We start from the raw sequence: 72089 nt of genomic DNA, 5'->3' as shown, positions 1-72089 counted from the left end.
ATAAAATATAAAGAGAATTTTTTTGGTACTTGCATGTATTTCACTACCTATTTTATTTGTATTAATATAAACTATTTTATTAATTATTTTACTCTTTAAATTTTGTTTTTATTTTATAATTATTCTAATAATATATATTTTTTAAAATTTTAAATTTGTTATTTAATAATAATCAGAATAATTATTTTTTATAATCACAAGGTAAAAGTGAATATACATATGTGTGTGAAATGATGTGTTTTCATTAATAATTTAAAAAAAAAATCGTCTTTGTAATTATAGATATCTAAAATTATTATATTACTGTGTTTTTAAAATAATAGAATGTAAAATATTTACCACACTATACTATGAATCTAAATACTCTATTAATTTTTAAAGTCAAGATGATTTTATTTTAGTTTTCATAAAAGAATTATTTATGTCTACTTAATCAATATTATATATACTAGCGAACACACAGGCGCTGTCGCGCATGTGTATCCGTTTTTTTTTATTTTTATAAGATCAATAATATTCTTTTTAAAATAGTTGTTAAATAAAGTAATTGTTAAAAAAGGATTTTTAGAATAATGGTTAAAATAAAAAAAATTAAAAAAAATGGGTATTATGAAATGGGTAAAAGATAAACTAATTATAAAATAATTAATTTTTAAAATAACTAAGGGTAAAACGGGTATTATGAAATGTGGACACAAAAAGAGAAATCATCTTTATTTAGATAGAATTATGGAAAGAATTTGTTTGATAGTATTATGGGAAGCATGTCCCATTCTTGCATGCCATAGAGCAAAAGTATTAGAACTTTTTACAGTAAAGTTCATGGTGGGTAGCATGGTGCGTGAGGTAGTTGACTGAAGAGGAGGAAAGACGTATATCCCGTCTTTAATTCTTCCTTGAAGTAGAATCACTTTGGAGTCCTGGTGTTTGACATTACATAAGTCAGGATAAAATTCGAAAAATACGTTGTTATCGCGTGCAAATTTCATAAAGTTTTCTAATAAAGACTTAAGCATGATTAAATAAAAAAAACAATGGATTAATTAGTATGATCAAAGTTCTACACCTACCAGCAAGTGAGGGCTCTCGAAGATCTCGCCGTTAAAGTTGACGGTGGCCTTGAACCTGGGCGTGTGATCGGGACCTTCCCGAATGCACGTGTACGAAGGCAGGTTGAAGCAGCTCCGTTGGGCCAGTCGACGGAGAAAGGAGACGGTGTTAGTGAGAGAAAGTTGAGGAAAAGCTCTGAACCTTCAAAATAAATAATTATAGATTCTCACAGAGAATTTATTGCTCTTCTTAGGTCCTCTCTTATATTTTCCCACCAATTATCTTTCTCTTCAATCACGGTGTGTAATTTTGCCACCAGAGATGATATTTTCTTTTTCCGTTTTCTTGCCTTACCTACTCCCGGGGCCACTATGTTTTTGATTAGAAGGAGCTTCTCACTACACAGCGTGAGATTGGTGGATGTGTTCTGAGCGCCATGGTCGGATGTGTGCTGAGTGCCATGGTCGGATGAGTGCTCAGCGCCATGGTCGGATGTGTGCTCAGCGCCATGGTCGGATGAGTGCTCAACGCCATGGTCGGATGTGTGCTCAGCGCCATGGTCGGATGAGGGCTCAGCGCCATGATCAGATGTGTGTTGAGCGCCATGGTCGGATAAGTGCTCAGCGCCATGGTCGGATAATTGCTGAGTGCCAGGGTCGGCAATGTGTGCAATGTGTGTTTTACCTTGTAAAACGTTACCCCCATTTTTTGTAGGCCCATTTTTTTACGCCCATTTTTTTTACGCTCGGTTTTTTTCATAGCTTTACCTAACTTCCAAATATCCTTTCCTCTCTGACGTTTCTTAGATTTATCCTTTTTGGATTTTGCGATGCCTGCACAAATAAATTAAAAAACTTAACAAAGAACGAACTTAACAAAGAACGAACTTAACAAAGAAAGAACTTAACAAAGAGAATTTTTGTCAAGAGTGAAGAATTTGTTTGATAGTATTATGGGAAGCATGTCCCATTCTTGCATGCCATAGAGCAAAAGTATTAGAACTTTTTACAGTGAAGTTCATGGTGGGTAGCATGGTGCGTGAGGTAGTTGACTGAAGAGGAGGAAAGACGTATATCCTGTCTTTAATTCTTCCTTGAAGTAGAATCACTTTGGAGTCCTGGTGTTTAACATTACAGAAGTCAGGATAAAATTCGAAAAATACGTTGTTATCGTGCGCAAATTTCATAAAGTTTTCTAATAAAGACTTAAGCATGATTAAATTAAAAAAACAATGGATTAATCAATATGATCAAAGTTCTACACCTACCACCAAGTGAGGGATCTCGAAGATCTCACCGTTAAAGTTGACGGTAGCCTTGAACCCGGGCGTGTGATCGGGACCTTCCCGAATGCACGTGTACGAAGGCAGGTTGAAGCAGCTCCGTTGGGCCAGTCGACGGAGAAAGGAGACGATGTTAGTGAGAGAAAGTTGAGGAAACGTTCTGAACCTTCAAAATAAATAATTATAGATTCTCACAGAGAATCTATTGCTCTTCTTAGGTCCTCTCTTATATTTTCCCACCAATTATCTTTCTCTTCAATCGCGGTGTGTAATTTTGCCACCAGAGATGATATTTTCTTTTCCCGTTTTCTCGCCTTACCTATAATCGGGGCCACTATATTTTTGATTAGAAGGAGCTTCTCACTACATAGCGTGAGATTGGTGGATGTGTTCTGAGTGCCATGGTCGGATGCGTGCTGAGCGCCATGGTCGGATGATTGCTCAGCGCCATGGTCAGATGTGTGTTGAGCGCCATGGTCGGATGAGTGCTCAGCGCCATGGTCGGATGATTGCTGAGTGACAGGGTCGGCAATGTGTGCAATGTGTGTTTTACCTTGTAAAACGTTACCCCCATTTTTTGTAGGCCCATTTTTTTAGGCCCATTTTTTTTCATAACTTTACCTAACTTCCAAATATCCTTTCATCTCTAATGTTTCTTAGATTTATCCTTTTTGGATTTTGCCATGCCTGCACAAATAAACTAAAAAACTTAACAAAAAATGAACTTAACAAAGAACGAACTTTACAAAGAAAAAACTTAACAAAGAAAGCATTTTTGTCAAGAGTGAAGAATTTGTTTGATAGTATTATGGGAAGCATGTCCCATTCTTGTATGCCATAGAGCAAAAGTATTAGAACTTTTTACAGTGGAGTTCATGGTGGGTGAGGTAGTTGACTGAAGTGGGGGAAAGACATATGTTGAAGTAGCTCCGTTGGGCCAGTCGACGGAGAAAGGAGACTGTGTTAGTGAGAGAAAGTTGATGAAAAGCATTGAACCTTCAAAATAAATAATTATAGATTCTCACAGAGAATCTATTGCTCTTCTTAGCTCCTCTCTTATATTTTCCCACCAATTATCTTTCTCTTATCTTTCTCGGATGAGTGCTCAGCGCCATGGTCGGATGTGTGCTGAGCGCCATGGTCGGATTGCAGTGTTTAATGTTTGAAGTTACTATTTAAAAAAGGGTTTTTAGAATAACGGTCAAAATAAAAAAAATTTAAAAAAAATGGTAAAAAACAATTTCATAGTATATAAATAAGGTGTAAACCAAAATAACTTATGGGATAAAAAACAACTAAAGATAAAGATAGAAAGAAACACTTAAAAAAGAATTTCCATTGAGAAGAAAATAACTTAAGAGAAGAGGAGAGGTAATAGCTCATGCGATTGTTAAGGAGAGATGGCGCTACGTAGTAATGTAAAATTATAAAGAAGCTTAAGCTGTTGGAAGCTTGCAGAGAAAAGTATATGAAACCTATTCGATTTGTCCAACCATATTGTTAACGAAAATGATATTCCGACATAATTTTTGAACTCATTTTTTACATGGCTGACGTGGCTGGCTTTTTTTATTTGTAATTTTTTTTTAAATGAAACTTAAGTGATGTGCACGTGCGCGGAAGTTACCCTGAAACTTCTTTTTGGCAAAATGAAATGAGACGGGGAGAGAGAAAGGCGGACAAAATGGAGACAAAGTAGAGTGTTGGTGAGACAGGGAGAGAGAAAGTCGGAGGAAGTGGAGACAACGTGACAAAGTCGGAGGAAGTGCGGAGAAAGTGTTGTTTGTGCGACAGAGAGAGATAGGCGTTGCAAAGAGAGAGGAACGACTGGATAAACTCCAGTTGTTAGAGAAACAGAGAAAGAGAGAGATCAAAAGCCAGAGAAGAAGACATTTGTGGTTGCAGGAGAACAGAGGTCTGAGTAGAAGTCATCGACGGTGACGTTTGCAGAGTTAATCAAAGAAGACAGTTGTTTGTTTTATTCATTTGGAAATGCCTCCAAGCAAGGAAGAGAAAGGATTTTTGAGCCCTTTGTAACTTAAATTTAATTTCATTTTCATGAATGTGAGGTGATGATGTTGTGCACCTTATAGTGGGTGTTCCATTTTTTATTTTAAAATTTGAATACCAAAATCTTTGCCAGCACTTCCCATGTAAATTGAGAGCACTCCCCACCTCTGGGAGCGGTTGTTTGTTTTATTTATTTGGAAATGCCTCCAAGCAAGGAAGAGAAAGGATTTTTGAGCCCTTTGTAACTTAAATTTAATTTCATTTTCAGAGGTGATGATGTTGTGCACCTTACGGTGGGTGTTCCATTTTTTATTTGAAAATCTGAATACCAAAATCCTTGTCAGCACTCCCCACCTCTGGGAGCGATTATTTGTTTTATTTATTGGAAATGCCTCCAAGCAAGGAAGAGAAAGCCTTTTTGATCCCTTTGTAACTTAAATTTAATCTCATTTTCATGAATGTGATGTGATGATGTTGGGCACGTAATGGTGTTTGATCCATTTTTGATTTGAAATTGTGAAGACCAAAATCTTTGCCAGCACTCCCCATGTAAATTGAGAGCACTCCCTACCTCTGGGAGCGGTTGTTTGTTTTATTTATTGGAAATGCCTCCAAGCAAGGAAAATAAAGGATTTTTGAGCCATTTGTAACTTAAATTTAATTTCATTTCCATGTATGTCAGGTGATGATGTTGTGGACATTATGGTGGGTGTTCCATTTTTAATTTGAAATTCTGAAGACCAAAATTTATGCCATCACTCCCCATGTAAATTGAGAGCACTCCCCACCTCTGGAGCGGTTGTTATTTCTACCCACCATCGTCATTGTTGTGTGCCGGAGGTGTTGGATTTTTGGAAGCCCTAGTGGCCGTCTTCTTTGATTAACTCTGGAAACATCGCCGTCGATGACTTCTAGTCAGACCTCTGTTCTCCGGCAACCACAAACGTCTTCTTCTATGGCTTTTGATCTCTCTCTTTCTCTGTTTCTCTAACAACTGGAGTTTACCCCGCCGTTCCTCTCTCTCTGTCTGCAACGCCTATCTCTCTCTGTCGCACAAACAACACTTTTTCCGCACTTCCTCCGACTTTCTCACGTTGTCTCCACTTCCTCCAACTTTCTCTCTCCCTGTCTCACCAACACTCTACTTTGTCTCCATTTTGTCCACCTTTCTCTCTTCCCGTCTCATCTCATTTTTGCCAAAAAGAAGTTTCAGGATAATTTCCGCACACGTGCACATCACTTAAGTTTCATTTAAAAAAAATTAAAATAAAAAAAGTCAATCACGTCAGCCATATCAAAAATGAGTTCAAAAATTATGTTGAAATATCATTTTCGTATTGTTAATTAAGCCCAGTATCACTAATTCTACTCTTAGTTTTTTTACTTTTTTTATGTTATAGATATATATTTTGTTGTTCTTTTACATTGCAATCGTAACGCTGCTTATTTTGTTGGTGTCCCAATAGCGGGAAAAATTGTCTCAATCCGAGCTAGTTGGACTCAATGGGCCTAGTAAAAAAAATTCAATAAGAAGTTTAATATAAAAAAAGTAGATACATACTTATAAGTGTTCAAAATGTAAATTGAATAATGTTATTTTTTGATAGTTCGCGGAAGGTAGTACCACCTTAAGGTATGTAATTGAAGATAGAATTAAGGAATAAGTTGAATGCAATGAAAATAAAAGTATTGTATATTTGATTTTATGTCGGTTTATTTGGAATTACGTTAAAATACCAGTCAATTTTTCATAAATGTTCTCACGTATTTTATGTTAAATAACTAATTCTTGATTCTTCTTACACAAGGAAGAGATAAGAGGGTCTTAACAATTGTATTGTGGTCCAAAATCATAAATATAGTTTCCCCACTATCAAGTTAATTAATTATTATCCTACATGACTATACCAGACTCTGCCGTGTAAAAAATGGAAAAGTAATTTTAAGATGGCTAGATAAAAAAAAAACTTATAATTATTTTTATGAATAATTTAATTGGAATAAACTCACTTAAACACAATAACATTGTCCACATTTTTTAACAAAATATACTATATTTACAATTATTCTTTTTCAAGATAAAAATAAATAAATATCATTGTATCAACTTAAATTGCCAGGTCAAGGTCTAAAACGTTGAAGTCTTCACTGACAAAAACAACACACACCATCAAAATTGCCAACTCTTTCTTTCCGAGAAATTGCCTACAGACTAACTGTTCCATCAAGTGTAGCCTAGTCATGTGTGTTTACTTTCAATCTTTTGACTTTTTTCAAACTTGCCCAATCTTTCATATCAAAGCATTACTTATATTAAAATTTAAAGGTCTAAAATATCAAATAAAAGATAAAACATTCCAAGTAGATATAAACATGTAATTAATTTAAAAATAAAAATATATTATTGTAAATTGGTTGATATTCAATTTATTTGGAATAGTTTTTAGACATTAATATTATTTCTTTTTCGTTTAATTATTATTAGTTAAAGAAGCGAAAACCCGCATCCTCCAACTGCCTCAAAGTCTATATAAAGAGGAAGGAGTAGACAACAGTCTATTGTTGTTGCTGTTGTCATGATTAAAACTAGTAGTTAGTATTAACCACACGATGTGTAAGTGCTTCTCCACCCTTTTCTCTCTGTTTTTGATTTTTTTGTTTGTGCTTCAACGAGCACCAACGGGGAATGCGTCAAATGCAACATCAAAGTATGAAGAGATCAAGTTGAGAGTAGGGGTGCCCAGGAAAAATGGTTTCCAACAATTTGTGCATGTAGTTGGGGACGCTTCTCAAAAAAATTACAACATATCAGGATATTGCATCGAGGTTTTCAATGCCGTCATAACCCATTTACCTTTCAATGTTTCTCTACATGTTCAACCTCACATTATTGACTCAAGTGAGGGTTCTGGATACGATGCTCTCCTAAAACTAATCCCGTCAAAGGTTAGTAAATTTCATTCTTGTACATGTTTTTCTTTCATTTAAAAAACAAGTCAGATATAAGCTGATGATGATTCTGCTTTCATCTTTGCTTCAAAATTCGACCAAATAGTATGATGTCGTGGTCGGGGATATGACAATCCTAGCCAACCGTTCAAGCTACGTAGATTTCACAGTGCCATATATAGGATCGGGAGTTAAAATGGTAGTACCGGTTCAACACGGGAGGGATCAAAACATGTGGACTTTTGTGAAACCCTTCAGTTGGGATCTGTGGTTGAGCATAATCATCATCTCTACCTTCATAGGGATTGCCATACTCATCATGGAAAGAAACGTAAACGCGTTGCCTAATGAAGAGGGTTCTACAAATCAAAAAAGCTTTGCCCTGCAACCATCTTATGGTTTCCATTCTCACAAGCCATTCTTCCTGAAAGTAATTACACATATATATGCTGTGGATATTGATGTTTTAATTTTATATAATTTATATATGAGATTTAATTAATTACCTTTTTCGGTTTCAAAATTTTGGATTTTCAGGACAAGTAGTGGTAAAAAGCTGCTCAAGATTTGTGCTGATGGTTTGGCTTCTATTGGCGTTCGTCCTCATGCAAAGTTACACTGCGAACTTGACTTCTATATTGACCTTGGATCGACTGCAACCAAGCTTTCTCAACGTGAATGACTTAAGAAAAGGGGGTTATTACGTTGGATACCAAACGGGGTCTTTCGTTCACGACGTGTTGATTAAGCAATTTAAGTTTGAGCCTTCTAAACTAAGGCCATACAGCAGCAGTTCTGAGTATCACGATGCTCTAAAGCTTGGAAGCAAAAATGGGGGTGTTGCAGCTATATTCGATGAAGTTCCCTACCTTAAACTCTACCTTCAAGAATACGGATCCAATTACATTATGTCTGGCCCCAAATATAGAAATGCTGGCTTTGGTTTTGTAAGTCTCTCCTCTCCATTCTCATTCTCGAACAAGCTTGTGTTAATTGGGTTCATTTTCTTACAGTTGCCTTAATTTACATTATTTGCAGGCACTCCCTTTAAACTCGAATCTCACCGCGTACTTTTCGAGAGCCATCTTGGATGTGACTGAAAGTGATTTGATGAATGAAATTGAAGAGAAATATTTTGGGAAGAATGAAATTGGTGAACAAAACTCGTCTGAGGAAGCATCTTCTGCTCCTCTCAGTCTCAGCTTTCATAGCTTTGCGGGGCTGTTTTTGATTACAGGAATTTCAACTTTGTTTGCATTATTGATCTCGGAAAGTGTTATATGGCAAAAGCCCATTTTGATGGCTAAAGCATTGAGTCGAAGGTATTTGTCCTTCGTGGCACCTACCACGGAAATACGCGTTCATCCAACTAATGATTCAACTCACGGTATAGAGGTCGTTTAGAAGACCTTCTCAAAGATACGTTCTTGCACATGCAAATTAAATTTTTGTGTACATATAGGTGTCACAGGAAAACTCGTTTTCTTTCTTTGTATGTATGTATGACAAAAATAGGAGAAACAAACTTAATTCGAGTTTATGTTTGAATTAGTCTAAGACTAACATTCATAATCCTCATAACTAATGTCGAGATTAGTCTAAACAGGTTCATAATCATCGTAACTAGTGACGAAATTAATGTAAACAGATCACTAATCATGTTTAAAAATTAATCAGAGATTAAACAAAACCTAATCATGAATTCATATAAAAAACTATAAATAAAATTTAAATATGCAATTGATAAGACTTTTCTCTCATATTTATTAATACATTTATTTTATTATTTTCATAGATCGAACCATTACTAATTTTAACATTGAATTCCTTAACATGTGCACCCTATCAGCAGAGCAGGCGAACAGGAGGACCCAACATACGACCGAACAAAAGAAAAAAAAACCTTAACAAATTATTCTAGTAAACGTTTGAACCCTACTCCCGAAAAACATCATTCAGCGCATTTGATTCCTTAGTTTCGTTCAGTTTTGGAAGTAATTAAAAAAATAACTGTGCTGGGTTTTCTTAATTTCTATTAATTGAATAAATAACAACTAATGTTGTTATATTATATTAAAATGGCTGCGCAAGCTCAATGCAAAAAAAAGGGGGGTTGGAAGTACTCAAATAACACAATCTTTTAAATATTTATGGACCACACTTATCTATCACTTTTTTCCAAGATATTTTTATTTGAATTATATAAGAGAGTATTTTCTTAAAAATAATCAATTAGACTTTGAAGTCAAATTATTAATTAGGCCCAAACAACATGTGGCCTGAGAAGATTGTGCCCTCCACTTTTTTACTTTTTCCTTCTTCGTTTGCGGTTTGACTTTCATCCTGTGAAAGTCAATGATTGGGCACACTCAGATACGCAAACTTATACTATATTGTTTCATATACTTTATATCTAGTTTTTTTTAAAAGAAAATAGTTTATGGATATAACTACTACATTTTAAACCGTGCAAAAGAGTAATCTGGTTCGAAGATTATCGGAATAAGAGATAAATTCTCCATATTAATTAAGTTAAAATGTTAATAAATAGGAAATTTTCAATATTCAAAATTCATTTCCTAAAAATCACCACTTTTAAAAAATGAAACTTCATTTTTTTTCATAATTTATCTTCATGAAGATCCAAAATATGTCATAGGAATGCTACTATAGAAGAAAATAATTTACAGACCAGTTTCTATTTAAAGCATGTTTTTTATTTTGTCTTTCTCATGGGATGGTTTTTCATTTGGGTGTTTACATGCCCAAATACAAGTGCTTGCATGTAAAGTTTAATTGACAGAAATAAATATCTGTTTTTAACATTTTTTATGGTCTATTAGTTTATCTTTTATCACATCAATATGGTTTTTATTACACCAGGACATATATTGTTAACATAGACAATATAAATAGCTTAAATATTAAATATTTAGTTATAGTTTTGGTCAAGCTTGTTTTTCTTATGTTTTATAAACCCTTTCTAGGGTCTTCTATAATATATAGCTTTGTAACGCATCGTTTTGCAAATTATATTCATCTTTCTTCTTTTTGACTCCTTGTAATATGATATCCGCAGTCAGCACAAGTACGTCAAGAAAATTAGTGCTAAATGTAGTTATTGTAATGTGTTGACAAATGTTATAAGCTTATTGATTATCCTTCAATTTATTTTGCTATAATATTAAGTGCATATTTATCATATAACACTCTTCAAATTATCAGTGATATATTATTCGATTAGATTGACAAGAGAAGCATAAAGCTTGACATACATTAAATTCACTCTTCTTACTTTAGTATAACTACTAGCTTAAGATTTCTCTAACCCTTCCAAACAATCAAAGAGAAATTTAGGTATTCTTAAAAAACAAAATATCAAATACCACTACCATCCTTTCTTAACCAAATAACAAAGAGGATAAAAATAATATAATTCTTAATAAAGATTGATATACTTCACAATCTTCTTAAGACTATGAAAAACCAATAATAGTTAGATTCTTCTTTAAATTAAAAAATATGGAAAATTTTTATTTTTTATTAATTTAAAAATAATCTTTAAGACCACATCTTAAAAATATAGATATTAATATTTTTCTAAAACTTATAAGGAAATGGCATTTCTAGAAGCTAACGAGCAATCTTCAACCTTTCGGTGATCGTCGTCAATTCAAACATAAAATAGAGACTTTCTAATTCCCCCAACGTTGACAAACTAAGGTTGAATTGATTTGCAGAAAATAAACACTTTAAATAAAATTAAACAAAACTATTATTAGAATTTAGATATAATATATATATATATATATATATATATATATATATATATATATATATATATATATATATATATATATATATATATATATATATATATACACACACGGTGGCAAATCTAACATCATAAGTCAGTGAAGATAATTAAAAATTACTTAAGTCCTAATAAGTAGTAACCTTTTAAAGTAAAAGTAAATAATTAAGGGAAACAAAATTACGAGAACAAAAATATAAGATTAGGAAGAACAAAATGTAAAGATCTAGAAAATAGTATTTTAGAATTATCAGAGTATTTAAAATAATGATACTCAATTATTTTAATATTAAAAAGTTAAAGTATAAATAAAAGTTTTATAATCACACAATCTCTCTAAAAATCATTTCACACCTTATGTTCATCTATTTGAATATTGAAATCTGCTAGAGTGATCCTTGTGGCGAGCTCTTTACTTATGTCCAATCAATTTCTTCAATTGACTAAGTTGGTTTTCTGTCTTTTTCTCTTGGTCCATTGTTTTGCCTTTAGCATGTGAGTGACTCACAATTGATTAGTTGTTCTAACGATATACCCTGATCAATGATATTCTTTGAGTTGTTTGAGTTTTCTCATAGGTAAGGGAAACTAATTACACTACTTTTTAGTCGTAGAAACACTGAGATAATAATTTGTATGATTATACAATGATTTGTTTGTGCACTTGAGTTGTAGAATGATTCGGTAGTTGATGAGTATGATATGTTGATTTCAGGGTTAGGTTTTATGATACTTTGCATGAATTAGGATTGATGAATAATTAAATGTCAATTATGTAAACTTATTGAGTGTATAATTGTGGTATGACTTGTAGTTGGTATGTTTTTGCGTTTGTGATGGTTATTAGACTGTTTGGATTGGATTGCATTGACATAATTATACAAAATCAAGTTTTGGATAATAATGCAAACTCATTGTCGAGTGTGTACTTGTTGAACGAATCTAAAGTCAAGGGCTTACTGACTTGGTGGCCGCTAAGGGAGAATACTCGTTGAACGAATCCAAAGTTACGAGCTTACCGATTTAGTGGTCGTTGGTCGAGTATATGCTCACTGAGCGAATCCAAATTCTGAGAGCTTACTGACTTTGTAGTCGTTGGTAGAGAATAGACTCGTTGAGTGACTTTTGGAGGAATTAACCTTTGTGAGTTCCAATGATTTATTTGTTGGCCGAGCCATCTGGTCGCTGGTGAGGCAAGACCTGCAAGCACTACTTGTTGAACAAATGGATGATTTTAATGAGCGAATACATCAAAGTCCAATAGTAATTTTTTATGCTCAATTTTGGTGTGTTATGGTAAATGTGGATTATTGCTTAGGATATGGTTGGTGCATGAGATTGAATTGAGATTGGTTGTATGAGGTTAATTTGAGATTTGTTGATACTAATTCAAGGATGACTAATAGTGATTTAAAGTAGTGTATGCATTGGTGTATGGATTCAGTTGGAAGTTATCATGACGCTCTAATAACCATTTAATTCAAATAACCTTAGCCAAAGACGTTATAGAATAATAGAGGTCATCACAAGTGCATAACTTGCCATAATGCGATATCAATACATTGTTTATATATATATATATATATATATATATATATATATATATATATATATATATATATATATTTGAAAAACTCTAGTTTTTTTTTTTAATTATTTGATGGTCTCTATTTTGATGTATCTTATATGGATGAATGTAATATAGTAGTTACATGTTTGAATTTCAAATGGTTTAAATCCGTTATTGTCCAACAGACTTGAAAAGCCTGTTTTGTGGTAGTGGATGAACATTAGGGAAGAAGACACCAAAAATAATGTTCATATTGTCAAATCCCATGGCACACAAGTCCTCACAACCCTGACATCAGAAGATCTACATCCCACCGTTAACTTTATTCAACTTTTATTTTATCTTTCATCCACTCAATAAAATTTCTATCACTTTTACCTTCTCAATTTATTTAGGCTTCTATAAATAACTTAATAACAAAATTTCATATAAATATTTTAATATTCAAATGTTCCAATCACTTTAACTAATTAATTCATCTTTCTGTACAAAACAATGTTCCATATAATTTATAGAAAATAATACAATTAAATTAGTAGACCATATAGTTTCACATTTTCCACTTTTACTATCTAAAAAAATTACAACAATTAAAAAATATGAGTATAATATTTTACCAATATCCTATTCTTTAATAATTTAAAAAAAAATAAAAATACATTCATGTGTAATTTTATAATAATTTAAAATGTTATAATTTTTTAAATAAAATTATTTTAAAATAGTTTTATAACAATTTTAAATGATATAAATTGTTAAATAAAATTTTAAATACATATATTTATTTTAAACTTTTATAAAACTGTTTTATAAATTTACGTATTTAAATTTATATAAGTTATTATTTTTAAACTAATTCTAATATGGGTTTAGAAATTATAAATATTTAAATATTTAAAATAAATTTTAAATCAAATTTAATGCAAAATATAAATTTAAATATATTTAATTTATTTAAAAATATTAATTATAATAAAAATATTATTGTAATATTTATATAAAAATTAAATTTTGTTATAGAAATTAAATTGAGATTTTTTAAAATGACACGTGACATCGGTGTGGCTTGACAAAGATATGTGTATAACCTTAATTTGTAACAACGAGACATTTTTTTGAATTAAAATACACTGAAATATATAAAATGATGTAGTTGTTTTCCCTCACAACCAACTAGAAAAAAATAAAGAGCATCATTCCTTACCTCACACTCAACATTAACACAAAACCACGTGTTGGTCTTAATTGTAACCGTCCTTCTTTTCTTTTTTTCATTTCTTCACAATTGATTACATCATTTTGTTTTTTTTTTCTAAAAATATTAATTATGTATCAAGAGAAATGCATACCAAAGGAAACCTTCCCAATTTATTTATTTTAAACTAAAAATATTTAAATATAACTATACACTTTAAAATCAATTTTATAAAATTAATTCTAAGAGAAACTAATTTTAGAAAGTGACAGTGTCTTTGTTTTAATTGATCTCTGTTGTCTGTTGGTTGACTTAGTCTATGAGATTGAAGTCTTCACTGAAAAAACCTATCTTAACCATTAAAAACTTAAGTTGTATTTCTTCCAAACTGCATGCCTCGGTATCCATCTACAGTAGCCCAGACATATGTACACTTTCAATATTTTGAATTTTTTTTTTGGGCTAAATTTTCATACCAAACCAATGCTCTTATTCCTAAACAAGCATTCTGTATATATTAAATTTCAAAGGTATAAATATCAAATAAAAGATAAAATATTTGAAGTTATAAAATTGAAAACAAAAATATATTATTATGTTTTTCAATGGCACAGACTTATTGGATGTTGATTGAACTTTAATTTATCTGTAAACTATAGTTTAAAATATTTTTGTGAATCCATTATTTGGCAACTAAATAAGCATTCAGCGATGGACTAAAACTCTATATAAAGAGGGAGGAGTGAACAGGAATGTATTGTTTTGGTTGTGGTGATTAAAAGTACTGGCTAGTACTACTCACTATACGATGAAGGGTAAATGCTTTTTATCTGTTTTGACTTGGTTATTGATTGTTTTGGTTGTGCTACTACAGGCGCCAACTGGAAATGGATCGAAGAAGGGAGAGATAAAGTTAAGAGTAAGGGTACCCATGAGAGATGGTTTCCCCCAATTTGTGAAAGTAGTTTGGGACCCTTCTCAACAAAAGTACACAGCATCAGGATATTGCATGGATGTTTTCAATGCCGTTCTGACCTACTTACCCTTCAATGTTTCTCTACATGTTCTACCTGCTGTTGTTAAGTCAAGCTATGGTAGCTATGGCTCTACATTTGACCATGCACTTCAAAAAACAAATCTTGTCAAAGGTTAGTAAATTTCAGTCATGCATGTTTTCCTTTATTCAAGAAAAAGTATATAGCCAAAAAACCTTGACATCACTCTTATCTTTGCCTAAAAACACGACCAAATAGAATGATGTCGTGGTAGGGGATGTAACAATCCTGGCCAACCGTTCGAAGCTTGTAGATTTCACAGTGCCATATACTGGATCGGGAGTTAAAATGGTAGTACCAGTTAAACACGGGAGGGATCAGAACATGTGGACTTTTGTGAAACCATTCAGTTGGGATCTATGGTTGAGCATAATCATCATCTCTACCTTCATAGGGATTGCCATACTCATCATGGAAAGAAATGTAAACGCGTTGCCTAATCAGGAGGGTTCGCCAAATCAAACAAAGCTTGGCGCTTCAACTATCTTGTGGTTTCCAATATCACAAGCCATTCTTCCTGAGAGTAATTACACATATACTGTTGATTAATTTTCTACAATGTTTATTTGTGATAAATTACAAAAATTTTGGATTTTCAGGAGAAGTAGTGGTCAAAGGTTGCTCTAGATTTGTGTTGATGGTTTGGCTTCTATTGGCGTTCATCCTCATGCAAAGTTACACTGCTAACTTGACATCCATATTGACCTTGGATCAACTGCGACCCATTTTTCTGAATGTTAATGATCTAAGGAGAGAGGGTTATTACGTTGGATACCAGTTTGGGTCTTTCGTTTACGATGTGTTGATTGACCAATTTAAGTTTGACCCATCCAAACTAAGGCCATACAGAAACATTGGTGAGTACCATGACGCTCTAAAGCTTGGAAGCCAAAATGGGGGTGTTGCAGCTATATTCGATGAAGTTCCCTACCTTAAACTCTACCTTCAAGAATACGGATCCAATTACATTATGGCTGGCCCCGAATATAGAAATGCTGGCTTTGGTTTTGTAAGTCTCTCTTCGCTATTTTTCTCATTCTTCAACAAGCTTGTGCTTCGGTTCTTTTTTTAATTTGTTTTATTTTTTGTTGTAATTGTAAAACTAATAAGACTATAAACTACACCAGGCTTTTTAGTTTTAGCACATATTTTGCTTGTTCTATTTATGAACTTCTTTGTGTTAGTGGATTTATGTTTATTTGCATATTTACGTTTGTGAGTTATTTTATTTAAATAAACGGTCTTATGCTGACCGATTCTTTAGGGATTGAGGGAGCTATATATTAGCTACCCGATTTTTCAGAAAAGTTTCCCATGAGTTGCGGCAGAGTGGGGAAGCAGTTTTTTTTTTTTTATTTTATCTTCTGCAAAACTATTTAAATACTGTAATCCTCTGAAATAAACAACACAGACTTGAGATTACAAATTCAGAAAGCATTCTTACCTATATTCTGTGTTCACAATTTGGTATCAGAGCCCCTTCACAGGGGCCTGAACCAAGAAAGCTACCGTGAGAGATCGTGAGAGGGAGAGAGAGAAACACTAGAGAGTTCTGCTTTCTGAATTGGGGTTGGGAAGAGTGATACACTATGAGTTTTGGGTATACCTGAAATGGCTGAACCAAGCAAATACGTTCAACCTGCCATTCCAAAGTTTGATGGTCACTATGACCATTGGGCAAAATTAATGGAGAATTTCCTGCGCTCTAAGGAGTATTGGAGTTTGGTGGAACACGGTATTGATGTTGTCCCAGACAAGGCAAGAGCATCAGAAGCAGAACTCCAACGGCTGGAAGAACAAAAACTCAAAGATTTGAAGGTGAAAAATTATCTCTATCAAGCAATTGATAGAGAAATTTTGGATACAATTCTAAATGATGAAACGTCCAAAAATATATGGGATTCCATGAAACAGAAATTTCAAGGGTCCACAAGGGTGAAACGTGCACAATTGCAAGCCTTACGCAAGGAATTTGAGACACTGCAAATGAAGGAGAACGAAACAGTAAATTCCTACTTTGGCCGCACTTTAAAGATAGCCAAAAGTATGAAAGCAGTAGGAGAGAATATGCAAGAAAGTGTCATAACCGCTAAAATTTTACGGTCTATGACAACAAAATTCAACTATGTAGTATGCTCAATTGAAGAATCCAATAACTTGGACACCATGACTATAGATGAATTGCAAAGTAGTCTATTAGTTCATGAGCAGAGAATGACACACTCAGTGGAAGTCGAGCAGGTTATGCAAACTGTGTTTGATGGAAGAGGAAGAGGAAGAGGGAGAGCAAGAGGAGCCTTCCGAGGTAGAGGAAGGGGGAGGCAAACATTCAACAAGAATGAAGTTGAATGTTTCAAATGTCATAAACTTGGACATTTTCAATATGAATGTCCTATGTGGGAGAAGAAAGCAAATTATGCAGAAATGGAGGAAGAACACGAGGAAGAAATTTTACTAATGGCTATCGCAGAAAGCAAAGAAGTAAAGAAGAATGAGTGGTTCTTAGACTCAGGGTGCAGCAACCACATGAGTGGCAACAAGGGGTGGTTTTCAGAATTAGATGAGAATTTTAGAGGCAAAGTAAAGCTGGGAAATGATACCCATATAGCTGTAATGGGGAAAGGAAGTATTCGGATGAAGGTGAATGGATTGATGCATATTGTCACACATGTGTACTATGTTCCTGAACTGAAAAATAACCTATTGAGTATAGGACAACTTCAGGAAAAAGGGCTGAGTATTAAAATTCAGAACAATACTTGCACTATTACACACCCTGAGAAAGGAGAAATATGTGAAGTTCAAATGAATGCTAGCAGGATGTTTGTACTGACAACAGCCATGGGAATAGATACGTGTCTCCAGATGAATGCAGAAAACAACTCTCAATTGTGGCACAACAGGCTCAGACACCTAAGCTATGATGGCTTAAACACCCTTGCCTCTAAACAAATGGTGACAGGTTTGCCTCGAATTACAGTCCCTAAAAATATTTGCACACAATGTCTGGCAGGAAAACAACACAGGAACACTATGTCCAAGAAAGGAGTATGGAGAGCATCAAAAAAACTGCAGCTAATTCATGCAGATTTATGCGGGCCAATCAAACCAACATCAAGCAGCAATAAGAGATATTTTCTAAGTTTTATTGATGATTTATCAAGAAAAACTTGGATATATTTCTTAAGTGAGAAGTCTGAAACATTTTCTTTGTTCAAAAGCTTCAAAGCATTAGTTGAAAATGAAGTTGGAGAAAGTATTATCTGTTTAAGAACAGATAGAGGAGGAGAATTTTCTTCAAAAGAATTTGACGATTTCTGCAGAAATCACGGAATAAGAAGGCAATTGACTGCTGCCTATACTCCGCAGCAGAACGGAGTTGCTGAGAGAAAGAATAGAACCATCATGAATATGGTTCGTTCTATGCTAATTGGAAGACAGGTTCCAAAAATCTTTTGGTCAGAAGCAACAAAATGGTGTGCACACATTCTGAATAGAAGCCCTACATCAGCCATCCAGGATAAGACCCCAGAGGAAGCATGGAGTGGAATAAAACCATCTGTTGATTATTTTCGTGTGTTCGGGTGTCTAGCTCATGTCCACACACCAGATCAACAACGGGTTTAACTTGATGACAAAAGCAAACCATGTGTTCTGTTTGGAGTCAGTGATGAATCCAAGGCATACAAACTCTTTGATCCAGTCAACAAGAAAATAATAATCAGCAAGGATGTTATATTTGAAGAAAATAAAAGTTGGAGGTGGGAGCAGAGTGGAGCAGAAAAACAGCAAGAAATTGCTGAAAGAGAAGATGACATTGATACACAATCTGAATCCGACAACGAGGAGCAGCAGCCAGAACCAAAAACTGTAGGAGCAACTATCAGAAACGAACCTCACACTCAAACATGTGAGGTCCCAACTGAAGGGAGGGCGAGAAGAAATAGAAGAAAACCTGTATGGATGGCAGACTATGAAGAAGGGGGAAGCATATATGATGACATCAATACTAATGCTATGCTAGTAGCAGAAACTGATCCAATAACCTTTGAAGAGGCTCTTAAGAGCAAGAAGTGGCGAGAAGCAATGGTGAAAGAGATGGAGGCTATAGAGAAAAACCAAACTTGGGAATTAACTCATGCTCCCAAAGAAGTGAAGCCAATTGGAGTGAAGTGGATTTACAAAACTAAGCTCAAGGAGAATGGTGAGGTTGACAAATTTAAAGCAAGGTTAGTTGCAAAAGGCTATGCACAACACTATGGAGTGGATTACACAGAAGTGTTTGCACCAGTTGCCAAATTAGACACTATTCGCATAATTCTATCTATGGCTGCACAAAATAGCTGGCTTATTTTTCAACTTGATGTGAAAAGCGCATTCCTCCATGGAGAACTAAAGGAGGAGATATATGTTCAACAACCAGCTGGATTCATAGAAAAGGGACAGGAAGAAAAGGTGTACAAATTAAAGAAGGCACTTTATGGGCTCAAACAAGCACCCAGAGCATGGTACAACAAAATAGAAGCATACTTCTTACATAATGGCTTTGAAAGATGTTTTTGCGAACATACTCTGTTCACAAAGTCAGCAAAGGAAGGTAAAATTCTTATTGTAAGTCTATATGTGGATGATTTAATTTACACTGGCAATGATAGAGGCATGTGTAATGAGTTTAAGAATTCTATGATGTCGATGTTTGACATGACTGACTTGGGGAAGATGAGGTATTTTCTGGGAATTGAAGTTTTGCAGAGTACACATGGTATCTTCATATGTCAACGAAAATATGCCCAGGAAGTATTGGCTCGATTTAATATGATGGAGTGCAATGCAGTAAAGAATCCAATAGTTCCAGGAACCAAGTTATCCAAAATGGATACAGAAACTAAGGCAAATGCCACGCTCTTCAAACAAGCAATTGGAAGTCTTATGTATCTGACTGCAACCAGACCTGATTTGATGTATGCGGTCAGTCTAATTAGCAGATTCATGGCTAATCCTTCAGAGACTCATTGGAATGCTATCAAACGAATCCTACGATATCTAAAGGGAACTACTGAGCTTGGAATATTCTACAAGAAAGGAGAAGATATAAAACTAGTGGCTTATACAGATAGTGATTATGCAGGTGATATAGACGATAGGAAGAGCACATCAGGATTCGTATTCTCCTTAGGAACAGGTGCAGTTTCATGGTCATCCAAAAAGCAGCCAATAGTGACGTTATCTACTACAGAGTCAGAATACATAGCTGCAACTTCATGTGCATGTCAATGCATCTGGATCATGAGAATTTTGGAGACCATTGGTTTTAAAGAACAGAAACTCATTCTAATTCTGTGACAGTAATTCAGCTATTAAGTTATCTGAAAATCCAGTATTTCATGGCAGAAGCAAACATATTGATGTTAGATTTCATTTCTTAAGAGATCTTGTCAGAGAAGGAAAAATCAAGTTGAGCCACTGTAGCACCCAAAATCAAATAGCTGACATAATGACTAAGCCACTCAAGCTGGAGCAATTTGTGAAGATCAGAAGTATGTTGGGCATGATTGAAGCATCAGAAATAAACTAAAGTTTAAAAGCTTAAAGCTTTAGTTTAAGGGAGGGATTGTTAGTGGATTTATGTTTATTTGCATATTTACGTTTGTGAGTTATTTTATTTAAATAAACGGTCTTATGCTGACCGATTCTTTAGGGATTGAGGGAGCTATATATTAGCTACCCGATTTTTCAGAAAAGCTTCCCATGAGTTGCGGCAGAGTGGGGAAGCAGTTTTTTTTATTTTATCTTCTGCAAAACTATTTAAATACTGTAATCCTCTGAAATAAACAACACAGACTTGAGATTACAAATTCAGAAAGCATTCTTACTTATATTCTGTGTTCACACTCTGAACATATAATAATACAGAAGTCATAATTAACTCGTCTATGCAAAATCTAACTTTCTTCGGAGAAGTAATATAGTTAATGAGTGCACTTATCGTATAGTTTTATTATATATTATGTTATATTTCCAGGTCTTCCCTTTAAACTCCAATCTCACGGCTTACTTTTCGAGAGCCATTCTGAATGTGATTGAAAGTGGATTAATGAATGAGATTGAGGACAAACATTTTGGAAAGAATTATGTTGGAGGAGAACACGAGTCTGCGCAAATATCTTCTTCACCTCTCAGTCTCAGCTTTCATAGCTTCTCTGGGTTTTTCTTTATTTCTGGGATTTCTACTTTATTAGCGTTATTGGTTTCAGAAAGATTTATTTGGCAAAGACTAATTCTGATGGCTAAAGCATTGACTGAGATTATGTCCCCAATTCATCTTTTCAAGAAGGAAACACGCACTCGTCCAATCCAGGATTCTATTCATGAAACGGAGGCTTAAGAATTGTCAAAAATAGATCCCTTATTACAATATTCGAAGATTATTATATATTATGGGAAACGGACGTGTTTGAGTTTCTAATTAAATTGAAATTGAACATTTGTTAACATCTATATTAAATTGGGAAAGAATCCAGGTTTGAAGATACACAAACTAGAATATGTTTAAGGGTTAAATATGTTTTTGGTCCCTCAAGTTTCAGCGAAATTTGGGTTTAGTCCTTCATTAAAATTTTTGACCAATTTAGTCATTCATCTTCCAAACTGCGTGAATTTAGTCCTTTTAACCAAATTTTGTTAAGTTTATCTGACATTTCAAACGCATTTCATGATAGTATTTAAATTATTTATACTGTTTGACACATTTTTGCTTCAATGTTAACTTAAATACTATCATGAAATGCGATCGAAACGTCAGATAAACTTAACAAAATTTGGTTAAAAGGACTAAATTCACGCATTTTGAAAGATGAAAGACTAAATTGGTCAAAAGTTTTGATGAGAGACTAATTCCAAATTTCACTGAAACTTGAGGGACAAAAACATATTTAACCCTATATGTTTAATTAGTAAAAAATGAGATAAAACTTGAATGTGTAACAGTCTCTATATGTAAGGCTGAAATTTTTATTATTGTATTTATTGAAAAGTACAGTAGATACATCAAAAACGCATATCAAAGTGGATATACTATTATTATAAACCTTCATTAAGTCTAATATATTTTGTGTAATTATGAATCCTTCTGGGTTTGAACCCTGCTAATATAACTTTTTTTTCATTGCAAATATTTATATACATTTATATTTTTCAGTCTAGTTTTTAATAATAATTTTTTGGGTAACAATTTTTATATTAACCAATATATTGAACTTTAAAGAATTAAACCAAAATTAGTATAAAAACTATGCAGGATAAATTATTCATAAAAGAATATAATGGAAAAAACAAAATTGAAAAGACAGCATACATTCTTTCATAAGTCATACTCAAAAATATCAAACTCATAAAATGTGTTATTAATCTTAACATTACTACCCATCTGAAATTTAAAGAATTGAAATTAGATCCACTCAATTGTGAGTAGTAAGTCATCTATGTATCATAACTTAAAATAATATTAAAGGATTAAACTACTACAAACAAAAATACAAAACTAATTTTACATTACATACAACTAGGGATATCAAAAATATCCGTACCTGCGGGTATCTGTAGATAAAACCCACAATGGATAGAAAATGAATATTAAAAATGGATACCCGCTACCCGCGAGTACGAATATTTTTGATACCCGCATGTTAATGGGGCGGGTACGGGTATCATAATATCCGTATCCGCTAAACTTTAATTCACAAAAATACCCTTATATATATATTATATATATATATATATATATATATATATATATATATATATATATTAGTAAAAAACATTCTGATATAATTTTTTCTAAGCTGCACATCTTGTCTTTTGTCTTCATTTTTCCAGTTTCAAGTATTGATACGTTGTTTTTTTCCAAGTACATCTCTAGACATTCATGTGGCAGTTGAGATTTATTATTTGATTATTTTTCAAGAATCAATTGGAGAGAGTGGGCTTGTTGATCAAGCACTAATTAAAGAATTTTCATAGTGTTGAACATCATTTTATATTTATTTTTATAATTATTTGGAATTGTATGAACTTGAGTTTGTTTGAATTTTATTTAAAATTAATGGTAGTTATGTATTTTATTTGAATTTATGATTATATATTTGTTTTTTAAATAATTTTGTAAATATCCGTGGGTATCCGTGGATATCCATGAATATGAAAAAAATAGGCAGGTACCCGCATAACGGATACCCAACGGATATGGGTACAAATACAAGGCAGATATTTATTCAGTGGGTAGGGTACGGGAGAGCTACTACCCGTACCATACTCGCCTCGTTGACATCCCTAGATACAACCTTTGTTATCATTGTCATAAACACCGGGAAGAACAAGTCCAAAGAGAATACAAATCAATATAACTAGAGATGATTGCCACGATTTAATCACTTTTTATTCGTTAGCTTAGTCATAAATTTCCTATTATCTACTAAAAAATATATTATATTCTCGATAAAATTTTATCAATGAAAAAAACTTGTCGATAAAAATAGAATTTATCTCAGAATTTTACCGATGGATTTTAGGATTTTAATGATCTATAGGTAAAAATCATCAATAAAATCTGTTGGTAGTTCAAACTTTTTATTACTGAAAGATATTTCTAACGATAAATTATGTCGGTAAAATGGGAGTCAAAGTTTTTGCTTTAGCTTTGACCATGTTGTGGTAAAATTCTTCATAAATGATTTTTTTTAAATTCATTATTGGTAATTAAATTTTTTGAAAATTCATCTCTAATTATAATTTTTAAAATCTATGGTAAAATGAGTATCAATTTTTCCGTCAAATCTAATGAGATGTTTATTATAAATTAATAAGATGAATGAGAAGGGAAAAATAAGAAGAAAGGAAGAAGGTAGGAAAAGAGGAAGATGAAGAGGAAGAGGAAGTGACAACAATTGTAAAAATCCTATTTTCTTACTCATTCTCTTGATAATTATATATAATTAAGATTATAACCCATTAATAATATCAGTAATTATAGTTAAACCGAGTTACAATTTAGTCCTTAACTAAGGAATAGTGTATTTCAAAATAGCTTAATACACAGTCTTTAAAAAAAAAAAAACTAACACATATTTTATAACTCATTCCCATATTATATCTTCAGTGGATAGTGGATAGCTCCAGCTCCAGCTCCATTGCTACTATCCCCTCTGTTCCTAAATGCTTCTGTGTATACATAATATAGATGATCGCAAAAATAAGAGAAATAAAAGATACAAAATACAAGGGTGAACTAAATATCACAAAAATAATTCATAATTGAAAGATATCATAATTTTCAGCAAAATTTCAAATTAATCTCAGTTAACTAAAAAGTCCAAGAATTCCCCTACAGAGAAATTTCTAGACTCAAGACTCTTGTTTCTGGAAGAGTAATAAAAATAACTAATCATTCTCTCATTCGTAAATAAAATTATAATTTACTAAATAAATGTTTCATTAATTATCATTTTTAATACCAATAAAAATTAACATACACTAATAATAATTTAATTAAATTTTATTCTCAAACATAAACTTATAATTAATGTAATAAAACTATATTTGTAATTAAATATTCTTTTGAGGCATTTTTTATCTTAAACATAATTTTATAATTAATTTAATAGAGATACGCTAGAATAAAAATATTTTTTTGAGACTTTTTTCTTAAAAAAAATTATAATTAATAAAATAATAGGAAAGTATTAATAGTAACAAAATTAAGAGAAGACATTCCCAATTTATTTATTTTCTTAAAAAAATTTTATTTCAAAAGTAACCTCCATAAATATTAAATAATTTTCTATTACTGAGTAATATAAAATTATTGTAATAAATTGTTTTAAAAGAGAAAATATCAACAGTATATATTCGTATAAGATGTATTGTGCATTTGAATTTAGGTGGAATTATCTGAAATTATGTTAAAGTAATTTGGAGTAAAATATTCATATATTTATTTTTGTGTTATAAAATTAAGTTTAAGATAAAATATTATAGTTTTTTTTATGTTAGATAAAAAAATAAAAAAAATTACAATTACCTTTATTTTAAACTAAAAATATTTAAACATAATTACACGACTTAAAAATGAATTTTATAAAATTTATTCTATGTGCAACTAATTTTAGAAAGTGTTGGTATATTAGTTTTAATGGGAAAGATTCTTTGCTACAATTTGACAACTTTATGAAGATAAAATCACCTTAATAAAAAATTAATTTATATATTTAGAAAAAAAGGTAATTAAGGGTAGTGATGAGTAATATAAAATGAGTATAAAAAGTTGTGGCACAAAAATATCATTTTCCTAGTTTTAAACCATGGGTTGACTTAGTCTATAAGGTTGAAGTCTTCACTGAGAAGACCTATCTCAATCTTAAAGACAACTGTCCTTCTCTGGAATTGCTTAGCTATTTGTACGCATCTATCGGAGCCAATCATACTTTCACTCTTCTTCATTGGCTGCTGAATATTTCTTATCGTTAAATTTGAAAGGTGAAAATATCAAGATAAAATATTTGAAGTTATAAAAATGCAATTAATTGAAAACAAAAATACATTATTATGATTTTAGCTGGCACCAACTTTTTGTAAGTTGACTGACCTTTAATTTATTTAAATATTTTGTAAGTCCATTATATTGGCAACTAAATAAGAATTCTCCAATGGACTAAAACTCTATAATAATGTTTTGTTTTTGTTTGATGAAAAAAAGTACTAGCTACTTGCTACGATGAAGGATAAATGCTTTTTATCTCTTTTCTCCTGGTTTTTAATTGTTTCGGTTGTGCTACTACAGGCACCAACTGGAAATGGATCAAATGGTGGATTGAAGAATGGAGAGATAACGTTAAGAGTAAGGGTACCCATGAGAGATGGTTTCCCTCAATTTGTGAAGGTAGTTTGGGACCCTTCTCAACAAAAGTACAACGTATTTGGATATTGCATGGATGTTTTCAATGCCGTTCTAACCTACTTACCCTTCAATGTTTCTATACATATTGTACCTATTGATGTTGAATCAAGCAAGATTTCTGGAAGACATCCAATTCTAAAACAAATCTCACATAAGGTTAGTATATTGAATTTTGTATTTAAGAAAAAAAAAAAAGATAAAGCCAGAAAATCTGAAAGTGAACTACTTTTTTCTTTGCTTAAGATGATGAAAGAAAAGAACGAAGTTGTGGTAGGAGATGTAACGATCCTGGCCTACCGTTCGGAACTTGTAGATTTCACAGTGCCATACACTGTTTCAGGTGTTAAAATGGTAGTACCAGTTAAACACGGGAGGGATCAAAACATGTGGACTTTTGTGCTGAAAAGCTGCTCAAGATTTGTGCTGATGGTTTGGCTTCTATTGGCGTTGCTCCTCATGCAAAGTTACACTGCTAACTTGACTTCTATATTGACCTTGGATCAACTGCAACCAAGCTTTCTCAACGTAAATGATCTAAGGAGAGGGGGTTATTACGTTGGATACCAGTTTGGGTCTTTCGTTTACATGTGTTGATTGAACAATTTAAGTTTGACCCGTCCAAATTAAGGCCATACAGAAACATTGGTGAGTACCATGATGCTCTAAAGCTTGGAAGCAAAAATGGGGGTGTTGCAGCTATATTCGATGAAGTTCCCTACCTTAAACTCTACCTTCAAGAATACGGATCCAATTACATTATGTCTGGCTCCGAATATAGAAATGCAGGCTTTGGTTTTGTAAGTCTCTCTTCTCTATTTCTCTCATTCTTCAACAAGCTTGTGCTTCTGTTCTTTTTCTTTAATTTGTTCTATTTTTTGTTGTCGTTGTAAAACTAATAAGATTAGACTATACCAGGTTTTACAGCATATATATTTTGCTTGTTCTATTTATGAGCTACTCTAAACATAAATACCCAAGTTATAACTAACTCGCCTATGCAAAATCTGATTTTGTCTTCGGTGAAGTAATTTAGTTAAACTTCAAATAACAAGTTAATGAAATGTGAATTATATAGATATATCATATAATTTATTGTATAGTGTTGTTTCCAGGTATTCCCTTTAAACTCCAATCTCACTGCTTACTTTTCGAGAGGCATCCTGAATGTGATGGAAAGTGGTTTAATGAATGAGATTGATGAAAAATATTTTGGAAAGAGTGATATTGGAGAAGACTCGTCTGCGGAAACATCTTCTTCACCTCTCAGTCTTAGCTTTCATAGCTTCTCTGGGCTTTTCTTTATTTCTGGGATTGCTATTTTACTAGCGTTATTGGTTTCAGAAAGATTTATTTGGCAAAGGCTTATTTTGATGGCTAAAGCATTGTCTGAGAGGTATGTCCCAATTCCACTTTCCAAGGAAACACATCCAATTCATGATTCTACTAATGAAACAGAGGCTTTTAAGACTTTGACAAAGATAGATTCCTTATTACATATATTATGAGAAACATAACTGTCATTCTGTGTTTGCATTTCTAATAAATTGAAATTGAATATTGTTAACATGCTATATTAAATTCGGAAAGAATCCATGGCTGAAGATAGATAAAATAGAATGTATGGTTAATTTGAAAAATAGATACATCAAAAATGCATATCAAAGGGGATACTATTATAATAAACCTTTATTAAGTCTAATATATTTTTTCTAATTATGGGTTTGAACCCGCTAATATATTTTTTGTTTTATTGTAAATATTTATATAAAATTATATTTTTCATTTTCTTCTAAACCATCTAGTTTTTAATAATAATAATTTTTGTTGTGTGACAACATTCTTATAACGAGGAATTAAACCAAAATAAGTATAAAAGCTATATGAATGTTGCTCCTGTGCCAAGCATATTTTAAAATCTCCTTTTTACGTGTTTTGATTGTGATTTAGAAATATTTTACATGTCATTATTTTATTTAATAAGAACTTAATGTAATTTGAATGGCAGAAGGTTACTAGTACGGCAGTGGCAGCAACTGGCTGAGGTGTGGCGGCAAGATGACGCTGTGTTGGATTCCAATTTCGAAGGCTAAGTCGTGGTAGCGTTGCACATGATCTGGCATGGGAGAAGAAGCAGTTTGGTGGCAAGACGCAGGAAGACGAGGGTCGAACAGTAAGTGAGCGAAATCCACTGTGACAAAAACCTGCATCTTAAATGCGGGTATGAAATCGATGGCTTCTTCGAGAATGATGGAAAGTGGAACCAGTTGTTTTCTGCAACAGAGAAGTATCCAGGTAAAGACGACGTGCCAACCACCTCATGTAGTTCGTCCTCATACTCAAGAATATTAAGCTTATAATATGTTATTAATCTTAACATTAGTATCCAATTGAAATTTAAAATATTGATATTTGATCCACTCAATAGTGAGTAGAAAGTCATCTATGTATCATACCTTCATACTGTATTAAAGATTAAACTACTCCAAAAACAAAGCTACCTTCCATATCATTGTCGGAAATACTAGAATAACAAATCCAAGCAGAACACAACCAACACAAGTAGGGATGATAGTGACAATTTAATCTCTTTTGATTCGATAGATTAGCTTGAAATTTTCCTATTATCCAAACACATTCTTAGATGTCTTTCTAGTCATATTTAGCATAGGGAGAACAATTTTTATCCATTTATATGTGGGAGAAATACCCCACTGTCCTATGCCATATCACCACAATTGACCTCATAATAAAAAATTATAAAGTAACCGTATTTTATGATATACTAAAACAAAACAACTTAAAAGATGGTTATATTTCCAATACTGACATTGATAATCAGAACATGCATAACAAGCCTTTCAACCCTTTTCAGCAAAACTAAAACTACTTTTTATCTAATATACTGTCATTTTTTGTTTTAAAAATGCATCAAACATAAAGTAGAAATCATATTCTATGCTCTGACATCTTCCAACACATGAATGAATTGCAACCTGACAGAACAAATGGACTAGAGATATGGATTGAAATTGGTTACACTTTCGGCGATATACCAGCTAACAACATTTTCTAAACGCAAAAAAGCTAAATAAACATACAAACTGCATAGAACTCCCACTCCTCAGACCTTAAAAAATGACAGGTGTTATGTTAATCTGTGTGTTACAAAAGAAAAACATGCATACTGAAGAGAAGATGAGAAACATTAATACAGAATAGCGTACAAGAAAGGAAGAAGAGAAAAACAAGAAGCGTGAAAGAAGGAAAAAAGGAACATTATTTCTGTTGTGTTACAAAAGAAAAGGTATAAAGAGAGAATACATAGGAAAGCGCCATGAACAAATGTCAACATAATAGACAAGCTGTTAAAACAAAAGAACCAAAAGCCTAAGCTGATGCAAAGAAAAGCTAAGGTTACATCACTTACTTCCTCTAAACAACTCTGTCTGATAATTTTTTAATAATTCAATTTAATATTTTATTATGAAGCATAGTTGTCAAAGAAGTACTTATACAAAGCATCAAACTAACTTTTTCCTAAACGAAACTACATGTGAGTCTAAATTTTGCATATTTTAATTAACCACACTTAATTCTCACCTCCTCAGAATCTAATATCACACTCTCCTTCATCCTTCTCTCTCTGTATACTAACATCATCGATCTATCGATTATTTCTCTCTTTCTTTCATGCATATTATCAGGCACATGGTGGTCACCACCTAGTTCAACCTCAAACCCACCAAAATCCACGACCCATTTCACTGAACTCAATCTCCTCCAACCACATCAAACCATGTCGTTTTGTCCTTCGAGATTGTGAAACGTGATGTCGAAGCTACTCCGTTGCAAAATGTTCAGAAAACCATGAACAAGCAATGACAAGATACAGATTAGAAATTTTTGAAAAAGTACAAACATACAGAGAAATATCAAGCAGTTAAGAGTCTTGAACTCTGAGTCTTACCTTTCTGGCGACTTAGACGATGAGAGAGAAAGTTGAAAGTCAGCTTTAGAGAGAGAAATTTTGTTTCAGATTTGCAGGAGAAGAATAAATACTTCTGATTTTTACTTGCTAGGACCTTTTGCACTTTCAAGATCGAATTGAATTATTCATTTTTTATGAGAAGAGATGCATCTCCACAAGATTTATTAATTACTCAAATCTCACATTTTTTAGTTTAGTACCAATTAGTTATTGAAGTAAGTGTTTATATAAATTCATCAGTTATTTATCTGAGGATCCTTATGCGAAGAAATATTGATAAGGCATGCCAGATCGTTACAACCACACATCATAATACATGAGACCTGGAAATCAAAATTAATTGGTGAATTTTATTAAAAAAAGAATATAAAATATTACGAATAACTTCAGAACTCATTAACATTTAACCAGGCTTAATAAACTCCGTGGGTATCATACATTATTACTGACCAAGGGTTGGACATCCCAGTTAAATAACCTCAGTTAGCAAAAAGTTATTCTTAATACTTTTTTTGGAAATTGGCATTCTTAATATGTTTTAATCAATTAATTAATTCTAACTTAAGAATGATTAACTTGTGGACTATTAATCAAAATTCAGAATTTTGCATCATCAACTTTAATTACTAATTCTTTGTATATAGATTTTTAAGGTTGTCTAAATATTATTTCTAGATGTTCTTCCGGGGATAAAAAAAAATCGGTCACCATGACAAAAAAATTACTGAATAACCATATTTGATAAAATAATTAATAAAAAAAAACTATAAAAGGGTTGAATAGATGTAAACAAAGTGATTGTATCATTTAAGTAAGACCCGTAGAATTTCATTAAAATACCTTTGTTTTGTTTAGGTGTTTGTCACCAAAACTGCATTTTCCTGTTCCATGACCGCTAATATTTTCATAGATGCATTCGAGTGGATTCTTGTTGGTGTGGCACCTTTGAGGTATTCAGTTTTTACTCCAATGTCTTTGTCTTCACCTTGTTCTTTCAGAGGGCTAGTCATAGTGTTTATCGAGAATTCGGATTTGTATTTTTTAACAAGTGCACCACATGAAGTTGAATATGTTAAATAAATATGATGCAAATAAAAGAAAAATATTGTATACTTTAAATGTCTCACATTAATCAGTGATAAAATAAGTTTATAGTATATAAATGGATGTAAATCTTATATTATTAGTTAGTTTTATAAGATTATTAAATTTAAAGTTTACTCTTTAATGGTGTGTTCACTTGTGAAGATTAATTTTGGGAGAGAGATGATGAATTTGACTGTATTAGAGATTTAAATTTGTTTTGTTCAGTTTAAGGAATTTAGAGGTAAAAGTGTATGAATTTAGAATAAAAGTTTGTGAGTTATTTAATTGATGTGATAAATTAAAATTTAAGTTTAATTGAAAGAAAAATAAGATTACCAAATTGTCCTTAATGTTGAAAATAATCTAAAATTATATTTAGATGAGTTAGATTTATTTTATAAAAATATTTAATGAACAAATTAAAAAAATTATTTTAAGGGTTAAATATCTTTTTGGTCCTTTAACTTTTAGTGAAAATTGAAATTAGTCTCCTTGAAAACTTTAGTCAAATTTAGTCTTTCAACTTTAGAAAAGCATGAATTTAGTCCTTTCAACAAGATTTGGTAAAGTTTATTTGATGTTTCAGATGTGTTTCATGATAATATTTGAGTTTGTTTACACAGTTTAAGACACATTTATGCTTCGATGTTAATTGAGAAACGCGTTTGAAATGTGAAATAAACTTTAAAAAATTATTTAAAGAACCAAATTCACGCATTTAAATAGACGAGAGACTAAATTAGTTTAAAGTTTCTAGGATAGACTAATTCAAACTTTCACTGGTGTTGTGTTTGGATTGAGGTGTGGATTTTGAGAGAGTGGATTTGCGTTGATTTATAGGTAAAGATGAGGTTGTTTGGATTAAGAAAAAAAATTGTATGATTTGAGTGGAAAATTGATGAAAGTTTGTATATGATATGATTGATAAAATTTAATAAATTATAATTTTTAATAGAGTCAATTATATTATTACCATTTTACCCTTAAATGTAAATAGAAGAAATGATATCAAAATAAGATTAAAAATGTCATTTAAAATTAGAAAAATATAATTTATTGATATTATCATTAATAACTTAAAATAAATTATTATTATTCTCGATGATAACTTGAAATAATTTATAATAAATATTATATCTCCACATTTATTTAAAGTTATTTTATTTTATATAATTACTTCATTTACAAAAAATATTTATTTGAATAATAATAATAATATTATTATTATTATTATTATATAATACTAATTATTATAATTATTATTATTATTATTTAAAAAATAATAATTAAATATATATATATATATATATATACTAATTATTATTATGTATATATAAAATGATTATTATATATATTATTTTTATAATATATTCTAGTATTATAATATACATATAATTAATATATAATTATATGTATACATATTATATATATATATATATATATATATATATATATATATAAATAAAAAAAAAGAAAGTAATAAATATAAGTAAATTAAATTGTTAAACACATGGACAATGAAGTAATTTTAATGTGATGAGTTGTCTTTCCCTACTTTTCTCTTCATTTTAGAGGGTGCTAATCTGCAACTCGTGCAAATCCGTCCTCTCAAATCAGTGCAAATCAGTAGAGCCAAACATGTCTGCAACTCGCTTTCCATTCGCATGAATAATACTCATGTGGATCCAAACACATTATGAAAGTTAAGGAACCAAAAACATATGTAACCCTTATTCTAATAAAAACATAATAAAATACAATATATTTACATATTGAAATTTTTGTTGCTAAACAATTTCAAAATTTGGGATATTAATTATTATTGGAAACATAATTTTAAAAATGATTTTTACATTATTATCATAATTATGCAACACTATTAGTTATGATTGGCGTCATTAATTTATATAAATTTAGAAAACATGCACGTCAATCGACTTGAATTAATACAACAACAAAAATAATTGAGGGCATTATGGTAATCTTACACAAATCATCTTCAAATTTCTACATATGAGAGAGGATGGGAAGATAATGGAATCTTTCGATACTTTCTTTATTTTTCTTTTTCAAATATCTACAAGTGAACACTTCAATCAGCCTCAAATCATTCTTGTCTCATCCCTCTAACGAATAAATACTTTAAGTGAACATATTGTAAACGTGTTCCTGTAAGGGGGCCATGGCTCCCCCTAGATTTTTAATTTTTTTTAAAATTATATATAATATATTATATTAATATAAATTAAATTTAGTAAAATTTTATTTCTTTTATAAAATACTAGCATAAATAGATATAGTGTCACGTCTGTGTGTATGAATTTTCTAAATATATATATGATATTATATTAGTAGGTAATGATATTGTAACATCATTAGGTTGATACACAAAGTAAAATTACATTTATTAAAAACAGAGTGGAATAGAGGGAGGAAAGAAAAAAAAAATAACTCTTAATGAATATAAAATAATAAAATTGTTGTTAGAATAGTTTTATAGAAAACATGTAGAAATAAAAGTTAGTGTTTAAAAATAAATAAATAATTATATTGTAGATGATAGATTAGAAAGAAGTAATTTTAGACATAAAAGAGAGACTCATCTTTATACATAGTTATAAATAAAATTTAATGTTAATAAATAATAAAGCATAAAATTAAATATAATAAATAATAAACAAATTATTGAAATATTTTTTATATTCTCTTTCATTATCTTTGAGTTTCTCACCTATTATACTCTCACATGTTTTCTTTTGTTTTTGAAGAAAGATATGAATTTAGATACAAACTCATTATTTCTATTCTTGTTTGTCATATGTTCTATTTCATTATTGAAGATAAAAACAATAACTTTCTATTTGTCTCACTTGATAGTGAAATATTAGTTTAATAAATAATATTTTTTATTTCATAAGTGTTGTATAGATTTAACTTTTTATGAATATAAAAGGAAAAGTTATGTTTTATATGTTTTTTCATGACTATATTAACTGTAACTCGATTATCATAAATCTTTGTTTTAATAATTAAGTCTCTTCATTTCTTATTAAATTTTGATTAAAAAAATTAAAAAAATTTAAACTTAAAAAGAAGGGTATATGGATAAAGAATAAAAGAATAGATTTTTTTTTTAAATGATAAGAAGAAAGATACCGGTGAAGTTAAAAACAAGACAAATTTACTATTTTTTTCATATTTTAAATTCTTTACTTATTTTGAAGTTGTTGAATTAGAGAGATCATGATTTTTTTTAACACTCATCTTTGAAACATATATAAATTTTAAGTATATTATTTTGGTCCTCTAAAGTTTACTGTGAAAACCACCACTGATTGTATAGAAAAGAAAGTAAATAAAAATTCATCCACCAATAATTTGTGTGTATGGATAGTGTTGTAGGTTGAGTTAGAAATGTTATATTTCAAATTAAGCTTCCTGTATTATTATATTTGGTCTGAGATACATGTATCGGATCGGATTCCTTTAAGGATTTTTATTTTAGTTTTTATTGTTTGTTTATAAGTTTTCTCATTTGTTTATCATCGTGTATATTTCTAAAACTCATTTGTGTAGATTTCTGAGTGGTTGATTCATCTGAGTATTTTATGTATAGGTTTCACCACAGTAACATGAATTTGGTTTTTCATGTTTCATGTTGGACAATCTCTGTCTTGTTACTCTACACAAGTTACTTCCCTTTGTAACTTTTTGTTTGTGATTCTCCTTCCTTACTCCATTCTTATGTTTCACATTTACCATATATTTCCTTAATAGTGTCAAAAGAAATTTGATATTTCATCTCAAAACCCTCTGAAATATATAAAATGTAGCTGTTTTCCCTCGTATCCAAATAGAAAACAAAATAGCATCATTCCTTTACCTCAACACAACATTAACACAACCACGTGTTTTCGCCTTAATTGTGACTCTCTCTTTTTTTATTCATTTCTTCACAATTGATTACATAATTTTTTTTCTAGAAATATTAATTATGTATTAATAAATGCATACCAAGAGATAACCTTCCCAATTTACTTATTTTAAACTAAAATTATTTAAATAGTAAAATCAATTTTATAAAATTAAGAGAAACTAATTTTATTAGAAAGTGACAGTGTATTAATTAGTTTTAATTGATCTCGGTTGGTGGACTTAGTCTATGAGGTTGAATTCTTCACTCACAAGACCTATCCTAACCATGAAAAACTAACAACTGTCTTTTTTTCTTTTACATTTTGTGCTGAATTTTTATATCAAACCAATGCTCTTATTCCTTAACAAGCATTCTGTATATTGAATTTCAAAGGTCTAAAGCATTAAATAAAAGAGAAAATATTTCAAGTTGTTAAAAAATACAGTCAATTGAAAACAAAAATACATTTTATGTTGTTCAATGGCAAGGACTTATTGGATGCTGATTGAACTTTAATTTATCTGTAAACTATAGTTTAAAATATTTTTGTGAATCCATTATTTGGCAACTAAATAAGCATTCTCCAATGATCTAAAAACTCTATATATAGAGGAAGGAGTGAATAACAATGTATTGTTTTGGTTGTGATGATTTAAAGTACTAGCTAATACTCACTATACGATGAAGGGTAAGTGCTTTTTATCTCTTTTGACTTGGTCATTAATTGTGTTGCTCGTGCTACTAGAGGCACCAACTGGAAATGGATCAAATGGTAGATTGGAGAATGGAGAGATAAAGTTAACAGTAAGGGTACCCGTAAGAGATGGTTTCCCCCAGTTTGTGAAAGTAGTTTGGGACCCTTCTCAACAAAAGTACACAGCATCAGGATATTGCATGGATGTTTTCAATGCCGCTGTAACCTACTTACCCTTCAATGTTTCTCTACATCTTCTACCTGCTGCTGTTGAGTCAAGCTATGGTTTTAGATTTGACCAAGCACTTCAAAAACAAATCCCGCCAAAGGTTAGTAAATTTCAGTCTTGTACATGTTTCTTTTTTTCATTTAAGAAAACCTGACTATGAGTCTTATCTTTGCAACAAAACACTACCAAATAGAATGAGGTCGTGGTAGGGGATGTAACAATCCTAGCCAACCGTTCAAATTACGCAGATTTCACAGTGCCATATACTGCATCGGGAGTTAAAATGGTAGTACCAGCTAAACATGGGAGGGATCAGAACATGTGGACTTTTGTGAAACCCTTCAGTTGGGATCTGTGGTTGAGCATAATCATCATCTCTACCTTCATAGGGCTTGCCATACTCATCATGGAAAGAAACGTAAACGCGTTGCCTAATCAGGAGGGTTCGCCAAATCAAACAAAGCTTGGCCCTGCAACTATCTTGCTGTTTCCAATTTCTCAAGCCATTCTTCCTGAAAGTAATTACACACACACACACACACACACACACACACACACACACATATATATATATATATATATATATATATATGCTGTTGATTAATTTTCTATAAAGTTTATCTATGCCTAATTACCAAATTTATTTTATTTTCAGGAGAAGTAGTGGTCAAAGGTTGCTCGAGATTTGTGTTGATGGTTTGGCTTGTATTGGCGTTCGTCCTCATGCAAAGTTACACTGCTAACTTGACTTCTATATTGACCTTGGATCAACTGCAACCAAGCTTTCTGAACGTTAATGATTTAAGGAGAGAGGGTTATTACGTTGGATACCAAGGGGGGTCTTTCGTTTACGATGTGTTGATTGACCGGTTTAAGTTTGACCCATCCAGACTAAGGCCATACAACAACACTGGTGAGTACCATGATGCTCTAAAGCTTGGAAGCAAAAATGGGGGTGTTGCAGCTATATTCGATGAAGTTCCCTACCTTAAACTCTACCTTCAAGAATACGGATCCAATTACATCATGTCTGGCCCCGAATATAGAAATGCAGGGTTTGGTTTTGTAAGTCTCTCTTCTCTATCTCTCATTCTTCAACAAGCTTGTGCTTCGGTTCTTTTTCTTTCATTTGTTCTATTTTTTGTTGTCGTTGTAAAACTAAGCAGACTAAACTATACCAGGCCTTTTAGTTTTAGCACATATTTTGCTTGTTCAATTTATGAACTTCTCTAAACATATACAATAATACAGAAGTCATAACTAACTCATCTATGCAAAATCAGACTTTCTTCGGAGAAGTAATTTAGTTAACTTCAAGTAATTATATAGATATATGATATAATGAGTGCACTTATCGTATAGTTTTATTATAAATTATGTTATATTTCCAGGTATTCCCTTTAAACTCCAATCTCACGGCTTACTTCTCGAGAGCCATCCTGAATGTGATTGAAAGTGGATTAATGAATGAGATTGAGGAGAAATATTTTGGAGAAGACTCGTCTGAGGAAACATCTTCTTCTGAACCTCTCAGTCTCAGCTTTCGTAGCTTCGCTGGGCTTTTCATTATTTCTGGGATTTCTACTTTATTAGCGTTATTGGTTTCAGAAAGATTTATTTGGCGAAGACTAATTCTGATGGCTAAAGCATTGACTGAGATTATGTCCGCAATTCATCTTTTCAAGAAGGAAGCACGCACTCATCCAATTCAGGATTCTACTCATGGAACGGAGGCTTAAGAATTGTCAAACATAGATTCCTTATTACAATATTCGGAGATTATTATATATTATGGGAAACGGACGTATCATTCTGTGTTTGAGATTCTAATTAAATTGAAATTGAACATGTGTTAACATCCGATATTAAATTGGCAAAGAATCCAGGTTTGAAGATACACAAAATAGAATATGTTTAATTTGTAAAAAAATGAGATAAAACTAATGCGTAACAGTCTCTATGTAAGGCTGACACTTTTATTTTAGTATTTATTGAAAAGTAAAATCTAGATACGTCAAAGATGCATATCAAAGTGGATATACTGTTATATAAACCTTCATTAAGTCTAATATATTTTGTGTAATTATGAATCCTTCTGGGTTGAACCTGCTAATATAATTTTTTTTTTCATTGCAAATATTTATATACATTTATATTTTTCATTTTCATCTAAACCGTCTAGTTTTTAATAATATTTTTTTTGTAATAATTGTTATATCAACCAATATATTGAACATTGAGGAATTAAACCAAAATAAGTATTAAAATTATGCAGGATAAATTATTTATAATTCATAAAAGAATATAACAGAAACAAGATGTAAAGACATCATACATTATTTCATAAGTCATACTCAAAAATGTCAAACTCATAAGATGTGTTATTAATCTTACATTACTACCAACTGAAATTTAAAAAATTGATATTAAATCCACTCAATTGTGAGTAGAAAGTCATCTATATGTTATTATATTAAAGGATTAAACTACTACAAACAAAAATACAAAACTAATTTTACATTAGATATTGTTATCATTGCCATAATAAACAGGAAGAACAAGTCCACATAGAACACAAATCAATATAACTAGTGATGATAGCCACAATTTAATCACTTTTTATTCGTTAGGTTAGCCTTAAATTTCCTATTATCTACTACGAGAAAATATTATATTCTCGATAGAATTTTATCAATGAAAAAAAAATGAATTTATCTAATGATTGTATCGATAAATTATAGGATTTTAATGATTGAAGAAAAATATTTGTAATCATTTGGAAGTAAAAATCATCTATAAAATCTGTTGGTAGTTCAAAAATTTTATTATTGACAAATATTTTCAAGGATAAATTATGTCGGTAAAATGGAAGTCAAAGGTTTTGTTTAAGGTTGGATAAAATTGCTCATAAATGTTTTTTTTAATTTGTTGGTAATTAAATTTTTTGAAAGTTCATCTGTAATTATATTTTTTTAAATCTATGGTAAAATGAGTATCAATTTTCTCATCAAATTTAATAAGATGTTTATTATAAATTAATTGGAGATGAATGAGAAGAAAGGAATAAGGAAGAACAAGAGGAAGAGGAGCAAGTGACAACAATTGTAACAACCCTATTTTCTTAATCATTCTCTTAATAATTATAATTAAGATTATAACTCATTAATACTATCAATAATTATAGTTAAACTAAGTTACTATTTAGTGTTTAACAATAAAGTATTTCAAAATAGCTTAGTATAGTCTTTCAAAAAAAAAACTAACACATATTCACTAACTCATTCATATACTACTTCTCTAGTGGGTAGCTCCAGCTCCATCGCTACTATCTCCTCCGCTCCTACATTTGTTCCCGTATATACATAATATATTATCATTGTAAGAATAAGAAAAACAAAATATACAAAATGCAAGGTGAACTAAATATCACAAAAATAATTCATAATTGAAAGATATCATAATTTTCAGCAAAGTTTTAAATTAAAGTCAGTTAATTAAAAAGTCCAAGATCACCCTGTAGATCAATTTCTAGACTCAAGACTCATGGTTCTTTGGAAAACTAGTATATTGAATGAACTCGTGAGACTATGCACCTGTCATACTGACCCTCCTCTTCTCATTCTATACAATAATAACTCAAGTAGTACATCATATATCTCATCCAGTACTTACAGGTTAACTTCATTAGCTTGTTAAGTATAATCTTCTTTCATATCATATCGTCAACCCTGTGAAGCTTCCTTCGACTCTCACCACCTCTGAGTTTGATACTAGTAAAGTTAGGATAGTCATACATCACAAGTCTCATTCAATACACCTGACCTCATCCTATATTAGCATTTCTCCTTAGAAATGGGAAATGTGACAATCATAGCGCAATAAACTTGTAGGGAAAATCCTACATTTATAAAATATTCATTTTCTTTTTCTAATCTTCACAATTTATACATATATTTGTAAATAAATTTAAACGTACAAAAAAATTGTACAAATTAATAATTTATAATTTTGTACAAAATTTATTTTTATCATGTTTCTACCTAACATAAATAAATAACAATCCAGCAGTTATGTTCCCAAACATGTTTCAAATCATTATTTAACTAAAAAATTTGCAGTTTCACATAATCAAAAGTCTCACATTACAAGGTATTTAAATCCTTCGTAACCCACCCTCTCAATACCTTACTATATCATTTACAACATAATTTCAATTCAATAAAAATGTTTAGTTATATCAATCAAACCAATTCAAACTAACCAATAATTCAAATAATAGGATATTTAAGTCAGCATGCAACTACAAATTTATACCTTAATCTTTAAATTTAACAATATGACTTTAAATCTGAAAGGAATTTAGCTCCCATTACCTTGTAAAATACATTCTATCATTGTTCTTCCTCCTTACGCCATGTCTCCACTTACAATGGTCCTATGTTCACAATCCAAAGATTAAAATCAACAATTGAATAATGGTTTAAGGACCATGGTTAGATGAAAATGCATCTAAAAAAGAAAAAAATCACATGCAACCAGAGATAGTTGCATACACCAGAAAAATTAGAGTTGTTTTATCAAGGAGAAAAATTTCAATTTATCCTAATATAAAATTGATTGACTTGTATGGTAGAATCTTTTACACTAATTATTTCTAATTATTTCTATGACTTTGGATCCTCAAGAAAAAATGCAAGAGGTCAATTTACTGAGAAAGATCGAGACCTGGAGATGAGATGGATTTCTTTCAGATTTACATGCGTCTGTTATTTAAAAAGAAGACCCACTTTAAAACCTTTTAATTTTTTTAATATATATATATATATATATATATATAATATACTATTAATAAAGAAAACAAAATATTAATGTATTAATAAAATTCTACTCTGTTTAGAATTTATAATCAGGTTCTCACAGAAATGCTTAGGACATTAATATAATGGTAGTGGCACACATATCATGGAGATATACAATAAACCTAGATGACGCACTCAGTAAAAAAGTTGCTATTATTTATTGAAATGTCAATCATATTTTTTTGTAGTGTTTGATTCTTATAATGAGATGTAAATCATGTTATTTAAGACCCATTTTTTATCAGTGATTTACTAAGATGCTCGTGAGACACTTGAAAAAAAATAACAGATCTTCAACGAATATTTTAAAAGTGTTAAATTATATATATATATATATATATATATATATATATATATATATAATATAATATAATATAATATATATAATGTCAAATATATAAAATATATTAAAATTAAAAAAATCAAATTATACATTAATTTTTATACATATAAAAAAAATGTGGTGTGGAGGGAGGAAATTTTTAGGAATTGAATGTGAATTTAAGATCTTACATTAGTTAAAAAAAAGTGAAAGTAGCATTCTAGTCTTTTATATAGATTTATTCATGATTTATTATCCTAAAATTTCTCTATTTGTTTTTTTTTAGAAAAATCTAACAAGACTGCGGAACTGAAAATAACATATATATATAAATGACTTTTTTACTATAAAAATATAAAAGTTTTTCCTTCTCCTTGATTTTTATAGATATTTTTATTGGTCTTAGAATGACACTCATTTTTTATTTTTTGATAGAAATCCGAAATCTAATTTTTTTTATAACTGAAATCAATCCAATTTAAATAGAGAATTTAAATAGATATAGTATAAAGAAGACTAATTTAATATATTAAAAAGAATTGTATACATTACATTAGATAAAAAAAGATAATTTTGTTAATATTTTTTTAATGTATACATCATTGAATTAAAATTAATGTCATACTAAAATATGTGTATTTTTTTAACCTATGCTAAATAGAAGATAAAATTAGATTAACGAATTTTCACTTTATTACGTAGAATCATGTTTAAAATATTATATGATTTTAAGTGAATAAAAATTCATCCACGTATGATTTGTGTGGTGTGGCTGGTGTTGTAGGTTATGTGAGTAGAAATATTAGATTTCAAATTAAGATTCCTATATTATTATTTTTAGTCTGAGATGCATGTATTGGATTTCTTTGAGGATTTTTATTTTAGTTTTTATATTGTTTGTTTAGGCATTTTCTCATTTGTTTATCATCATGTATATTTATAAAACTCATTTATGTTGCTTTCTGAGTGGTTGGTAAGTATTTTATCTATAGGTTTCACCGTACTAACATGAATTTGGTTTCCCTTTCACGTTTCATGTTGTTGAACAATCTTTGTCTTGTTACTCTATACAAGTTACTTCCCTCTGCAACTTTTTGTTTGTGATTCTCCTTCGTCACTTCATTCTTATGTTTCACATTTACCATATATTTCCTTAATAGTGTCCAAAGAAATGACGTTATTTCATCTCAAAACACACTGAAATATATAAAATAATATAGTTCTTTTCCTCGCATCCAAATAGAAAAGAAAAAAACAGCATCATTCCTTACCTCACACTCAACATTTAACACAAAACCACGTGTTGGCCTTAATTGTAACTCTCCTTTTTTTTTATTTCTTCACAATAATTGATTACATCATTTTTTTTCTTCTAAAAGTATTAATTATATATCAAGAGAAATGCATACCAAGAGAAAACATTCCCAATTTATTTATTTTAAACTTCAAATATTTAAATATAACTATGCCACTTTAAAATCAATTTTTGCAAAATTAATTCTAAGAGAAACTAATTTTTGAAAGTGACAGTGTATTTGTTTTAATTGATCTCGGTTGGTTGACTTAGTCTCTGAGGTTTAAGTCTTCACTGAAAAGACCTATCTTAACCATGAAAAACTAACAAGTGTATTTCTTCGAAACTGCTTAGCTCTGTATCCCATCTATCGAAGCCCAGCCATATATGCACACTTTCAATATTACGACTTTTTTTTTCAACATTTTCTGCTCATGAATTTTCATATCAAACCAATGCTCTTATTCCTTAACAAGCATTCTGTATATTAAACTTCAAAAGTCTAAATATCAAATAAAAGATAAAACATTTGAAGTTATAAAAATACAATCAGTTGAAAAACAACAATACATTATTATGTTTTTCAATGGCACAGACTTATTGGATGTTGATTGAACTTTAATTTATCTGTATTTGGAAACTAAATAGGCATTCTGCAATGGACTAAAATTGTATATAAAGAAGAAGGGGTGAATAATACTAATGCTTTGTTTTTGTTTGATGAATAAAAGTACTAGCTACGTGCTATACGATGAAGGATAAAGCTTTATATCTGTTTTGTCTTGGCTATTAATTGTTTTGGTTGTGCTACTACAGGCGCCAACTGGAAATGGATCAAATGGTGGATTGGAGAATGGAGAGATAAAGTTAAGAGTAAAGGTACCCGTGAGAGATGGTTTCCCCCAATTTGTGAAAGTAGTTTGGGACCCTTCTCAACAAAAGTACAACGTATTTGGATATTGCATGGATGTTTTCAATGCCGTTCTAACCTACTTACCCTTCAATGTTTCTATACATATTGTACCTGATGTTGTTGAGCCAAGCCAGGTTTATAGAACACACCATTCAATTCTAAAACTAAACACAACAGAGGTTAGTAAACCGTACCTTATATATGCTTTTAGTATTTAGGAAAAAAAATAAGGCACAAAATCTGACATTGAACTACTTTTACTTTGCTTAAAAATATGACAAGAAAGAGCGACGTTGTGGTAGGAGATATGACGATCCTGGCCTACCGTTCGAAAATTGTAGATTTCACAGTGCCATATATTGGATCAGGTGTTAAAATGGTAGTACCAGTTAAACACGGGAGGGATCAAAACATGTGGACTTTTGTGAAACCCTTCAGTTGGGATCTCTGGTTGAGCATAATCATCATCTCTACCTTCATAGGGATTGCCATACTCATCATGGAAAGAAACGTAAACGCGCTGCCTAATCAAGAGGCTTCTGCAAATCAAAAAAAACTTCGCCCTGCAACCATCTTATGGTTTCCAATCTCACAAGCCATTCTTCCTGAAAGTACTTACACATATAATGTTGATTGATGTTTTAGTTTTATATAATTTATATGTGAGATTTAATTAATTACCTTTTTCGGTTTCAAAATTTTGGATTTTCAGGACAAGTAGTGGTAAAAAGCTGCTCAAGATTTGTGCTGATGGTTTGGCTTCTACTGGCGTTGGTCCTCATGCAAAGTTACACTGCTAACTTGACTTCTATATTGACCTTAGATCAACTGCGACCCAGTTTTCTGAACCTTAATGATATAAGGAGAGAAGGTTATTACGTTGGATACCAGTTTGGGTCTTTCGTTTACGATGTGTTGATTGACCAATTTAAGTTTGATCCATCCAGACTAAGGCCATACAACAACATTGGTGAGTACCATGATGCTCTAAAGCTTGGAAGCAAAAATGGGGGTGTTGCAGCTATATTCGATGAAGTGCCCTATCTTAAACTCTACCTTCAAGAATACGAATCCAATTACATTATGGCTGGCCCCGAATATAGAAATGCAGGGTTTGGTTTTGTAAGTCTCTCTTCTCTATTTCTCTCTCATTCTTCAACAAGCTTGTGCTTCAGTTCTTTCTTTAATTTTGTTTTATTTTTTGTTGTCGTTGTAAAACTGATTTTGCTTGTTCTATTTATGAGCTACTCTAAACATAAACACCGAAGTCATAACTAACTCGTCTATGCAAAATTTGACTGTCTTGGGTGAAATAATTTAGTTAAACTTCAAATAACAAGTTAATTAAATGTGAATTATATAGATATATGATATGATGAGTGCATTTATGGTATAGTTTTATTATAAATTATGTTATTTGCAGGCATTCCCTTTAAAGTCCAATCTCACGGCTTACTTTTCGAGAGGCATCCTGAATGTGATGGAAAGTGGATTAATGAATGAGATTGAGGACAAATATTTTGGAAAGAGTAGTATTGGAGAAGACTCGTCTGCGGAAACATCTTCTTCTGAACCTCTCAGTCTCAGCTTTCATAGCTTCTCTGGGCTTTTCTTTATTTCTGGGATTTCTACTTTATTAGCGTTATTGGTTTCAGAAAGATTTATTTGGCAAAGGCTTGTTTTGAAGCATTGTCTGAGAGGTATGTCCCTAATTCCACTTTTCAAGAAGGAAACACGCACTCATCCAACTCATGATTCAACTCATGGAACAGAGGCTTAAGACTTTGTCAAAGATAGAATGGATATCAAATGGATATACTATTACTATAAACCTTCATTAAGTCTAACATAATTTGTGTAATTATGAATCCTTCTGGGTTTGAAACCTGCTAATATATTTTTTTTTCATTGCAAACATTTATATAAATTTATATTTTTCATTTTCTTCTAAACCATCCGGTTTTAATAATAATTTTTGTGTGGTATTAACCAATATATTGAACATTGAACAATTAAACCAAAATAAGTATAATGCTATACAGGATAAATTATTCATAGTTCATAAAAGAATACAATAAAAAAACAGAATTCAAAAGACAACATATATCATCAGTCATATACCCAAATATCAACTCATAAATTTATCTTAACATTACCATCGAACTGACATTTAAAATATTGATATTAGGTCCACTCAATTGTTAGTAGAAAGTCATCTATGTATCATAATATTATATTAAAGGAATAAACTATATAAAAATACAAAACTAATTTTACACTAGATACAACTTCTCTTATCGTTGTCATAGATACAAGAAGAAAAAGTCCAATCAGCACAAAATACGTGTAAGCAGTGATGATAGAGACAATTCAATCACTTTCGATCGTTAGGTTAGTCTTAAATTGCCTATTATCTCAATATATTCTTATGTAATGTCATCCTAGTCATACCTAGCATAGTATTATAAGAAAATATTATATTAATATTAGAATTTTATCGACCAAAATAATTCGCAAGTAAAATTTATTGATAAAACTTTTTAACAAATCATTATTTTTGGTAAAATAGAATTTTTTTATGAATTTTATTGAAGAATTTTAGAATTTTAATTATCAATAAAAATATTTGACGGTAATGCATCTAAAGATAAAATATGTGGATAATTTAAAATATATTACTGATGGATATTTTCATCAACAAATTATGTTGGTAAAATAAAAGTCAAAGTTTCTACTTTAACTTTGATCATGATAAAATTCCTTTATAATGTTTTTTTCACTTAAATTCATTGGTAATTGAATTTTTTTAAAATTCATCTGCAATTGTATTCTTTAAAATCATAATGTAAAAATGGTACCAATTTTTATGTCAAATGTAATGAAATGTTTACTATAAACTAATTGAAGATGGATTAAAAGAATAGGAGAATAAGAAGAAAAAGAAGGAAGAGATCGATAAAGAGGAGACACGTCAAAAAAATTTAACGCAATTATCTATTTATTTTTAAGGTTTGAGGATCAAATTATATCGAAATTTGAGATATGGATGAATTTCAAATTTGTTTTAAAGTTTAAGGACTAAAAGCATATTTAACAACTATCTTTGTTAGATAAATATAATATTTTATTATTGAAATGAGTTGTAAAATGGAAAAGAAAAAGGTAGGTATATCTCATCTCACAACATTTTCAAAACACAAAAAAGTTAAATAAATATGAGACATGTCAATTTGATCTAGTCCATACGAATTTGGTCATAGTCGATATGTGTCAAGAACAAAAGAAAAACTCATAGGACCATAAAGTTCACACAAGGAAAAAGTCTATAGGCCCAACATAGCTACAAAAGCCTTATGGGTTAGGACCAACCCATGAGTTGGTTTATGTAAGTTAGTCTGGAGTCATTATAAATGTGATTGAGTCGAGTCTAGGAAAACTCGTTCAGCATTCGACTTAAGTTAAGTTGTCTCAACCTTATATCAATGCCAACTTGTCTCAACATTTGGCTCATGTAGACTTGTCTTGACCTTCGAAACATGCTGACTCATCATGACCTTTAACTAGTGTCAATCCATCCCGACCTTCAGTATGTGTTAACTCATCCCAATCTCCGTCTAGTACCGATTAATCATGATCTCTAGCCTGTATCGACTAAACCCAACCTTGGGACCAATTGACTTGAGCCAAGTTGTCTCAACTTTCAGTCTGAATTAACTCATCTCAACTTTTTATTTGAACCGACTCATCACTATTTTTAACTAAGTCAAATTTGTTTGACCTTGAGCATTAACCAACAATTATCGAATTTTGATCTAGCTAAACCTTTAACATGTACTAATGTGATAAAAATGTGGATTTTTTACTCAATATAATAATAAAGATTCAATTCATAATTATTTAAATAGAAAAATAATCGGTCGAAGAAACGGATGACGTTTAGTTACCTTTTAAAAATAAATAAATCTTAAATTAAAGAATTATTTACTCAATGTGTGATAAGGAAGAGAAAAAAAAATATGATTGAAGAAATGAAAGATATATATATATATATATATATATATATATATATATATATATATATATATATATATATATATATATATATATATATAAACGTGCATAATTAAATTAAAGAAAAAAGGATGATTAAGAATTGGTCAACGAAATTTATAAGCGTAATCTAGAAGGTTTAAGGTCGTTTAACAAATTGGAAAGTGAAATTTTGAAATAAGACAGACTTTTCACTTTACAAATGCAATTTCGATCTCTATATTTATATATTACGTACCCATTTTAATTTTTTTCATGAAATTTGTTAAAACATCAATAAGTACTATATATATATATATATATATGTATATATATACATATATTATATATTTATATATATATATATATAAAAATATATAATATATGTATATATATATACATATATATATATATATATGTATATATATATATATATATATATATATATGTATATATATATATATATATATATATATATATATATATATTATATATATATACATATATATATATATATATATATATATATATATATATATATAATGATTTAAGATTTGACTAATAAAAACTATTACAAAGAAGTAATAAAAATTGATTGATTTAGATTGATTTTTCTTTTTCAAGAAAAAATTTAAAATGGTGATTGGATGATTTTTCTTTTTGTTGACTAAGTTTCCGAACCGTGTATGAAAGTTTGACATAGAAGTTTGACATAGAAAGAAGTAATAAAACTTGAGTGATTTAGACTGATTTTTCTTTTTCAAGAAAAAATTTAAAATTGTGATTTGATGATTTTTTTTTTTTTGTTGACTAAGTTTTCGAACCCTCTATGAAAGTTTGACATTGATTTTGTATATCACCATTTTTGCACCACGACTTAACTGAATTGGGTGTTGACCAAACTGATAAGCCTGGTCCAATCATAAGAACTATATTTAAGTATATAAGATTTATGAATATTCTCGGTAAAATTTATATGACGTTTCCTACACACATCAACAATATTATTAAATTAATATCTTTCTAGACACTTGAGTTTCAAGAATAACTCGAACTCAAAACTATATTATTAAAAAACTGTCTCCATTTCTCATTTGAATAACTTTCTTCAATTTTAAATAACTTGGGTTAGTAGACCAACATTAAAATAATACTTTTATTGATAAACAACCTTCATGAACAATTCCCTTAACCTTTTCTCAATCGAAAGTTATTTAATAACCATTTGAAGTATTGTTAAAAGAGAAAAATATATCAAAAAATTAAAATAAATAATGTTATCTATAATCTAATTTTTAACTTAAGAAAACAATATTTTATTCTATTTTATTTTTATGTTTTCATAATAAAACTTAGAAAATTTATACCAAAATTTCTATAAATCTTATTTATTTATAAATTATTTTCATTTATGGAAAAACTTATTTAATTTTTCTTTTGATTTTACATTAATACTTAGTGGTGATTAAAGAAAATAATACTTAAAGAAAATTTATGGAGAAATCTATGCTATGAACTTGAATTTGATCCGAGAAAGGATACTTTAAACATCAAATATAACTACGAAAGGTATCCCTTTCAATTTTAAAATGTAGTTCTGTAAACACCATAATGTAACTTGACATTTCGATCGCATAATTTTCAGACAACTCGACAATAGCTAGCTTCAAAGATCATGGAAACTGGATAGGTGGTCATTAGCCAAAAAAATTCTTTTCCACAAACAAATATAATGGAGAGCCAATGCTCAGGATTACATATACATATGCCTTCCATGCCTACCGCCGCCAGCTATGGAAACCATCAAAGAATTATTCTCACTAAGCATAAACAACATTTTAATAAAACAAAAGACATATTTTTTACAACACCAAACTTTCCGTGTATCGTACAGCCAATTCCTAAGATTGCCCATAATATAAAAGCCTTTCATGAACTCCAGCTGTGGAAAAGCCAAACACCTAAGAATTACTTTTTTCCACTGATAACAAGGGACTGGAAAGGTTCTCTCTTTATATCCACGAATGTGGTGAACTCCTTGCTCAATGGCTGCTTCCAGGGTTCTCCGTCCATTTGCATATAGGCATTTTTCCACCGTCCACCTCTCACTTCCAATCGAATAGCTGAAGCCTAAAAGATATAAATACAATTCAACAGTCATGAAAAACCAATGGTGGTATATTGATCACGGAGAAACACAATAAGGGAGACCAAGACCATTCCATTTCAGAGAGGTGGGCTATGATCAGACTTGTTTTAAACCAAATATTTCCAAGAGCCTAGGTATACAATTCACTCAAACACAAACAATAAATTGTGGTACCTGAGCTAGATGCTTTGCAGATATCAGTTCAACCATTACAAACGATGCATGCCATCCTTGTTTTAAACCAAATATTTCCAAGAGCCCATCGGCAACATCAGCTTCAACAAAGCCTTTCTGAAATCGCATCAAAAAGTCTATTCAGTCAAACAATTAATTTGGAATAACCCCAAGTATGTAGCCCTAGATATCTTTTTTATAAGTGAAAGGAACACGAGATTGGATGCTTTCATATCATCACCTTAATGAGGTATTATCTCACGCAACATACCTTTTCCAAATATTCTGGTTTTGGTTTACCCCATGGATTTCTCCCACTTCCATAGCTATGAAGATTCAGAGCTACTATTGCCCTTACACTGAAAGGAATAACGTAACCAGGTCACGCAAAGTGGAACAAAACAAAAATTTCACAAGAGATATTGAGTTGTGACTCTTGCTAAATTACTTTGCAGTAAAATTTAACTAATTAAAATTTCCAAAATCTATATGAATGACGAAGAAATGCACACTTCAAAAACTACAAATGGTACAAGGCAAGGATTCCTTGGATATTCCAGAATCTAAGCCAAAAATGGAATTTTTATTGATGAACCTAAAATCCCTATTGTAGTGCCAATGAGGTAGCAGCCTTATATTAGGGTTAGAAGATACAAAATAAAAAAATTCCCAAGATATTGGAGATACTACAACTCTGCCCACCTCACACTTTCCCAAATGAAAAATAATTTCTCTCAACCACCTCTTTATTTAGAGGCCATACGCTTTATTTCTTATACTATCTAAGCCTGCCCAACTACCCAAACCAACTCCCTTACTAACGAACACCTAAATAATTACTAATGGGTACCAATCATCAGCCTGTCTTGAAAACATTGATTTGATTACCACTTAATAATATGCAACAGCAACAATTATACTATAGATGAAAAATGTACCTTGTAGGAATTGCAATCTGCTCCCACTCTGAGCTATTGATCTTTTTGATATGCATCCGCAAAATGTTTTTGAGTCCCCTAATGACAGAAAGGATGATTTTGATTATAGCAATGAGGAATATTCTAATTAGCTATTAAGTCAGTCATCTTCCTTTACTATAAAATAAATAACATGTCTTATTTTCAATATAAATAATCACAATACAAGTTCATCTCTCATAATAACTCGTATGAAATCCATGGAAAGAAGTTGCACATCACCATAAATCCAAAGACATTATTCTACTTATTTGTCGCAAAACAGATTAAGACACAAGACTCATGCTGGACACAGAAGAATAATCAAATTGACGATGCATGGTGGAGTGTGAAATGGCTCTTCTCAACTTAAATTATCCAATATTGTGTTTATATAAAGCATGGGCAAAAAAATTGAAAGGGAGAATTTCTCTATTTTTCAGCAGTAGCGTAAAATTATATTCAGCTTGCACTCAAAAGGTGAAATCATGTCAAGTTAAACAGATGGGATTATGCATTCCCTCATGTACAAATTTCACATGACAAGGTCATGCTTTGGAGCATCTTGTGTCTCTCTCTAGTCAATGAAAAAGTGGGGTCCGATAAAAATAATAGAGAAACAGATACAAAACATGCATATGTTCTGAGAATCCGTCAGCAGACAGAAGTATGGGTTGAAAAGATCATTTGTCCACTCATACTTCCAATTCCTTACATTAACAAAAGAATAATTATTGTTGCAATAGTAAACTTCTTTTTTTTCTAATGAAGAGTAATGTGTTTCACATAAGGTAAAAAAAACAAGAATAAAAAATTATCGCGTGAGCATTTTGTTTTTCCTGATTTATCACATGAATAGCTGGCATATCTTACCTTAGACCTGGATCACTAACGCAAGGTGTGAAAAACCAGCCCTGTGTGCAGCTGTAACCTGAGTATATAATCTACAACCAAAAGGAAAGGGATTTATTAATGATCACAATCCATTATTGACCATAAACTATTATATCATTTTTTAGGAGTGGTAGCTGTTAGACTGTTAACACTTGTGCTAATATTTCAATCTCAAATACAGCGTGCAGCAAAGGGAAAAAAAGAGAAGAAAGAACATGGATTACCATTTAAAAACTGTAACATCTAATCAAGAAAACTAAAGCAACCAAGAAAGAAGGTAACTAATAAAACACGTTACACAACTCCATAGCTTTAATACCTTATTTGAAATTGGACCGCTTGCAAGGTAAGGTCTTTCATTTCGTAGATGATGGAAGCCATAAGCCACTTGGGCATCCATTCCTGTAGAGGATAACAAGATATTCTATGAATGCGTGGAAATACAGACTAGAGATTCAATTGAGCTATCTGAAAATATTTCCATTCTATCAACCACCCGAAAGCCAAGAAAGTTGTAGCATCTCAAGTTTCTACATCACTCATACGGAACATACACACACTCAAACAGATGAAGAAAACCAAAACACACACTAAATCTAAGGTATAAAGGAATTCTCAATTAAGTTCAGTGGGGCAATCCCAATGGCATGGCCAAATCTTGCTTAAGCGTCTGAGGCCACTGTAGCACAAAATAGTTGTATAGGCCTAATAGCCAAACTTCAGGCATTAAAAATATGAGCAGCATGCATGATAAATCAGTAACTCCATTCTTGAAATACTCCCTAGGATGCATCAATACCATGCAAGGAGCAATTTGGTTTTAACATAACACGTCATACAACTAACATATAGTATCACATGTAATGTAGCAACTTCTTTCTCAATGATTAATCTCAACTACCATCAAAGGCACTAAAATTCTAAAATAGACATGATAGCATCTCGAGAAATTTTCATTGAAGTCACCAGTATACCACTACTGATGTACAGATTAAAGTACCTATGCTGAAGTAATTATAGTACACGCCTTCATAACTTGCAACTGTCTCTGGTAGTGCTCCCTTAATTTCAAAGCTCTGCAGAGAGCAGAAACAAAAAATTGCATATTACAACTCCCCAACAGCAACAATTGAGAAAAAAATAAAAACTGGGAAAAGTTGCATGCTGAATCAAATATTTTACAGTCTTATCCAAATTCATCATGTAAAGAATCAAGTTTAATCGGAGTGACACTCTAGAAAGACTTTGACAAAGCCAATTGTATAAAAAATGATGGGGCACATGCTGTAGAGAAGTATATTTTGATTAAAATTTATAGAATAAAAATGAACCAATGGGTCACCGTATGCACAAAACTTGATATTCATTATTTGGGTAAGAAGTTGGGATTTCAGGAAAAACTTGAAATATCACCAAATATTTTTACTAATTTTTTGATACCTATATACGAAGGACGTTCATTTGGGAAACAAAGATTACTACTGACCTAATCTGCCTCCTATATATGAAGGATGTGTGCATTTGGGAACCACATACTCTATACTCAAGAAAAACAAGCAAAACAAGCCAAACCAATTCATATACAGTACTAAAACGCATTAGTGATATGAGAAACCAGACAATAACCTGATCAAGAGTGAACTGTTCTGTAGGCTTCAAACAATGCGGTAGCTTCACAGATGTGCCTTCTGGCATTGCAAGTGAAACACGCCAACTGCAATGAAAAAAATATCATACCAATTTAATATATGTGAGTCACAAATCAAAGAGAACTGAATAAAAGTATATCTCCTTATAAAACCCAAATTCCACAGTTCTAAAAGTTCATATATAGAAGATGCACAAATAATTTTAATTAACGGTCGTCATACTATCTGAAACTAACGATGGCAAAAGCTGAAAGCCAAACTCATTTCATTCAGTAACTTCATATCCACCATCAAAATTAACTCAGTAAAGGAAAAACATATAAACTAAATGCAAAATACACAAAACCTATCCAAACGGTTAACACTCCCAGTACTAGCCCTTTGAAGAATTCTCTTAATAGCAGACCTCCATGCAAACGGAAATGACCCACCCTGAAGAATATCAGAAAGACAGATTAGTACAGTAGATCCAACATTCATTTAACCCATTGTTTCCGAGTGTATGGAGGCTTACCCAATCAAAACTCCTAGAAAGGTCATTGCCTGTCCCCAGCGGTATGATACCTACAGGAGGAACTGGCTCTCGAGCCTGTGTGCGAAGTTCTGTTAGACATCCTAATACCCAACCAACTGTACCATCACCTCCAGCAACCTGCCGAATCAACCAGTTTTGAGATTGCCAAAATATTGTAATATATCGAATATTTGAATCCAGTACATACTACAATTTCCATTATGTGTAATCAATCACATTTTTAACTTAGAAATTAAAGAAATAACTACATAACCAATCACTTGTCAATCATGCCTAATCTATTAGTTTTATTTAGGAGGGAAAAATATAAGAAGTAACAAATCCTCTTCTAATTATAATAACTTCCCATTTTTTAAATCAAGAATGCACAACGGAAAGAAACTAAATACGGGAAGTTTGGAAAATAGTCTTTAGATGATATGTTGTGTAAGAATCATGACAACTTAACCAATCACACGCTATACTTTATACCATATGAATGAACTGTGATCCATGTTCCAGTTCTCGAATCAACATACCATAACCCTAATTCTTTCACGAGTTTCTTTGGCACAAGAATCACCAAGGCTCGCCAACATCTCCAGACAACTCAATCCATACCGTACGAATTCATGAGGCTTCACATCTGATAAGTCAAATACCTGCACCGTACAACCAAACAACATGTAAAGACAAACAAAGTTATAGAGAAAATAATAACGGAAGTAAAAACTCGAACCACGAAACCACGTCTACAGATTAACTTGAATCATACGCGTCAAATAAAAAAATAAATAAATAAAAATAAATAAAAAATAAAAAATAAAACAGTTATGTAACAGAACACTCTGATTCTCAAAACATTTGCATTGTCTATAACCAGTAGAATCCTTCAAAATGACACTTCTTCTCTCATTTCAGAAGTTTCAGCGTGTTATTAACAAGATCCGACTAATTTCACGGCTTCCTCTGTTTAGCAACAAGTGATTCGGAAAAACATAGATTCTGACGAGAGAGCGACAGCAAAATTTTAAACACGCGCAAGCAATTTACAGCAGCAGTACCTGCTCTTCACTCATGAGTTGCTGGAGTCTCTCCTTGAGAGCGGGGCCGTGGCGACCGCCGCTGTTGGGGTTGATGAAGACGACCATGGGACAGGGCGGGGCGGCGGAATCCTCGCCGTCAGCGCGGTTAATGTAGCGGGACTCACCGGCGGCGGGGTCCTGAAGACGAATGGAATCGCGCATTGCGTAGCGCAGGTACCGCGGCATGGTTAGTTGCTTCTTCAACTCTTCCTTGTCAATTCGCATCCCGGACAGACCGCAACCGCGAAGGGACTCGACAATCGACGACCGCACCGCTATCTTCTTCGTCTCACCAGTCGTCGCCGGCGATCCCATCTTCTTCTTCGGTTTCCTTTTCTCTCGGCGACCACTGGATTCCTTTCTTCTTTGAGGCAAACCCTCCGGTTCGCCTCTCTTCTGCGCTCTGCACAAAATTAAAATCAAAAGAGGAATCTGTTTATATTTTTATTATGACATATCATAATTTATGAATACTGAAACAAAAAGAAAAAAGTGCATGTGTGAAGCAACTCTTGACCCTCAAGGCAGTATTTCCAGCGCGCAGGCAAAGAAGAAAGTCCAACCAGTAAATTTGAGTTGGATTGTAAGCACGCCAATTTTATAATTTACATTCGAAAAAAAAAATAATTAAATATATTTTTTGGCAATGCCGTTGTGGAAACGCTTTTTCTTGTGGGGTGCGGAAAATGGCCCCTCATTTTACCGCTATTTACAAAAAAGGAGTTATTTCTCCAACTCACACGTCCCCACCCAACCATACACACATGCCTTTTCATTCATCATTTCAAATTCTTTATACCAATTGTAACATTTATTTGTATGACATTTAACCAGTTATTTGGTGTAATGATGTAACTCTCTGGAATCATAAATAATAATACGCGTACCGGTTCTCTTCGTTTGTGGATGATAGCAATGTTTGAATTGAATCATCCATCTTTTTCTCAAATCTCCAGTGTGTGTTGACGAGCACACCATTACTCAAGAGCATTTGGCTGGGTAATTGCATGGTGCTCTTGAGAATGGTGGCCACACGGAAAACAAGAGAAAATTGACAGAGGAAACTCTTCTTCGACGAATGACACTAGAGATGTGTCAATGTAGAGTTTAAATGCACAACTTTGGTCAAAGACGAGTCTTTCACACAGAACGACACATGCCAAATCTGTACAATTTGAATCCCATTTTAGTTAAACAATAACTGTAATTTAGATTTACTAATGCTCCTAAGAGTTGGCTGCCAACTCAACTATTTCAAATGCCCAAAATTAGTTTAGCATCTTTCCCTATTAAAAAATATAGGACAATTTTGCATAATGCTAATTTTGTAGAATAAATGTCAAATACACTGTAGATTAATATTTTTAGATATTAAAATTTTAAATGATAATGGTTAACAAAAATCACTTTATCGTATTTTAGAAAACCAGCTTGGTGTTATACTTATATTTGGTATAGCAAGTTCACCATTTTTTTCAATTATTTGTTGCTGAATGTAATAAAAAAGTTAAAAATATTTACTAATTATATTACAAATACATTATAAATTAATTACTAAAATAAAATACATTATATTCACATTCGTCATTTGTTTCAACCACATGTTGTCAAACTTAACATTAAACCAATAAACATAAAAGAATTATTGTGGTGTGTTCACATAACATTTCTATCTTTGTCATTCTTCTACCACCCATTCCACCTTTGTTGTTTGACTTTGCATTGTTTACCTATGTTGTTTGTCTCTCTCATTCACCTATGTTGTCCCTTTTCCAGCACAATCATATTAAACCTTTATTTTAAGTGAAATTTTTGTGTTTTAATTTTACATTTTTTAAATGAAAAATATTATCTTTCTTCTTTCTATCTCTCTATCACTATCTTACTTGTAATTATTACACAAGAAACAAAAAGGTATAACACTTTAACTAAATATTTTCTATATCTCTTAAATCAACTTAATTTGCCTATAAATATGTTTTAATATTTTATTTGAATATGTTCCTAGTAAAATAAGTAAAAAATCTTAGTCACTATAACAAAAAATAACTTTTCATTTGTAAAAAAAAAAAAAAGCTTTATGGATATAAAAGATTTAAAATTAAGGAATAATGGATAACTTATTTATTTAATGTCATAAATTATAAATAAAAAATAAAATACTTTTTAATGGATAGAAACACTATTTATTTATAACCTTAAATTTGCTTGCTTGTTATTTTAAGCAAATTTTTAGAGTAGTGTTATCCCGTATAGATCATAGCAAACATGCTTTCTAGAATTTAAGTTTTGCACTTTGGTTTTTGTTGCATGTGGGGGTTAGACTTAATGCATGTCTGATTTTACTTTAAAAAAATTGTTAGTATAGAATTATAGGAATATGTGTAGTTTATGAATCATGTTTACAAGTTCTGGTTTTTTTAATTTTAAATATTTTTTGGAAAAACGTACAAATTACGATAAGGGGAATTGATTTAATCTTTTTGTTTGAAAAAAAAAATGCTAATTATAAAAATGGAATTTTAATGAGATTAAATCCCATAGTAGATTGTTGTTATTGAATTTTCTGATTTATTGTGGTTGATATATAAGTATAATCACGATGATTTTTAGATGAACTTATTAAATTGATATTAAGATTACACATGACAGAGTACATTGAAATATACATGTACGGTATATACAACCATTGAACTTATAGTTTGAAATTATTATTTGAATTGAATTAAATTTGAATGACGTGTATATTTACAAAAACCTTTTTTGATATGGAATAACGATGATATTAAAAATTTTGAGGGTTGGAAAACCTGAATTGGACCAAAAACAAGTGGATTTTAATTTAAGAATGGTGAAAAATAGTTTTAAAATTGAAATAAACTAAGTTTTTGCCTAAGGGTATTAAATGATTAGTTAATATATCCGATGACTCATAAATTACTCCAATGAATCTAAAAAATTTGCAGTAGATTAATTTTAGTCTAGTAAGGCATACCTCATGAGTAATTGATTAATTGTTATTTAAATTTGTTTAACAATTTCCCTAAAATGCGGAATGGCGTGTCTAAGACGAATAAATTAATTCATAAGTTTATTATAATAATTACAAAAAATAATTATTATACTTGAGTCCGTATTGTGTCACAATTGAAAGGAAACTTCTCAACCAATACCAAATAAGTCTGACAAAGATAAATTAATATAACTAATACCTGACAACCATAAGAGAACGCATTAAATGAATAGTAAAAATAATTTTTAGGTGTTTTTTTAAGTGGTTTTTTACTTTTTTATTTTTAATATTTTAAATTCATTTAAAAAATATAAGTAAAAGGTGTCAAAAATTAATAATTAAAAAATCATTATCCAACTGAATATTAATATTTACAATGATTTAAAATTGGAAAAGAACCTCGAAGTGCAATTTCTAAATCAGAGTGAAGTCAATGTTATAATGGAGTAGAAGGGTTATTGCAGATGCTCTCACTCATCTCATCTGTCTACAGCCTGGTGTATACTATAACTATATTCCACACAACCTCCTCTTAAAGGAAGTTGCGGCTGTATTTTTTTTTTTACATTTATTTATCGGGGAAAGGACAAATTAATTTAATACATGAATTGGTTAAAAATAAAAATTTAATTATAGAAAAAATTTGCAGAAACTTTTGCACTGTATTTGGAATGTTTCCAATGGGTTATTTAATTTACGGTACGTTTACAGTTGGAAAAGTTGGTAAGGAAAGGAATGCATTGATTTTCGTTCAATTACCGAAAAACAAAACAAAGAAAAAAAAAACACCAGCACACCTTCCATTCTTACATACACCTTTCATTCCTGCATATGAGAAAATGCGAAGGTATCCGTTTTATAAATTTATAACAAAAATAATCTAATCAAATAAACGAAATTCATTAAAATTAAATAAAAGACAATAAAATGTTTATTCTTTTCTTCTGACATTATAAATATTATATAAATAATAGTTAAATTAATCAATTTGAATTTTGATATTTTTAATATAACTTTACTTTTAAATATAATTTTTTACAAATTATTTTTTAAATATTTTAATATATAACTAAATTTATTCTATCGATGAATTAAATCTATTATAAATTTTCATCTCACTTTTTATTCTATTTTTCTCCTTTCAAATAATATCATTTTTCATCCTTTTTCTTCATTTTTTTTTTAAATTTTCCATTCTGTCAAATTCACTTTCTAATCCAAATACATCCTTAAAAATAAAATCACAATAAAAAGAAATATTCTTCTTTTGAGAGGATATAACAGCAAAAAGTGTTTTCTTTCGAAATAAGAAGCACACTTTACATATAAAAGAGATGTTTGACATTAAAGAAATTAATTTGTATTAACTATTACAAAATTTTAATTAAAAGAATATAATTGTGAGCTGTTTAAAATTTATAAATATATTTCATTAGATTAAAATTGAAAATATTTTGTTAACTGTACAAATCAGGAATCATATTTATGGAGTATGAGTTGGTTCAATGGGACAAGTCTCTCTCGTTAACTCTTTAATTGACCTTTCCTTTATTAAAAGCAATATTACATCTTTTCCTTTAAATTGTTTTCTAAATTAAATACCAAACAAAAAAATAAAAATAAAAAATACAGTGAGGAAATCGTGGTAATGTTCTCATTTATGGTAGCAAAAAAACTAATGCTTTTGTAAGCAAACATCTCAATAAATATATGAACGAAATCATTGCTATGTAGGACCACTAGGGCACAGACAGTGACAACCACATCGTGGAAGTGCCCAACAACTCAAATAGGTTAATAATAAGAAACACTACAATTTTAGCCTAAAAAAATCTCTCTTTTCAAAAGATAAAAAATGTAGGTTGGGAAAATGCTGTCAAAAGTATCATTCACGAACGGAACGTGTTCTTATGGGAAATATAAAGTAGTTTATAAATCTCATATTTGATTTTAAATTCTTTATCTTCACTCACGATTGATTAATCTTTTCTATCAAATTTTACATTTTGGTTTACCGACAATGAAAAGCTATATGAAAAATGTGTATAGACCGTGACATATAAAAATGCGTATAGAACGTGACATAAAATGATGAATCGTTTTGAAAGGACTAAAATAATAATATATTTAATTAAAATTAACAATAAAATAAAATAAAGAATTAGATTATTAGCTGTTTCAAAATAAATTAAAATAGATAATTTATTTTATTTTAAAAGATAATCTAATTTTTAATTTTCATAAATGTATCTGTTTAAAAAAATAAGCCTAAAAAATCTAATTTAATATTTAGTGACAATTATTAATATATATATATATATATATATATATATATATATATATTTGTATCTTAAATTTTATTTATTTATTTAATTTTATGATAATAAAAACAACATTAAATAATGTGTGTTAGGATTGAGTGTTCACCGATAGACCAAAAGTTATTCTATTTATTCAAGTGTCACGATTCAATTGTGACCCGACCTACTTGGCCACCACCACAGGACATTGATGTCACCTGCAACAATTTCTCCCTCAGGCAATTGTTCTATTAGGAATCTCACTCTTGGATTGTGACTTGGCTCACCTGACCTTCGTCATGAGACAATTATACAACCCTCAACAAGGTGAGCATGTCTCGTTAAGATGAACAAAAGTACAAGTAAAAGGTACTTATGACTTGAAATGCTTCCGATTGAAAGGGAAGTGTCAATGTGAAAGGACTCACACTTAGGAAGAAATTGTTGGGAATCCAAATGTAAGTCTAAGTTTTTCAGAAGATATTGTTGAAAGACCCAACAATGTGTTGGTATGTAGCTTTCCTTGTATCATACTGTCACTATAGCATGGCCAATAGAATAAGAAACGATGATCAAATGAAGGAATACAATTATACATTTTTAATCCCAGATTTTGATGCGATACTGAAATTCGTTATTGTATGAAATTTTGATATATTTTAGTCCTCAAACTATAAAAATAAATGAATATTATCCTTTTAACCTAATTATCTTAAAAATTCTTATGTGAAAAATATATTTCATGTTAACATTTGAGATATTTACACCATTTCAAATATATCTGCTTTAGTGTCAGTTAAAAAACTATCAATTAAAAAACGTTTCATGTTAGTATTTGAGATGTTGATATCATTTGATACATTCTCAATTTGATATCAATTGAAAAAAGATTTCATGTTAATATTTACATAATTCAAAACATTCTCATTTTGATATTATCTGAAAAACTGTCAGCTAAAAAACATTTCATATTAGTATTTAATTATTTGACACTAAAAGATTTAACATAATTATAATTAAATATGTACCGTTACTAAAGACTAATAAAAAAAAAAAAAGCATCGTTGTATAATTAGGGGCAGGCATAGTATTGTGTATTTTTTTTTCTTTTGTTTCTTTCTTTTCTCTTTTTCCGGTTTCAGGCTTCCGTTAATGTGCTTTTGTCATCATGTATTTTTGTGATTGTATAATTTGTATATTATTCGTTTTACTTTTATGATAATCTTTTATTTATTTTTGAAGAGATAATATAATTATAAAATATTGGAAGATGATTACTCAAATAATACTAATAATAATAAAAATATGAAATAATATAATAATAATAATTATTAAATCAATAATAATACTAAGACAATATATAAAACAATGAATATTAATCAGAGATTAACAATTATAATAATAAATAAAAGATAAAAAATAAAGAGTAGAAATATCCTGGATTGAGCTATGCATAGCGCTATCCTTAGAGAGAAAACGCTCCTACTGCACAAAGCTAAACAAATATATCAATTCACAATCATACGTGTTTCTTATCATATGCGTTTCTCTCCCAATATACAACAACCCGTCAGATCAATCAAGTGCAGCGAAGGATTTCCGAACCTTATGAACACCATTGTCTTAAAGATAATATAGAGAAGAAAAGAAGAACATTTCAGAGAAAACTCTAATGTTTGTTGTCTTTGTTGTTGTTTTTGTTGCCCATGCACCTAGGTGGTATTTATAGGTAGCAAAAGGAGACAAAGGAGTAAACAGTAATAAGAATATAGCCGTTAGCCATAAAAAACATTAACCCATAAATTAAAGGTTTATAAAATCATGAGTAACAGTAAGTTTTTTATTTTAATTATTTATTTTTTAAATTATATTAAAATATTTCTAACAATCCCCCACATAATTTAAAAATAAAATAAAACAAAATATATTATCTTTTAAAACAAAATATTGTAGTTCAATCTTCCGGGTCTGGCCCTTACACCTAGTGCTTATAAACTTCCACCCGAGAAAATGCAGAGACTTGATTGTCTTGAACTACATCTCCTGTGGCCGGGTTTTAGTAAATAACACATACAATATCGATGTTCATTATAGGTTCTAATCAGTGGGTGCACGTTACGGCCTTGTGCATGTATCTTATTTCATGAGTGTCACTTAGAGACTTGCCCATGTCTCACAATGGCGGCCCCACCATCACACTCACTAGGTAAACCCTCAAAGGGTGGTTTGTGACTCACACCCCTACAATAATTGTCATTGGGTTTACTAAGAGGTATTTTATAAAATAAGCATAATAATGCACATACCTCAACCTTATTATTGTCACAATTTATAGTACACCTCGCCGTAGGAATGAGACATAAAATTTAATCAAATTATTTGGGGTACTTTAGTCAACAACAACTTCGTTGTTACTCATTGAACTCCATTCCATGGGATCGTCATTCATGTGGAGATGGATGTCCATTGTTGCAACTAATTTATGGGCTATAGTCTCATTCCCCTCGACGACTTAAATACTTATTGTTGATGCATCAACCTTTTGATAAGCATATCTGCAATATTTCTTTCTGACCTGACAAAGTCAATAGAGACAATACCATGAGTAATTAAGTTTCTAATACATTTGTCTCTCATTCTTATATGTCAATTTTTTATTGACATTTTTACTAAAAACATTAAATATAACAATTTGATTGTCAGGATGCATTGAAAATATAAATAATTTATGCTTGCACAGTAGATCATGACATAACAACAACTTTTTAACATATTTTCATGATAGGGCATCTTCATCCATGGTTAAAATATAACCATAACCAATAGGTGATTTTGTGCCACCAGAATCAATATCCAGTTCACATTAATATATATCATTCAATAATCTCAAGAAATTGGACATATTGTCATAATTAGAAAAAATACAAAATAATATTACACTAGATGGCTAAACAATGAGGTATATATTCATTCACTCTATATAATATATAACTAAGATTTTTTTATTAACAAGTATGTTACCATTGCAAGACACCCCCACACTTTGAAATATTTTAAATGTGGTTCTTTTTTCTTTCATAACTCATAACAAGTTTTATCATAATCTTTTGTGTTCAAAATATGGTAAGCAAGATATAAAATTTCACTAATATAATTTTATAGGAAAATTTAAGCTAGAACTTGAAGCATAACATTTATTATTTCAAAACATTTTTTTTCTTTCTTTCGATGTACCATCATATTAACACCATACACTATATGAAGATGTTACTTAATGAATAATACCATGAGTTTCACACAAAAACTCATTTATAAAGACATGTATCATCACTTCTTTAATTAATTAATTTTGCACCTCAAAATTTTATAATTTGAATGGCCTCTAACCAAAATTTATCAACATCTCAACAGTTGTAACAATAGCATGTCATAAATCAGAATTTAACATTTTGTAATAATCAAAGAAAACTTATAAATATTTTATTACAAGATAAAAACACTTAACTCAAACAAGTTATCACAAATATAGCATTTATCAACCAAAAAATAATGTTTAGAAATAGTAATCATATTGCACTCAAGAATCACATGATAACTATGTTGAGCAAGTTTCTAAATTCAGAAACATGAAAAACATTTAAAAAGAAAAATCTAGAAGACACGTTTAATTTTTACTTGACCATCCTTTCAATTTATCATATGAAGATTTTTTTTTTATCATCACACACATGATCATAAGCATGATGTCAATTATTTCATTTTAATTTCATGTCATAAACAATAATTTTGAATTCATAAATTTGATAAAGATTATATTTATTATCAGTCATATTTTTTCTTTTCATATAAATATCAAGTTAATTTTTTCCTTTGCAAATGCAAAGTTTAGTTCAAGTGTTTTCATAACACAATAATAGTTTTAGCATGACAATTTATTTTATAATTGTTTTCATACAAAACAATTAAATTATATTCATGATATGGAACAACTTTATCAATGGTAAGAATAGACAATATTAAAGCATAAATTAATATAACAACAAAAACATCACACAAAAAATATTCGATGAGAAAGAATTTCATTTATTAATAATTTCATTTATTGTTACCAATAGGAGTAGAACAATTATACACATAAACTTTTAGGATTAGTTGAGGATGATTTAATTATAACCATAATAAACACATTAGTTCATAAAATGTGCTTTCAGTTGTCAGCTCTATATTATTTTTAATTTTAGGAATGAATACAAATGAGTAATCAAAAAGAAATAATAATAATTTTTCTCTCTAAGAATGTTAGAAGATGATTACTCAAATACTACTACTAATAATAAAAATATGAAATAATATAATAATAATTATTAAAACAATAATAATACTAAGACAATATATAAAACAATGAATATTAATCAGAGATCAACAATTATAATAATAAATAAAAGATAAAAGGTAAAGAGTAGAAATATCCTGGATTGAGCTACGCATAGCGCTATCCTTAGAGAGAAAACGCCCCTACTGCACAGGGCTAAACAAATATATCAATTCACAATCATATGTGTTTCTTATCATATGCATTTATCTCTCGAGATACAACAACCCGTCAGATCGATCGAGTGCAGCGAAGGATCTCCGAACCTTATGAACACCATTGTCTTAAAGATAATATAGAGAAAAAAAGAAGAACATTTCAGATAAAACTCTAATGTTTGTTATTGTTTTTGTTGCCCATGCACCTATAGGTGGTATTTATAGGTAGCAAAAGGAGACAAAAGAGTAAATAGTAATAAGAATATAGCCGTTAGCCATAAAAAACATTAACCCATAAATTAAAGGTTTATAAAATCATGAATAACAGTAAATTTTTTTATTTTAATTATTTATTTTTTAAATTATATTAAAATATTTCTAACATAAAAAATATAATTAATAAAAAAAAAACTCTACAACAACTAAATACTATTAGATAGAAGAAAAACAATACCATAGAACAAAGATAAAGAAAAAAAAAATCCAGAAAACACTAATAAGAAGACAACTAGCACTGCAACAAAGACTGTTACATCAAAAAATTAATTCCGTCAATTAATTCATCGGGTACCGGCCTAGTGCGGGCAACAATTAAATTGTATAAAAGGTTTATAGATTCTTTAATGTTTGGTTTTGATTTTTCAATATTTTAAAAATATTAACTATAACAAATTATATTGTTCTAAATTTTTTAAAAAGAGCACTTTTCTCACTCTTTTGTTTTATTTTTTTTATTGACAACTAATTAAAATCAAACACTTTTTAACAATAGATCATATTATTATGAGCCATTTAAATTATGAGTGATGTTTTTTATTGATTTTTTTAAGTATACGAACAACTTGTTAACATTAGCACCTGTATTTTTTGTTTGTTAGTTTTTAAATATAAAAGCTAGATGCGCATGTCGATACATAAGGGTATTAACACTGCAACTTTACACTATAGTGATATTGATAACGTTAACGTAGTCTTACTAGAACTTAATTACACTCATTCTCTATGTTTTTAATAGTCTATTCTTTCTCATTTAAAAGTTATATTATATTAGTGTAACTTGTATAGAAAAGATTGAAAGAATAATTCTGATGTATTATTTCAAAAAATATGGTATCATGTATATACATACAAGAGTGCTATAATTCCTCAATTATTAAAGGAATGAGTGCACAGATTTGCTCACAGAGATAATAATGCCTAAATTATAGCTAATACAATATTTGACATATCTTAACACCCACACTCAAGTTGGTGCATGGATATCACACATTCCCAACTTGAATAGAGACTCATTAAACACTCTGCTTGACACTCCTTTAGTGAGAACATCAGTCAACTGCAATTCTGATCTTACAAAAGGAAAGAAAATTATTCCAGCTTCAAATTTCTCTTTGATGAAATGTCTACCAATCTCCACATGCTTTGTTCTATCATGTTGCACCAGATTGTGAGCAATTGTTATAGCCGACGTATTATCACAGTACAAACTCATAGTTTCATTTTGTTTAAAGCCCAAATCTGATAGCATATTTTTAATCCACAAAAGTTCACATACACCTAGTGCCATGCCTCTGAATTCTGCTTCAACACTAGATCTTGCTACTACAGGTTGCTTTTTACTCCTCCAAGTTACAAGATTCTCTCCTACAAAAGTAAAGTATTCAGAGGTAGATCTTCTATCATCTTTTGAACCTGCCCAATCTGCATCGGTGTACCCTTCTACTTTTAAGTTTCCAGGATTTGAGAACAAAATTCCTTTTGCAGGAGTGGACTTTAAATATCTCAAAATCCTTTCAACAGCATCCATATGAAGCTTTCGTGGGTCATGCATAAATTGGCTAACAACATTCACTGCATAGGTAATATCTGGACGTGTATGAGACAAATAAATTAATTTTCCTACCAGCCTTTAGTATCTCCCTTTGTCTATGTTTGCTGAATTTGAGCATTGAAAGAGTTTATGATTCTGTTCAATTGGTGTATCAACTGGTTTACTCCGAAGCAGTCCAGTTTCTGATAGTAAATCAATAGTATATTTTCTTTGACATAGAAAAATACCATGTTTTGATCTAGCTACTTCAATACCAAAAAAATATTTGAGGTTTCCAAGTTGTTTCATCTAAAATTCAGATGCAAGGTATTGTTGTAAACTGGAAATCTCATCTTGGTCATTTCCTATAACAATCATGTCATCTACATATATAATCAAAGTTGTAATTCTTCCTTTTCCTCTCTTCAAAAAATAAGGTGTGATCAGAGTTACTAGCTATATAGCCAAAAGCCTTCATAGACTTGGTAAACCTTTCAAACCATGCTCTTGGGGATTGTTTTAATCCATATAGAGCCTTCTTTAATTTGCAAACCTTCATTCCAATTGAATCTATCATACCTGATGGAGAATCCATATAAATTTCTTCTGAAATTTCTCCATGTAGGAAAGCATTTTTCACATCAAATTGTAGAATAGGCCAATCTTGGTTTGCTGCTAGTGACAGAAGTATTCTCACAGTATTGAGCTTGGCTACTGGTGCGAACGTTTCTTGGTAATCTACACCATAAGATTGAGTGTAACCTTTAGCCACAAGTCGTGCTTTATACTTCCATCAACTCTATGCTTAATTGTAAATACCCATTTGCAGCCCACAGTCTTCTTCCCTCTTGGTAAGGACACAAGACCCCAAGTGTTATTTTTTCTAAAGCTGCCATCTCATCAACCATTGCTTTGGTCCATCTAGGATCTGCCAAAGCTTCCTGTATATTACTAGGAATAGAAATTGAAAATAATTGAGATACAAATGATGCATATGACTAGGATAACATGTGAGATGACACATATTTACTAATGGGATATTTAACTTTGGCTTGGCAGTCTGGTTCATATTTAGCTGGAGGTTGGCCACGGTTAGAACGAGGTGGAAGATTATACTGGACAGTAGTAGACTCAATGTTTGGTGTGTTGGTGATCTCATGCAGACAAGGATCAATTTCATGATCAGTTTCGTCTAAATTAGTATTATTAAGGGTAGTATCAAGAGAAACAATTTCATGATTAATTTCAAGTACATTAGTCTTATCAAAGATAGGATCAGAAGGTACCTCTAAAGAGTCAAGCCGAACCTGTGAAGAAGATTGAGCCAACTGGTTAGGATCAGAAGACACTGTATTATCCAAAGGAGAACTTTCCATATTTAGGATTGGCTCACTTCCTGCAGAATGATCCTCACACGATAATTTATCTTTACAGTATAATTTTGTATCTGGGATATCAAACATACTAACATCATATACTAACATCATGATTATGCACTTCACTTTCATTGCCTCCCTGAAGTGTAGAATCAACATAAAAAAAACTATGCTCATTAAATGTCACATCCATAGAAATATAAAATTTCTTTGATGGTGAATGGTAAGCACAATAGCCTTTTTTAGTTGATCCATACCCAACAAAAACACATTTTAAAGTTCATTCTTCAAGTTTTGTATGTTGATATGAGTGTAAGTGAACATATATAACACATCCAAAAATATGAGACGGTAAAGAGACTATGGAAGGAAGGATACAATGATCAGACAACACATCTAAAGACCTTCGAAAGTTAAGCACATTAGAAGGTGTTCGATTAATCAAATAAACTGATGATCTCACGGCCTCACCCCATAAATGAGATGAGATATTACCATATATCAAAAGTGATCTTGTCACCACTAATATATGTCTATTTTTTCTCTTAGCCACCCCATTTTGTTGTGGTGAATAAGGACATGTAGTTTGATGTAAGATGCCTTTGGAGTTCATGAACTCGATTAACCCAGTCTTAAAATATTTCCCTCCATTGTATGATTGAATGACCTTAATGTGTGTATTAAATTGAGTACTATCATATGATGAAAGGAACAAAACATATTACACACATCATTTTTATGTTTAAGCAAATACACCCAAGTTACCCGAGTACAATCATCAACAAAATTGATAAACCATTTTTTCCCATTATGTGTAGATTATGGGACAGGACCCCAAACATCTGTGTGGATTAAGGAAAAAGGAAAATCTGTTTTTTTATTGCTTAAAGGAAACACAACACGATGACTCTTTGCCATTACACAAGTTTCACAAATAAAATCAGAAATATTGTATTTATGAAATAGTGATGGAAATAATTTTTGTAGATAACCACAAGAGGGATGTCTCAATCTTCTATGCCATAACCAAATTTCCTTTTTGTTTTTATCGTGTATGTGGTCATTCGCAAGACAAGTCAACGTTCCTTTATGGGTTTGTTGTGAGACATTTTCAAGATAATACAGTCCTTCTCTCTCTTTACCATTGCCAATTTTCTCCTTGGAATGGATGTTATGGAAAAAACAATGGGTTTGATAAAATAAGGCAATACAAGAATGTGAGTTGATTAACTTGCTGACAAAGAGAAAGATTACAATTCAATGTAGGAACAAATACAACATCAGAGATTGATAAGGAGGGAGAGAGGGATATAGTACCTACACCTTTAACAGGAGATGAGATCCCATTGACATTAATAATAGCAATTTTAGAACAATTAGGGGAAAAATTAATAAATTTATGTGGATCACAAGTCATATGATCGGTAGCACCTGAATCAATTATCCAATCACCACCCCTAAAAACAACAGAAAGATTAAGAGCAGAGTTAGATATACCTAACTTGGTTACAAATCCGGCAACAGTAGAACTATGACTCTTGGCAATAGCTTCTTCACAAGTCATGAAGTCCCAAAATCAAGTTTCTCCGATTGATTTTTGTCGGAAGGAGCCATAAGAAATATTCAAATAAAGAAGTCGGTGTTTGGCTCTGATACCATATAGAAAAGATTTAAAGAATAATTCTGATGTATTATTTCAAATAATAGGTACCATATATATATATATATATATATATATATATATATATATATATATATATATATATATATATATATATATATATATATATATATATATATATATATATATATATATATACATACATACAAGAGTCCTATAATTCCTCATGGTTTAATTACTCGGATGGTACCCACTTTGGTACAGGTGTGTCAATCTGGTACCCGCTTTTAAAAAAGTATCAATTGCATTCCAACTTTTGAAAAATTGCTTCAATTAGGTCCCTTTCAGACGAAGTTGACTAACGTCGTTAGTTAACGTGCCACGTGTCAGTACGTAGTTTTTTTTAATTTTTTTTAATTTTGTTTTTTATTTTTTTTAAATTTTAAAATTTTTTTAAAAAAATTTTGAAAAAAAAAATTAAAATGCCACGTGTCAGGTCCATGTGTGTGACATGTGGCATTGTCAGTGCCACGTGGCATTGCAATGCCACGTGTTAGTGTCACTCTCAGATGTCATTCTGTTGATTTCGATTTAGTCCTCATATATGTCTTTTTGTTTCAATTTAGTACCTACTTATGTGTATCTCATTCAATCTTGACCTATTTGTTTTTAATAATTAAAATCCATTTTTTATAAAATTAAAAGTAATTAAGTATAAAATTTTTACAAAAATTAAGTATTTGATATTTATATTAAAATTTAGTGGTAAAAGTCATTTTATTAAGTCATTTTTAATAAAAAAAAATTAGTGTAACATGCAGACAAATAGAAATTTTGGTTCAAAATTAGTAAGAGACAATATTATTCTATTTTGGAAAAAAAATAATTAACAAAACATGAGTGCTTAATAAAAAAGTAATTAATAAAGTAATATGTTAAAAAGTCATTTTTAATAAAAAAAATATTAGTAAAACATTTTATACAAATAATAAATTTAGTCTAAAAAATATTAGTAAAACAATATGAATATTAGTACTTAATTTTGCAAAAATATTTATACTTAATTAGTTTTAATCTTAAGAAAATGGATTACAAAAATATTTTTTTTATTAAAAAAATTGGGACAAAATTGAATAAGATACAGATAAGTGGGTACCAAATTGAAACAAAAAGACATATATAGAGACTAAATCGAAATCACAATGACATCTGATAGTGACACTAACATGTGGCATTACAATGTCACGTGGCACTGACAATGTCACAGTCACACATAGGAACCTGACACGTGGCATTTTTTTTTTTCAAAAAATTTTAAAAAAGAAATGTAAAAAATTTTAAATTTTTTTTAAAAAAATTTAAAAAAAAACCACATACTGACACGTGGCACGTTGACTAACGACATTAGTCAACTCCGTCTGTAAGGGACCTAATTGAAGCACTTTTTCAAAAGTTGAAATACAATTGACACTTTTTTAAAAACGGGTACCAAATTGACACACCTGTACCAAAGTGGGTATCATTCGAGTAATTAAACCTTATTCCTCATCTATTAAAGGAATGAGTGCACATATTTGCTCACAGAGATAATAATATCTAAATTATAGCTAATACAATATTTAATATATCTTAACGACTTTGATTTCTATTTAACAGTAATTATAATAATATTATTATTAATGAAACACAAACATAAATGTGTTTACCTATTTTATTTTATGGAGTAAAAATACTTTTTTATTATTTTATAGATGATTAGGTATACTAATCTTTTAAGTATAATTTATACATATTTATTTATACAATGCATTTTATTTTTATGCTCTATTATCTAGATTTACTATATATTAGTTAAAAATTTAAATTTAACATTAAACAAATTTGAAATGAACCCATAATTATATATACGGGTATGATATAATAAAATGCCTTAGATTGATGTTGTAAAAAATCTATATATATATATATATATATATATATATATATATATATATATATATATATATATATATATATAATTTAAAGGTTTTCTCTTTTGTTCACATTTTTGTTTTATTAATTTTATCTTTAATTATTATTTTAAAATTAATTATTTTATGATTATTTTATTTTTAATTGTTATTTAAAAAAATTCTTTTATTTTTTTATAATTATTTTATTTTTCTAATTTTACATTTAGTAACTATTTTAAAATTAATTATATATTCTAAAAATAAATACTATTGATCTTAATTTAAATTTTTATAAAAATTAAATATTATCGCTAGTAAAAGATAAAGAAAATGAGAGAAAAAAAGTTTTAACGATTACAAAGAATCATAATAAGAAAAAAAAAGTAATTTCATGTATATTAACTGGTATATGTAAAATAAAATAAGATATTTTACTAATATTGTAAGAATAAAATGTTTGTACACAAAAAGGAATTTAATTTAAAAAAATCTTTCTGATATTTTTTAATTGGATAAATTTTTTTATAACCTTTTGAGAAAATTAAATCCACTCCGATGATTGAGAATCCTTGTAGATATTTGTTACCATTCTTAATAGCTGTCCTTTCAACATCAACAACTACTTGTCGCCACTAAAAACGGACTATGTTTTCTTTCTCATTAATTATTTTGGTCAGTAGTTGGTTTTTTATAATACTAAAAACAGGTATAGTGTGACAATTTAAATACATAATATAATATAAAAAATTAAATGTTAAATAATAAATGTAACGACAACAAAAAAATAGAACAATTCTATTTATAAATATCATAGATATTAAACAAACTGACTAAAACAAGAAAAAAAAGTATAAATATAT

The 72089-nt window shown here is 30.3% G+C and overlaps 5 protein-coding genes and 1 pseudogene across 6 annotated transcripts; 5 read left to right on the top strand and 1 right to left on the bottom strand.

Annotated features, from left to right (window-relative positions):
* Positions 1-6906: 6906 nt before the first annotated feature.
* Positions 6907-8746, top strand: LOC114177510 (glutamate receptor 2.8-like). Its single transcript, XM_028062886.1, is given in 5 exon segments — positions 6907-7288; positions 7398-7659; positions 7662-7721; positions 7829-8238; positions 8330-8746. Coding segments are annotated over 5 exon segments (1434 nt in total). The 5' UTR covers positions 6907-6952; the 3' UTR covers positions 8696-8746.
* Positions 8747-14678: 5932 nt separating this feature from the next.
* On the top strand, positions 14679-21310 carry LOC114175549 (glutamate receptor 2.8-like). The gene is made up of 4 exons (XM_028060301.1): positions 14679-15011; positions 15124-15448; positions 15525-15934; positions 20948-21310. The coding sequence occupies exons 1-4, from the start codon at positions 14679-14681 to the stop codon at positions 21308-21310; spliced, it is 1431 nt and encodes a 476-aa protein (XP_027916102.1).
* A 4383-nt stretch (positions 21311-25693) lies between these two features.
* LOC114175548 lies at positions 25694-28147 on the top strand (annotated as a pseudogene).
* A 7319-nt stretch (positions 28148-35466) lies between these two features.
* Positions 35467-37821, top strand: LOC114179409 (glutamate receptor 2.8-like). The gene is made up of 4 exons (XM_028065745.1): positions 35467-35889; positions 35983-36307; positions 36445-36854; positions 37181-37821. The coding sequence occupies exons 1-4, from the start codon at positions 35548-35550 to the stop codon at positions 37526-37528; spliced, it is 1425 nt and encodes a 474-aa protein (XP_027921546.1). The 5' UTR covers positions 35467-35547; the 3' UTR covers positions 37529-37821.
* A 5029-nt stretch (positions 37822-42850) lies between these two features.
* LOC114175547 (glutamate receptor 2.8-like) lies at positions 42851-45077 on the top strand. Its single transcript, XM_028060300.1, has 5 exons — positions 42851-42870; positions 43029-43356; positions 43464-43788; positions 43890-44299; positions 44601-45077. Exons 1-5 carry the CDS (start codon positions 42851-42853, stop codon positions 44955-44957), a joined length of 1440 nt encoding a protein of 479 aa, XP_027916101.1. The 3' UTR covers positions 44958-45077.
* A 3800-nt stretch (positions 45078-48877) lies between these two features.
* LOC114178440 (diacylglycerol kinase 7-like) lies at positions 48878-55216 on the bottom strand. Of its 2 annotated transcripts, none has more exons than XM_028064347.1 (13): positions 55145-55216; positions 54607-55030; positions 54082-54204; positions 53543-53680; positions 53375-53460; positions 53006-53093; positions 52380-52455; positions 51699-51781; positions 51359-51429; positions 50468-50545; positions 49801-49888; positions 49530-49646; positions 48878-49336 (listed from the first exon to the last, which is right to left on the bottom strand). In XM_028064347.1, the coding sequence occupies exons 2-13, from the start codon at positions 54940-54942 to the stop codon at positions 49175-49177; spliced, it is 1446 nt and encodes a 481-aa protein (XP_027920148.1). In that variant the 5' UTR covers positions 54943-55030; positions 55145-55216; the 3' UTR covers positions 48878-49174. The 2 variants fall into 2 exon arrangements, with proteins under 2 accessions (XP_027920148.1, XP_027920149.1); XM_028064348.1 differs by having other exon boundaries at positions 55138-55211.
* Between the last annotated feature and the right edge of the window lie 16873 nt (positions 55217-72089).

Source organism: Vigna unguiculata, chromosome 3, assembly GCF_004118075.2.
Source record: "Vigna unguiculata cultivar IT97K-499-35 chromosome 3, ASM411807v1, whole genome shotgun sequence".
In the NCBI taxonomy this organism is placed as follows: domain Eukaryota; kingdom Viridiplantae; phylum Streptophyta; class Magnoliopsida; order Fabales; family Fabaceae; genus Vigna; species Vigna unguiculata.
This window is presented reverse-complemented; position numbering and strand designations above follow the sequence as displayed.

What these genes read in the sequence shown, in the direction of transcription:
- LOC114175549 (XM_028060301.1), top strand. Translation starts at nt 14,679, where the DNA reads ATGAAGGGTAAATGCTTTTTATCTGTTTTGACTTGGTTATTGATTGTT. An exon ending in CACTTCAAAAAACAAATCTT is followed by an intron (nt 15,012 to 15,123) that starts GTCAAAGGTTAG and finishes ACGACCAAATAG; the next exon opens with AATGATGTCGTGGTAGGGGA. An exon ending in ACAAGCCATTCTTCCTGAGA is followed by an intron (nt 15,449 to 15,524) that starts GTAATTACACAT and finishes TTGGATTTTCAG; the next exon opens with GAGAAGTAGTGGTCAAAGGT.
- LOC114179409 (XM_028065745.1), top strand. Translation starts at nt 35,548, where the DNA reads ATGAAGGGTAAGTGCTTTTTATCTCTTTTGACTTGGTCATTAATTGTG. An exon ending in AAAAACAAATCCCGCCAAAG is followed by an intron (nt 35,890 to 35,982) that starts GTTAGTAAATTT and finishes ACTACCAAATAG; the next exon opens with AATGAGGTCGTGGTAGGGGA. An exon ending in GAAATGCAGGGTTTGGTTTT is followed by an intron (nt 36,855 to 37,180) that starts GTAAGTCTCTCT and finishes TTATATTTCCAG; the next exon opens with GTATTCCCTTTAAACTCCAA.
- LOC114175547 (XM_028060300.1), top strand. Translation starts at nt 42,851, where the DNA reads ATGGCACAGACTTATTGGAT. An exon ending in ATGGCACAGACTTATTGGAT is followed by an intron (nt 42,871 to 43,028) that starts GTTGATTGAACT and finishes TGAAGGATAAAG; the next exon opens with CTTTATATCTGTTTTGTCTT. An exon ending in ACAAGCCATTCTTCCTGAAA is followed by an intron (nt 43,789 to 43,889) that starts GTACTTACACAT and finishes TTGGATTTTCAG; the next exon opens with GACAAGTAGTGGTAAAAAGC.
- LOC114178440 (XM_028064347.1), bottom strand. Translation starts at nt 54,942, where the DNA reads ATGGGATCGCCGGCGACGACTGGTGAGACGAAGAAGATAGCGGTGCGG. An exon ending in TTTCTAGGAGTTTTGATTGG is followed by an intron (nt 53,461 to 53,542) that starts GTAAGCCTCCAT and finishes GATATTCTTCAG; the next exon opens with GGTGGGTCATTTCCGTTTGC. An exon ending in AGTGTTAACCGTTTGGATAG is followed by an intron (nt 53,094 to 53,374) that starts GTTTTGTGTATT and finishes TTTTCATTGCAG; the next exon opens with TTGGCGTGTTTCACTTGCAA.